The 71727-nt window shown below is 47.3% G+C and overlaps 2 protein-coding genes, 1 long non-coding RNA gene and 2 pseudogenes across 4 annotated transcripts; 3 read left to right on the top strand and 2 right to left on the bottom strand.

Annotated features, from left to right (window-relative positions):
* Positions 1-11845: 11845 nt before the first annotated feature.
* Positions 11846-13315, top strand: LOC117847963 (uncharacterized). Its single transcript, XR_011897668.1, has 4 exons — positions 11846-12115; positions 12277-12411; positions 12548-12799; positions 12945-13315. It is a non-coding gene; the product is annotated as an uncharacterized lncRNA (long non-coding RNA).
* Positions 13316-25470: 12155 nt separating this feature from the next.
* Positions 25471-27717, bottom strand: LOC140222204 (uncharacterized; annotated as a pseudogene).
* Positions 27718-34875: 7158 nt separating this feature from the next.
* Positions 34876-39573, top strand: LOC117850691 (uncharacterized). 2 transcript variants are annotated; one of them, XM_034732550.2, is made up of 4 exons: positions 34876-35256; positions 38575-38644; positions 38749-38839; positions 39367-39573. In XM_034732550.2, the coding sequence occupies exons 1-3, from the start codon at positions 35068-35070 to the stop codon at positions 38802-38804; spliced, it is 315 nt and encodes a 104-aa protein (XP_034588441.1). In that variant the 5' UTR covers positions 34876-35067; the 3' UTR covers positions 38805-38839; positions 39367-39573. The 2 variants fall into 2 exon arrangements, with proteins under 2 accessions (XP_034588441.1, XP_034588440.1); XM_034732549.2 differs by having other exon boundaries at positions 34879-35256; positions 39357-39573.
* A 12934-nt stretch (positions 39574-52507) lies between these two features.
* On the top strand, positions 52508-54554 carry LOC117850812 (probable WRKY transcription factor 26). The gene is made up of 2 exons (XM_034732690.2): positions 52508-53137; positions 53244-54554. The coding sequence occupies exons 1-2, from the start codon at positions 52640-52642 to the stop codon at positions 54153-54155; spliced, it is 1410 nt and encodes a 469-aa protein (XP_034588581.1). The 5' UTR covers positions 52508-52639; the 3' UTR covers positions 54156-54554.
* A 4205-nt stretch (positions 54555-58759) lies between these two features.
* LOC117849174 (thylakoid lumenal 16.5 kDa protein, chloroplastic-like) lies at positions 58760-60065 on the bottom strand (annotated as a pseudogene).
* Between the last annotated feature and the right edge of the window lie 11662 nt (positions 60066-71727).

The following is a 71727-nucleotide window of genomic DNA, read 5'->3' as shown; positions in this document are numbered from 1 at the left end:
CAACTCACTTACTTCAAAAGTCAAATATCTTTAGGGTTGTCCTCCCAGTAGCTTATTCTTGACTCGATGATCGGGTTGCCTCCCGCAAAGCGCTTCATTTATAGCCTATAGCTAGACTCTTCAATTCTTCACTTCGAACCAGCGCTCGGTGTGGGCACTGCAGTCTTCGGCACCCACTTCTTCACCATTTTTGGCTTCGATGTAGGCACAAGCTTGGCTATCTTTTTAGTCTTCACAGGCTAGTGTTCTTCCTTCTTCTGGACGATAGCAACTTGCACTGGCTTCTTTTCTTCTCCCTTCTTGTTCTTCTCCTCCTGCTTGACACAACGTTGTGGCGGTATATACTTGCTAGAAATCATGTTGCATACCTCAAAGCATGGGTGAAACATGAACGCGCTCATAGTGCCATTAATATTGAACTTAATCTGGCCCTTCCCAATGTCTATGTTTGCTCTTGCAGTCTTCAAGAATGGCCTTCCCAGAATGAGTGAGGATTTAGCTTCTTCTCCCATCTCGAGTATCATGAAGTCAATAGGGACAAAGTGATTCCCGATCTTCACAGGTACAATTTCAGCAATGCCTTCAGGATAACGAATGGTGTTGTCCACCAACTCCAGGCACATAGCACTTGGTTCCGGCTCCAGCAGGCGTAGCTTCTCAAACATAGTTTTAAGCATGATGCCCACACTTGCACCAAGATCACATAATGCCCTTTCGAACATCAGCACTCCAATTGAATACGGGGTGGTTGGACATCCAGGGCCTCTCTTCTTCTTAGGAGCTTGATTAGCGATCACAGCACTGCACTCTTCTGTCATCTTGATGTGGTCTGTAGTGAACTGCGGGATCTCTCGCTTGTTCTTCAGTATATCCTTGAAGTAGCAAGCGTAGGTTGGAACTTGTAGAGCATCCAATAGTAGCATATTGATGTTCAACCTACGCACAACTTCAAAAAAAATTCCAAATTGTTCGTTAGTTTTACCTAGACGATGGCGTGGCTTTCCTGCCAGAATCTTGGTGTCATCTTGATCAATCATCTCAAACTCTGGCTCTTCTGTTTCAATCACGGGCTAGGGTAGGTGTCTTCTTTGAAGTTATCTCTACTTCAGCAGCTGGTTTAGACTTCCTAGCTCCCGCCGGACGTTCAGGTCTTCTGTTTCCTTGCCTGAGCGAGTTTGAATAGCTTTAGCTGACTCTGGATTTCTCGGTTGTCCCGGCAACTTCCCTTCATTGCTTGTAAAATGCCCAGCTAACTATGTAACTTGAGTCTCCAGCATCTTCATCATGTTCATCACTTGGTGACTCGAACTTCCGACCGCTGTCACCTTACTATCAATATTTTCTAGAACATTATCCATAGACTTGAACTTATTGACAGTGTCTTTGTTAATCTTGCCTTGTTCCTCCATGAACTCCTTCCGCTGAATGCGTACAGGCACCGTGTTCTAGATGGATGAGCTTGCATTGAATTGAGGTCTGTTCTGTCCATACCAAAATTTAGATGGTGGAAACCATTCTCCCTTCTTCATGTAGTCTAGCAACTTTGCCTCCTTTGGACAGTTCTTCCCGACATGACCATGGTCACCACACTCTTCACATGCCTCCTTTGAAAAGCATTCAACCTAAGAGAGCATAAAACCATAAAAGGAGATAGATAGATCGCTAAGAACATGAACACATTTATTACTTCACCATTAATGATTGTACATCACAAGATCATCATTGGGATCCTACCTGGATCTTGATGACTCCTAGCCCTAGAACTCCAGCATGATCTTCCTCGGAGGGTGATGACACCAGCAGACGTTCAGCTATGATAACCTCCAACAACTGCACAGCCCTCAACTCTTCAGAGAGGTGTCCCTCAAGCTCCTTCTGCTTCTCTGCTACTTCACGTCGAGTACGTCATCTTGAATCTAGGCTTGGTAGTTTTTTGGGGTATTTATAGTTTAGAGAGAGTGTGGCAAAAATTGGAAGGTGAGGAGGCGAAGGAAACCCCGGGCCAATTGGTATGGGCCTTCCTTTTCCCCTCTCGCGTCCGGCATCATCCCCAAGTCTTCTTAGATGCTCGAGAGTCTTATTTTCACTTGCATGTGGGTCTACCACGTCGGTGGCTTTGGAATGAGATTGATCTTCAATAACTTTCCAAATCTCCGCATGATCTTCTTTTATTCCTCTTTGATCCTGAAGTGATCCTTACCATATCTTCACAAACTTAGCCCTTAAGTCATCTTGGAGGATTGCTTGCCAAAGATGGGCATCAGGGGGCGCCAGAGGACCCTAGCCTGATCGGCCTAGGCTCCTCTAGGCCGATCACCCTATGCCTTTCCTAGGCCCGTTGGCCTTCGTCTTCGTCTAGCTCGTTGCTCGTTCAGTGCTTTAAATAAGAAGAATTGTTTAACATTCTAGCTCTTTGTCATCAGGGTTCGAAGAAGGTGTCGATGTAGCAGGATTGGTTGACAAAAGAGGGTCATCAGGAGCTAGAGATACATGATTATTTGGAGGAGAAGTAGTATCACGAGCAGGTGCAGCAGAGCCTTCCGACATAGTTGGAGCAGGAGCTGGTGCAGCAGAGGCTTCTGACGCAGTCGGAGCAGGTGCAGCTGCAGTAGAGCCTTCTGACGTAGTTCGAGCAGGAGCAAGTGCAGGAGAGGCTTCCGATGTAGCGAGATTAGGAGCAGGTGCAGGAGAGCCTTACGACGAAGCGATACCAGGAGCAAGAGCCATCGCAGCATCATCCTGAGCTTGCAAAGTAGTGAGACTAGGATCTTCCTTAGCTTGCGAACTAGTGAGAATAGGATCATCTAAAGTAGCAAGGGTAGACAATTCACGATCATTTGGATGTGTAGTTCTTTCCACCACAGGATCTTCCTTTTCCTGTTGCGAGGCAGCAATATCATATAGAACCATAAGTATTTATGCATTTTCTTCCTCACCATCACCACCCTTCTTTACGGGAACAAGTGTGGAATCCTTTTTGGTCACGGTCATTGTTGATGTCAACAATTGTGGAATTCTAGCTGAACTGTGATGAGGCACAGAGACTTCAGAGGTTTTACCCAGTTCAGTCGGAGGCATGATTAGCAGGGGGTTTGACTAGCATGTGGGAATTGAATTTGCGGTGGTGGTAACCTGACATGCTGGTGCAAATGATTAAGGACCGTAGAGACGGTGGTGAGCATAGTGTTCATGTTCTGGTCTGCCCTCTGTGCCACCTGCTCTAGCCACACGAATTGTCTCTTCTCCTAACGAGCCAGTCTCTCGTCCAACCGTTTCTGTAGCTCAGCCACACGGAGATTATGTTCAGCTTGTTTTGCCAAACCATCAACTAGTCTCTGAAGAATTAAGGCAAGCTCGGTCGGCTGACCAGCTATTGTTGGAGTGACCTGTACTGTTTCTGTAGCAGATCACGATGCACCAGCCTCCTGGTCATGATTGACTTGGAGACAAGGTACATACGTATTTTCCTCCTCACTGCCTTTGTTTTCTGAGCAATCGTTCTCATTTCTGTGCTTATCAGGAGATGGCTCATTCCTAGCCCTTAGGCCATGACGTCTATCTCCTAGCCTTGCTAGCTTGTATACCTTGAATTGTGTTTTGGCATTGTTGTACTCATGTCACCAATTTTTGGGTCTGGTTTGCACCTCTCTACTATTCTCATCTTTTTTAGTAATATGACTCAAGATGATGGAGATCCAGTGCGCATATGGCATTTTTCAGGCCACGGTCTACCCATCATTGATAACATCTTGAATCTCACAAAGAATAAAGTCCACAATATCGAACTCCCGACCAGTCATGACGTGAAGAAGAAGCCACTGCTGAACACTAGTGATGGACTCTACATTGCCGATCCGTGGTAACAATGTCTTCCTTAGTGCCCAATGAACCACATTGGCCTCACGGGTAAGCATGTAAGGCGTGTGATATGCTCGGTGATAAGGGAATGGCTCCACAAAATGTTCGGCCATATCCTTGTCAGAAGGGAATGATCCACCAAGCAAACTACAGCGAGGTGGTTCACCATCCCCATAGACAATGTAGTGTAGGGACACGTGACATGTATTGACTCCAAGACTATCAGCAATTTGGTATCGCCAAATTCTATGTGGAGCTCCCTGAAACATGACCTGAATGTACTCTCTACTATCAGGAATGTACACCATAGTATAGAAAACTCGGACCCAATCCTCAATATACTGATGATGCCCTGAGACCAAATCATCCAATCCGAGTAGTTGATCGAAGTATCCCTTAATATTCTCTCCTCCTCCGGCCATGTTCATATGATTCCAGTTTATAATCTAGTGCTCAAATAGTTTGGTGGATAGCATTTGTAGTTATAGTAGAAAGTTTGCTGAATGACATTCCTAAATTTTAGTTTGACCCATCTGTCATGGGATTTTTCAAACCACACATCCTAAGACACAAATCTAAGCCTTTTAATCATTTGGTTGCTATGCATGCTCAGGTCAATCATCCTTAGCGACTCTTCTGGTAGAGGGTAAAGAGGTACCTCGCTCTGCTTCCTGGGGTGAGGCATAGGAAACTCAGCAGGGCAGGGCGGCCGACGCCACATAGATAGTTGTCGCCTGGAAGGTGCCGAGGTTGACCCACCCTGTGTGCGACAGGAAGGTGCCGAGGTTGACCCACCCCGTGTACAGTAGGATTGCGCCGAGGTTGACCCACCCCGTGTACGGTGGGAATGGGCAGGGGAAGACTCCCATGTAATGGACCTGCCCCTTTGCTGTGTTTGAGCACCAGACGTGCCTGCAAAATTCACCTGTGACTTCCTTTATTGCTTCACCGGAGGCGGGTCAAGCACCTTTCCATTTCTCTTGCCACCATCCTGGCCCATCTGCAAGATCTTTCTCGAATCAGCTACCGTAGTGATCTCAAAAAATTTAATGAATCCCCCTTTCAATGACGAATACCTGCAAAATCGGGGCGAGCGGCGATGGATTGCGGTAGCGGCGGAGAGCGGTCGCGGCGGTGAGTGGCTGCAGTAGGTAGCGGTGGTGGCAGTGGTGGCAGCTAAATCCTACCAAGGGCGAGCGCTGCAAATGATCTTGTAGTAAATGGGGAACAGCGGGTCAGCAGGAGTGACACGACGTTGGATAAAGTTATAAATGTATAGTGTGCACCCAAACAAGAAGATGGGTAGGACTTTCCTACCCAACCTTATTATAGTATAAGGATGTTCCGGTGTTTGAGAATACATCGAACCAGATAAAAAGCTAGCCAAATGCGCGTTCGAAGATTTTGAAAGAGGTCATAGGATGTTCCGGTGTTTGACAATACACCGAACAGATAAACAGCTAGCCAAATGGGCGTTCGAAGGTTTTGAAGATGTCACAGGATGTTCCGGTGTTTGATAATACATCGAACCAGATAAACATCTAACCAAATGGGTGTTCAAAGATTTTGGAAGGCCTCATAGGATGTTCTGGTGTTTTACAATACAACGAGCCGGATCAATAGCCAACTAAGTGCGCTTTCGATCATATTGAGATGCGTCAAAAGGATTTTCCCACAACTAATATGATAAAAGGTATACATGCACATATAGGTTCATATCTTATACAACAAATGAGTTCAGATCGGATCAACTAAAACATTAATTGATTTCACTTCCTAGTCCTCGTCACTATCAGGTACAGGATTTTCATCTTCATCATGGTATTGCCAAATAGTTTCATCCTCCTCCTCATCATATGAATTGAATCTATCCACATCAGATAGAACCTACTGGTGAATGGAAGTAACTTGATCCACTGGAACGATAGTCCACTCCTCCTCCTCGTCTGTAATAGGCACTGGAGCCTCCGAACCATCTCCAATACCATCATCACCAATACCATCATTAAAGCTTTCTTCAATTACATCATCTTGATATGCAAGTACCATGCCACTAGGCACTGTGTCCTGCTCATTTTCATAAAAGATCCACAAATGTCTGTGCTCAAATTTTTTGCAACACTCTCCATGGGTCTTGTAGCAGGGTGTCTGGCAAGTAAAACACCTCCATTGCTTGTTCAGCAAAAATGTAGGGATCACTTTTGTACCAGTACCTTCTAGTATTGATGCTTTTGAAGTATCCATCCTTCCTAATCCTCGGTTCCCTCTTGGTCCCTCTAGATCATACCATTCACAGTGAAATAATACAACAACTCGATTTATGCCACACCCTGTGGAGTTATACTGCAGCTCAATAATTTCTTTTAGACAACCATAAACTCAAATGGCTCACTATTATGAAAGCCTAGAGCCATAACCCCACTATTCTGTGACTTCCTATTTTCCTCTCGGCCATGTGTGTGGTACCGGATACCACCAACAAGACATGCTGAATATTTTTCTTCCTCACTTGTTTGGTAAAGCTAATACTGCATATAGGTCCTTGAAGACCTCTCCTTCATGCATCTTTTCAATATGTACAACAAAATCATAGGTTTATATATAGAGATCCTCGCCAGCTAATATAAGTTTGTTTTGAAAAAACAAAAAACTCACATGCGATTTAAACAATTGGGCAAATTCTTTCTAAATTCTACGGTCAATAACCTGGTCCGACACACCTTCCGCTTTTAACTGATCCCTATATATCCTGAAAAACACATCCATCTGAAAATTAGACTGAAATAATTGCAGTACAATAATTGCAAGAAGACATCAAAATCCTTTGATGGAGAACTTGGCCTAGGGATCAATAATGCCATAATGAAGTTTGATTCTTCCATGCATACCCATGGTTGCATGTTATACGGCACAACAAATACTGGCCACATACTATATGAGTTACTCATGTTTCCAAATCGATTGAAACCATCGGTTGCAAGGCCAAGTCTAATGTTCCTAGCAACTTTTGCAAATTTCGATCAATTTTTATCGAGGTCTTTCCATGCCTCACCATCAGCTGGATGGCTAAGCTCATTGTCCATCGGTTTTCGCTTCAACTTGTACCACTGTGCATCCTTTGCTGTTTTTGATGAAAGAAACATCCTCTTCAGCCTTGAAACTAGCGAAAAATGCCTCAATACCTTCTGAGGAATGCGCTTCTTGTTGTCTGCATCTTTCCATCTTGAATCCACTTCACAACACATTGGGCACACTTCCTGTTTCATTAGCATCTTACGAAACAATACACAATTACTCTTGCAAACATGGATAGATTCATAGCCGAGTCCCATGGCATGTATGTACTTCATTGCATCATTGTAAGATGTCGGAACACAGGCTCCTAGGAAAGCAAGGGATAACACCTTCAGAATCGCATTGAATGCAACATTGCTGATCTGATAGAAAGACTTCATATCAAGTAACTTCACAACAAATGTAAATTGTGTATATTTAGATCTTGGTGACACCTTACAATTTATATATTCCTTTGTATATTCTAACATTTTTCCCTTCAACCTCTTTAGCATGGCACATGCTGGCTATCATTTCAGGAAGTTCATGTTCAATGCCTTCATCCTCCTCCGTACCTGATATGTATGTGTTCATTTTCCTAAACCATTTCTTGGTCACCAACTTCCTGCAGAACTGCATTATCCTCAACCCCCCTCATCCGACAAAATTGTAATTTCCTCAACCCCATCACCCTGCAGAATTGCATTTTTCTGAACCCCATTATCCTGCAGATAGCAGATTTGCATTTTCCCGAACCCTATCCTCGAATGTTTCTCCATGATGGATCCACCTAATGTAGGTGCTTGCCATCCCAATCATAAGTGTAGGTTCACCACTTCTGCAGTACATCTAGACTGATTCAGGCATCCATGACATGAGCATAGTATTTGTTCCTCATTAGAGTATCTAGCCTTAACAAATTCTATGAAATCAATGACCCTATTCTCATGGTTGAGGGTAAATAGTTCACAACCGTGTATCCAACGTCTATCCATCTAGGAAATTTTGGAAAATTCAACTCAAAATTACTGAATAGATTGAAAGACATTAATGCAAAATGAAATTTTGGCAAATTCAACTCAAAACTACTAACCAGATTGACACGTGCAACAGGAAGCACCAGATATGTGCTGCCGTAGGACTGGGCCACTGCTGGGAGGCGCAGATCTCCACTGGAGTGCTTTGTTCTGGTCGCCTTCTCTCTGTTCTTCTTTTTTCCCTATCGCGGGAGCGCGGCATGTGGGATCTGATCGCGGTAAAGACTTCCCATTCGATCGGTAATAGGTTCGACCCACGGGAGGAGCATGTTTTCCATTTTATTTTACCATCCTATTTATCAACTTAAACTTACATGTGGGACCCTAGTTGGTTTATGATGTTTTCGTGGAGCTTATATCATCACAAAACCACCATGTAACAGCGAGTGATGATTTATTTTTTGCTACAGTGGCAACTTTTATGAGGTTCCGTAACTTTTTCACTAAATTTGCTCAGATGTGAAAATTTATGACGTTTTCAGCCAGAAACGACATAGATCTATGACGAGAACAAATATGTCATAAAATTGTCGTCATAGATCAACACATTTCTTGTAGTGTAAGTTCTTGTTCAGTTAACCCCTTCCCCAATGGGATAGAGGGGGATTGGAGGGGATTGAAGGGGGAGTTTGACTTGTAGGGGATTTAATCCCTCCCGGTCCCTTCCAACCCTCTCCAATCCCCTTCAAACCGAACAAGGCCTAAGCAAAAATCAGCATCCATCCAACTGAACTTGAGGAAATAGAGAGACAAACACCATAGTGAGCTGAGGGTCGCTGCAAGTCTTCGGAGTGGTCCAAGAGCTTAGGCTAAACCCTAACCGATGTGACCTCCCTGCGCAGTTGAGCCATGGTAGAGTATAGGAGCTAGTAGAGGTTCATGGATGGTATGTACTGGGAGGTGATAATCTAATACATCTGTTATATCAGCAATGTCCTTATCATCCGATCTATTAGCAACAGCACTTTTGTATCCCCAAAGTTTAATAGATATTTTTTTGAAACACAATACAGACGCAGAAGCAAACATACACGCATGCAACCCTACCTCTATGAGCACCTCCAAGAGACTGAGCCGGCAGATCCTCGAGATTGACGAAATCACCTGCTGTCCACGGGCATGTCACCTACCACTAAAAGAATAATGCCGGTTAAATCCTGAAATAAATCCATGAAAATGCAAGCTCCAATGCAGAATCGAGGACTCGAATCCTGGTGAGCAAGTTTCACCACAAGTTGACTCCACAAGGGATCTTACCAACTAAGCTATGTTGGATTTAGGCCCAATCTGAAAATTCCAAAGCATGCACAACCTTTAGTCCCATATTGCTAATTCAAGGAGAGATTGCCTTGCTTAAATATGGGAGTCTCCTCTCTATGTAAAATAGCTACAAATGAGAGAGAAGGAGACTATTTCTACATGCACGCGCAGCTTGCACGCATTTTCGAGTGAAAAATCGCGTGACTTGTGACTTGCGACGAGCGCGACGCGTACGTGTGTATACAGGTTATTGTTTGTGCAGTTACTATTTTTTTATGCAGCCTAATGGCGATTCAATGTGATTGAAACTGCTGTTTTAAACAGTAATAAGGTGTGTCAGTTTCAACAATTTGATGGCAGAAGTTTCTATCATTCAAATTGGCAGTTTCTACTGCTTGATGAGGCTATTTAATGGGGAAACTGATGCACTACGAAGGTCTATAACACCAGGAGACGTCCTGGTTGAATGGACGCTGTTACACGCTCGCCTTCCCACTCGCTGTGCTGAATCTCTTGCTGTTGCGCCTCGTCGACCTTCGAATTCGGCGTGCACCGGGCTTGAAGGAAAGCGGGATCTCCAAAACCACTATCGCGAGACTCCTGCATGGGGCAGCAATCAGATTTTTGGGCAGCGTCTTCACGCGACCGCTTGGTGATTCTGCAACATCCGCTTCAACACGTTTGACTAGTTCTGCGCCGGATCTTGTTCTAGACAGTATGTTGCCTGCTTACTTGTATTATTTGCTTGCATCAGTTTTTATCAATGTGTTTTTGCTTTAGATAAAATCTGGAATATTTTTTAGGCATATATTTCCAACAACCTACACTCAGTTCGCAAGTTTAACTGATATATTGTTCACATGCATGATATTGTTCGTTGGGAGCTCACTCAAGGTAAGTTGTATAGCTGCTTTTATGTTTACTCAAGGTAAGTTGTATGGCTGCTTTTATGTTTTAAGAGTCAACACTCGGCACCAATCAAGAGCATTTTCAATCTGGTTCTTTTTTTTTTTTTTTGCTAATTTGTGATGATCTGGTTTCTAGGGTCAACTGACTTCTTGCATCCGCACAGTACAGTCAGCTTATATTTTAGGAGTATCGCGTCATGTGAATTTCGGCACAACGTACGACGGTGCAATGTGCCGTTACTGTCATCCACTCATCTTTTCGACGTCCTCGATATACGTGTTCTATATGATTCCAAATTTAACTTTTATTGGTATTTTGTACCTGGCTGAGTAATGGTCATGTTCTTTTAGCTTTGTTAAATCGGCAAAGAATGATGGAGTATTAAGTACTACGAACGAAAGGCAGCATGGCCGCCACGGCCGTGCGTGTCCGCTAGCCTATGGCACCCGATACGGCCTCGCTGGGTGCTGCGGCCGCGATTAGGAAATATGGAAATTAGCTAGGATAAGTCAAAAGGACGATTCCCCATAAGCAAGTTTTTTTTTATCAGTGGAGAAATCTATATATATACGATTACAAGGATGATACACATACACATAGGCACATCGTACTCACAACCAAAAGAGTGAGCCTTCTATCAAACATCTATAAATAAATTGCTGAAAGCACTTGCACGTGCGCAAGTCATAGGCACTACGATGTGAAATCGATCTAGTGGTAACTACTTCCTCTGATGATAAGTATATGTAAGTTCATCTTTTTCTAAATCAAACTTTTATCTTTGATCATTAATATATAGTAACTCATGTAGTAGTTTGAAAATATGAGAGTAATGTCAACATATTTATTATAATACATTTCGATAATATAGATTTTTAAAATTAAAGTGACACACCATAAGCATGGATTTTATTTGTGATCGGAGAAGGAATACAAAATTTCGAAGTCATCAATTAGACAAGGCAATATACAACCGAATAGGTATAAAATGTACTGGTTATTTTTTTTCTTTTTTTAAAATATACAGTACATACGCTTATATACACATGCGCACTCATCCTCACCCTATGAATGTATGCCTACACAACCTACCTGTATATGAGCATCACGAGAGACTAAAAAATTACTAGTGATAATATAAATGCGAGCACATATATATGCTTGTCGTACATTGAGGCACCCTAAGATATGATGTGGTTCCCCTTAATAACCCTATAGAAGAGATGTCGATCTTGGCTGGAAATCTTGATCGCAAATGTACATACCCAACACATGCACACTTGATCTGTATGAGTATCAATTGAGATTGCGTTGACATCACATACTCCAAGCGTCACATGGCCAGGCTGATCTCCAAGATTATACAGTGATGCACACTTGTCAAGCTATTATTAGCCCGTAACACATGCAAACTTGATCTGTATGAGTGTCAATTGAGATTGCGTTGACATCACATGCTCCAAGCGTCACATGGCCAGGCTGATCTCCAAGATTATACAGTGATGCACACTTGTCAAGCTATTATTAGCCCGTAACACATGCACACTTGATCTGTATGAGTGTCAATTGAGATTGCGTTGACATCACATACTCCAAGCGTCACATGGCCAGGCTCTCCAAGATTATACAGTGATGCACACTTGTCCATGCTATTATTAGCCCGTACGTTGCGAGCGGGCGGGTATAAAACGGAGGCTGGTGAGCTCCTTATATCACACCAAAGTGCACAAGCTAACCTAAGCTCTCTCTCAGCAGTATACGCTGACAATGGCAAGATTCGCTGCAGCTACCGTCCTCGTTTGTGCAGCATTGCTCTTGTGTGTTGAGCAAAGTGCAGGAAGGTTGGCCTCTGCCGATCCACTCTCCACCTTGTTTCCTGCAAATTCCCTGCCTCCGCCAGTGAGGATATATTGCAAGCAGAACACCGCGCTGAATGTGGCCGTTCGCGACGATGGCAAAGTTGTTCTGGCCGTCTCCAAATTCGGCGAATTCAAAAGGCAAGCAGGCTTACAGCATTTACCCGTTCAGCTGTTGTTCATCCGACAAATGCCTAGCTGCTAGTGCACATATTACATAGGAGTATACATTAACGCGATGTATAGGTAAATGCCTAGCATTTACCCGTTTTGCTTCTCAATGTTTGTATGTGCACATACAGCTATGGTGGCAGCTGTACCACCCCTTGCCGGCCTTGGTCGATGGGGAGGGCCTCAGGGAGGGCCTCAAGTTTTGGCTGGTGAACTTCGCCACGAAACAGGCCATCGTGACCCCAACAGCAGACGGTTCAAGGGAGGTATAGATATCTGACTCTAATCGATCCAAGATTCCAAGTATTAGCAGCAGATTAAAATTTGAATGTCCATAAACGTTGTGTAATTTTAAAATTTTCTGTATATATATTCTTGCCTGAATGCAACAACAACCAACAGGTGAAAATGGCTCCATTCAACCCTCGGGACAAGGCGCAGCTATGGGTGCCGGACACGCCAGATGCCGACGGCTTTTATCAAATCAAGGTGTCCGCAGACGAATCGAAGCAGGCTCTCAACGGCCTGGGGGGGAATGTGCATGACGGGACGGTCGTCGGGATCTATCCTGGTAATCCAGTATCTGCTAACACCCTGTGGAACCTTACCAGCATCTGGCCCTTCCCATTCCACCACTTCCCTTGATGAATCCATGTAAGCACACCAGCTACCTGCTGTTTCAATTTCCCTGGTATCTGATGTGTTCCGACTAAAATACACATCGTTTATATGTGTGCATAGCGCCGAGAAATGGATGCCTTCAATCTCACGTTCCTCTTCTTTTCCATTTTGTCCGCAGGCGCAGGACTCAGGGAGTTGAGGCTGAAAAATATGTAGAACAATTTGGTAAACGTGGTTAGCAAACTCGCATCCCACGGTTCCGTGTTTATATAGTGCTGGAGGCTGTCACAAATACATGAGATAGATTACAGCTTGTCTTTTGAGCATACGGTTAAACCATCCTAACTCTATCAAGGACGTTACAATGTTCTAGGACTCTATCTCTCGGAGCTGGATAGACTCGTGCACCTTATCCTTGCCTTGCGTCATACCTCAACTAGGTTGCCGTGCGTTACGCCTGAGTAGTCCTGTACCAACACGTTTTGCTTAACAGAGGCTAGCCGTTGTGCTCGCGTTTGCTGAAGAATAAAGAGTCCCTTATTTCCTCTACTTTTCGAAATGCTTCATCAATAGTGTCCTCGTCACATGTTTCCACAACAAGTCAATAAACACATCTGTGCACTGGCGTTGTTGTTATCATTTTTTCCTTAATTAATTTTGAGAAATTCCCTGTTTCGAACTTGCTGAATTGCATGCACGCAAGCACTGTAATTCAATCTCTGACCTTTGGTTCTATCTGGTTGCTGTCAATGTTTCAGAGAAATGTGCTTAGTTTCATACCTGTAATTTTTTTTATGGCTACCTAGATGAAAAGTACGACGCTTCAAACAATACGCACATAAAGCTAGCATGAGGCCACCAGAACAATAGCATGCTATCTTATAGCCTGCCTCATAATCTCTACATAATCATAAGATAATTTAACAAACAATCCTTGCAACATATGGACTTTTTAGTTGTCTCATAGTAGGAATTTTTAAGGTACTCCAAGTTATTGACCATCCTAGGCTTTGAGAGGCAATATTTGTCGTATTCAATCACATCACAGAAATAAAGATTGATGTAGAGAACGAATTTCAATCAATGGTTTGTTACATATGTACTAGAACTGATACTAATATAGCAAAATTAGGTCATTGTTTTAATCCAATCCATATACATTGAAGGGTAATATTTTCGTCCTGACAGGCGGTAATGGAGATACAGATCGGCAAGACAATGTCCCGTCAGCATACAACCACCAAACAAATCTCCAAAGAGTTCTCAAAAAAGTCTCTCCAAAGAAAACATTTCTTGTAGGATCCACAATAACCAACTAATAGAGCTAATAACATTTGTGAATGAGCGATGGATACTTCATTGCTGACCCATCCGAGCTGATGTTACCTCTATTGTTAGAGCTAATAACCATCTGTGATATGTGTCTGGAATCATCGGCAAACTCATGTACTTCTAAAAGTACTGCTATCAAATTTTGCACCTTAAGTTAATCCTGCAAACTACATATTGTAATTTTAGGAGAGGTAAATACAAAAGATAAAGTGCAACAAAGTAATGCAAAATGCAGAGAAAATATAAACTCTGGCATGATAACTTTTTACATGAGTTATCAAAACACTCACGCTTTCCACTAGTCCTTGTACGAATGATAAAGCTTTATGTCAGACCACAATACCCCACTATTACCATTTCTTGGACTTGAGCCAGGATGAGTAGAAGCAGTAGGCAAGAGGAAGATGGGCCACAGAAGGGCTCAAATCTCATTATGCTGATTGGCTCAAGCCCATTAAGCTGGTCAGCTTGGGCCTATTTTGGGGCTTCCAGAATTGAAGAGAAGAGGCTCTTGTGGTCTTTTGCAAACTACTCTGGGTACTGCCACTATAAATACATGACTTGCATGTACACAAAGAGGATTCACACTTTTACCATTCCAACAAACCACGAGGAATTTGCCTTAAACTGTTCGGCTCAAGCAGTTCAAGTCGCCAGCTTGAGCATTTCTGAGGGAAATTTACCCTCATATTCAGATTCATCGCATTATAGAGTATGTACGACACCATAATTTTCTTAAATAGCCAAGGCTTTTTTAGCCTAATTGAGGCTATCCCTGAGGATTATTTATCAAGTGGGCGATGACTGGCCATCAAAATTCTGTAATAATAAATTCAAACCCCAATCTACACGCCCAGACAGCCTTCGTGTAACACACTTCCATCTCAAGCTTTTCTATTCCATCCGTCACCAAACTTTGTTTGGTAAAATCATGGCGGATCCAGCCCTAGATTTGGTGTTGCGGAAAAGAGCCCGAAGCGCGCGGCAGGCTGGGCTGGCACGTATAACAATTGTCGGCGGCGCCAACAAATTCCAATCTTTATCCACTTCCTGCAGATCTGCCTTTCCAACGTGGCTTACACTTTTTACCGCATCGACCGAAAGGATCGTGTGATTACCTAACCAAATGAGGCTGACAAGCGGTCCATAGTGATCATGGTCCCAGGGCTGCCAGAGGCACTAAAGTTACGTTGCTCCAATCATCGTCTCCAGTACAGCGAGAACTGGATGGCGTGTCTAGATTATCAGGCAAACAGTGCATGTTGCTATTCATTGGTAGGTATAGTACAAATGTACAATAAGACTTATCGCATTGGTAGTGCTCCCTCGGTCCCACAATATGAACTTCTTAGGATTCTTCGAGACAAATTAAGAAGAGAAAGAAAAAAGTATATTTCATACCTCTCACTACACCTAGCTTTTGATGGGCTACCTTGATTTGATTGGCACAATTTATAGTGGAGCCAGCTCTTAATTGTATACTAGTACAACTTATTTAGTAACAAAGTTCAAACACTGGAAGTAGCTATATTTAGAAATAGAGGAAATAGAGGAAGTATACATGTTTAAGCTAAATTTCTCACTCTAGACTGGCTATAGCATTAAATTATTTTGGAGTGGCTAAGACTCCCGTCGTGATCTGGATTCGAAGTATGGCACTGACAATGGGCAAGCACCAAGAGCGGGGATCCGATGGGATCTCTTTTAGAGATTTGGCCTGGGTTAGTTCATGTGTAGAGATTTGAGAAGCTTTTAAGGAAGTTAGTGTATGATTTTGCTAAGAAAATTTTTAGACAGGTTCAGGCCGCTCGGAAGCGTAACACCCTACGTGTTCTGTTGCTTAAAGTTGTCTATCTGTCTTGTACAAGAGCCGGCTTTTACAGGCCAGGTCCATGGGACGGGTTGAGGCGAGCCTTGCTCCCCAATCCATCCATTTATATTGTGTGTGTGTGAACGCGGTGGCCCAACGGCTGCCCTCCTTGCTACAGTTCCTCTGACACGTCTCCCATTTGCCCTGACGCTTCCTTGCCTTGGTACGCATGATGCCGGAGCATCCTGTCTGAGTCCTCTGTACACCAATCTCGTATTTTAATATCTTACTTTGGTAATCCTTAATTTTATCATCCCGGACCCACCATCCTAGGATGGGGAGCATTGAACCTGGCTCCCAAGAACTTGGGAGCCTTCACCGCTTCCCGAGCCCTCATTATGGGGCCCACCTTTCCGACAGAATCCCTGGGAGGCCTTTTGCCACCTCCCGGGTCCTTAATGTTGGCCCGCCTCTATGGCAGAGGGCAGCCGAGAGCGTGGTAGGGTGCTCTTGACACGAGGGCGGCGCCTGCCGACTGTTGGATGGAACGGGTGAGGCCGCCAGTCCCCGAGGCACCCAGGCGCGTCCCATCAACCGTAATGATGATGTTTTTACAGGACGGGGCACCTACTAATGGCCTACCTTGACTATTGCGCCCTTCTCATGCCAGGATACGCCATCGCTTGCTTCACTTCGAAGAGAGCCCTCCCGGGGGCATCCTAGGGGCCTTCCCGGGTGCGTCCCGCTCTCGCCATGCGGACCACCTGTGGGTCCTGCTGGGCAAGCGTGATATTTTCCTTGCCTCCCCGGGGCCTTAGATTTCCTGGCCTATCTCCTCGCTTTGGGCCCCACGAGGTAGGAGCCTCTCCTTACAAGTGGACCCCGTTGTCAAGCGCCTCCTCGAGGGACCTGTCGAGGATAGATCCCAGTACCCGCAAGGAAGGAAGAAGATGGACTCCTACTAGGATTCCTCTATAATCCTACCAGGACTCATACCATGTAATCCTACTAGGACTCCTCCTTATAACCGACTAGTAATCCCGCCCCCTGAGTATATAAAGAAGGGCAGAGGTCCCTAGATCGGTAGGCGAAGACCTCATAGAACCACAACAGAGGACCAAATCCTCAACACCAAACAACATCCAAGCGCAGGGCGCAATATACAATACCCCAAACAGGATGTAGGGTATTACACTACTCTAGCAGCTCGAACCTGTATAAATCTGTGTCTTGTGTCCTCGCTTTTACCTTCGAGTTTCAGGTCCGGCGATCCCCCACCACCCAATATACTACCTCGGAATACCTCTCGATAGGTTGCCGGGTATAAAAAACCGACATCTGGTGCGCTAGGTAGGGGTGATCGTCGAGATCATCGGGCGAGCTTGAAGGACCTCATCATCAAAATCAATCTACTTGCACGGTATGTCTTTTGTAGTTCGTCGACTAGCGAGAGCAACTCGCCGTGTTCGTGCAAGTCCGAAGTGAAGTTGGAGATCAATCATCATTGCAGCGCCGTCCCTCATCCTGTTGAAGTACTCAGTATTCGAGTAGAAGTCGGGCCGAAGCGTGCCTTGCTCGCCTTAAAAACTCCAGCGTCAGAGAAGAAATTATCGCACGAAGGCCAAGGTAGAGTGTAGATTCGTCATGTGCTACAAATTATGAAATCCGCTACGTACACACATGAGGGCTACCATGAAGCTTCTAGATTCTTCGCCAAACGTACACACAAGATGTACGTGAGTATTACTACAATGTCTGGCTACGGGTCCGCAAGTACGTCAATGACTACTTCAACTACTTGTCTCGACTAAAAACTAGTTGGGGCAGACTTCACAATGTCGACAACTAGTCGGAATCGACTCAGACTAGTCGGCTTCATCAACAATCGACACGGCTTTGTCGACAATCGTCCATGAATCAAGCTAAGTCACTTTTTTAATAATTTTTTTCTTTCTTTTTCGGCATATTTTCCGCATGCAGGTCAACACGCCGAGTACCTATTTGTGTATGCTTCTTGATGCTAATTACCCTACAGAGCTATACTTTACCAACTATTCCTAGGGCATGTTGACCGGCAGCCATGGGCTTGGTACACCGAATTACGGAGGCTACGACCACGAGTTTGGTGCACTGAGTTTTGGAGGCACCGCCACGGATTTGGTACATTGAATTTTGGATGGAATAGCCACAGATTTGATGCAGTGAATACTGAAGGCTCACCATGGCTACACCCTAAGGAGGCACAAATCCTATGCGCACAACACGCGCTCTACTCGTCGAAGGGCAAAAAACTCTTACACGCAATTGCTCAGTCTTTTTGTCGTAACGATGACTACTTATTTTAAATGTCTTCTCTTAGCGGTCGCTAGATATCCATGAGTAGAACAGGCCTTAATTCGTGATAGCCTCGGATCTTCTATCATGCCTAAATGCTAGGATGCGACACACAAAGATCTCCATAGCAGTAGTGCCAGTACATGTACACGAGGCACAAAGATCTCACACACGCAGTGGCAATGGCTAAATAGGGACTGAGAGTCTAAATATAACAAGCTAACTACTCGGGAGCAATATGGCCGAAATAAGAGCATGACACACAACATTTATATTCATCATTGAATAAATTTCAGTAGTTCCAAATTCTACAAATATGCTACATAATGTATGTATTTCTTTTTTTAGGTCAAGTTTCAGCGATGACTCTCCAGGACGCTCAGCCTACCTATAATGGCTCTGCTAACTTCCAAGCTCGGGGGCTAAAGTGCCAATTACTACTCGGAATACCTCTGGTAACTCCGCTAGCTATCAAACTCAGGGGCTAAGCACCAATAACTACTCGACAAGGTTCCTACAACTCACCTAGTGCATAATCTCGGGGGCTGGATGCCGCAAAACTACTCGAATGATAACTTGTGTGAAGACTAAAGACCCTCAGATTGATTATTTAATCATTCCAAGGCTCGGGGGCTGATAAGCTACACCCAACAATTGATTTTTTTCAAGATGAAAGAAGAAAATTCATGATTTTCTTGACCCTCATCCTAATTCTTCGATTCAACCTAAGGCTTGAGGGCTACTCCATATGGAGTACGACTTCCGCCGCCCTCCATATCACATTCCAAAGATGAAGATTACAAAATCAAGACAATTAAGGGCTTGAGCACACCATAGCCTCATGGCAGCCTTGAGAAACTTTGAAGATTCAGCTAGACAAGTACTCGAAGAGCACCAAAACTACTTGGTGAGGATCTAAAAAGTACTTGAAAACTACTGCATTCGACTATGAAGCGCTTGGGGGCTTGTCGAGGATAGATCCCCAGTACCCTCAAGGAAGGAAGAAGATGGACTCCTACTAGGATTCGTCTGCAATCCTATCAGGACTCATACCATGTAATCCTACTATGACTCCTTGTAACCGACTAGTAATCCCACCCCCTGAGTATATAAAGGAGGGCAGGGGTCCCTAGATAGGTAGGCAAAGACCTCATAGAACCACAACAGAGGACCAAATCCTCAATACCAAACAACCCCCAAGCACAGTGCGTAATATACAACACTCCAAACAGGATGTAGGGTATTACGCTACTCTGGTGGCCCGAACCTGTATAATCGCTTTTACCTTCGAGTTCCAAGTCCGACGATCTTCCACCAACCAATCTCCTGGCTTGCGATACCCCTCAGTAGGTTGCCGGGAATAAAACACTGACAGGACCCCTGTTCCCATGGTGCTGACAGCAACCCCCAACCCCATGCTGGACCATCTCCCTCCAGGTCAGGTTTGGGGCCCAGTAGAAGAAAGGGGGCCACCTCTTGACATTCTATCTCCACCTCGGGGCCAACCACTCGAGCTTTGGTTGGGATTCCCCTAGATTCTAGGAACCCTCCGCACTTATTCTTCAGCGGTCATTTCTTGAAGTCGAGATGCTACGCATGCCGCCTTTATAAGATCGCATGTGCGAGCCATTAGGGCTTCCTTCATCTCTACTTGTCATCTTCAACCTTTCGCCTTCTTCGCCGCAACCTTCTCGCCTGCTCCTCTGCTCACCGCCATGGCCAGGAGTGGTCGCTCAAGCCGCCACGCTCCTCCGCCATCGCAGCATGACCCTTAGGTTGCTCACCTCCAGCACTCTACGATCATGGTCGCGGACACCCAAGAGCGGATCTGGGTGATGCTTCCTCCGATTGGGCCGGATGGTGGCACGATGATCCATGGGGCGACGGATTCGGCGACCCTTGACGAGCCAAGGGAGGTGGTCATGTTCCTCCCCTTCTTCTTCTTCTGCGGTCTCATCCCTCCATTCTCCACCTTCTCCCTCCACGTGCTGGAGGAGTACCAGGTGCATCTAGTGCACCACACGCCCAACGCTGTCCTCACACTGGCCATCTTCGCCCATCTGTGTGAGATGTTTGTTCGTGTGTGGCCCTCTGTCGAACTCTTCTAGCACTTTTTCTACCACCAATGTCCGAGCGCACCAGCCAGCAATGCTCCTTATGTGGTGGGGGCATGCTCTTTCAAGCTCCGGGCCGTGCGCGAGGGGGAGTACATTGCCATGATCCCCGCAACAAGTGGGAGGACTGGAAGAGGCGGTGGCTGCACATGAACGCCATCATATCCCACTAGTGCCTTTGCCTTCCTGCCTCCACCCCGGTCGCCGTCCTCGACACGTGGTCTGCCTCGCCAGTCCTTGGTGAAGGGTGGCATCCGGTGCTGGACCGGATTGCTTAGCTTCGGCAAGCCGAGCTTACATCAACCATGGTGGTGGCGGACTTCCTCTACCACCACCTTGCACCCTTGCACGCACGGGTCCGCCCGGCATGGTTCTACACCAACGACAATGACACGACCCGCACCGTATGGGGGGCGCACATGAACCTCTCCGAGATGAAAATCTCAGAGTTATTGATGCTAATCGTGGAGGTGCGAGACCCAGTGTCGAGGATCCTGCCGGAGGGCATCGTGCCCCTGTGTGAGGATCCGAAGCACCACACCCTCCTCTCGACACTTCTGGAGACTTATGCACGTAGGCTCGTCGCGCACCATGCTCACCCCTTTGGTGGCATCCACATCGAGGGGGGAGTGGACAGATCGTCAGGGATGGCAGTACCCAGAGGGGAGGGGAAGCATCGGCAACCTCTCTTCCCGGCTTCAGTAGGCTCTTCTTCATCATCATCGCCGCCGTCCTCTCCTCCGTGTGCTTCACTTGCCCTGGGGCAAGGGTCATTGTTGGTGAGACCATTGGGCGCAGCCATTGGTCGCTCCCCTCCATCTAAGCGCTCGAGAGCAGGGGTGGCCATAATGGCCTCAGCCTCCCGTTGGCACTATGTGGGGCCTAGGTGCAGGTTTGAATCCTCATCTTTCTCTCTCTCTCTCTCTCTCTCTCTCTCTCTCTCTCTCTCTCTCTCTCTCTCTTTTACACTGCTCTTCGCCAGGGGCACGAGTGATTCGTCAGGGTAGAACATGCCTAGAGAGCCTGGCGACAGGGACCTGCTGGATTCACCTCTTTCTACCCGGTGGATTTCTCCTATATAGGGCCTCCTTCCCGCCGGGCCGTAGCCCTCCGCGGGTGGGGCCCCTATGACCGCGGATGATCCTAGCTGGTCCCGCCTGCCTTCGCCTTGCCTGGATGTCGTCAGCCCGTTGGGACTCAGGAACCCTGCTGGTGGGTCCTCGAATGCCAATGGGCAAACGTGCGAGTCCGCCTCCGCTTCCGCCCCACCCATCACCTCAGGCGGAGGTGATTTCAAAGTAGAGGCGGTGGTCACTGGGGCCCCCGGCGTCCCGATGGTGGCAGCCCCAGTGATAGTGTCAGGCGCTGGCCTGCCTGACACGGCAGTGGCGGTGGAGGCCCCAACGCTGGTGGAGTTGGCCGGCATGATTGCACCTCTGGTGGGAGCTTTGCCTGCTCAGGGCGCCTTGGGCGATGAAGAAGAAGTTGCCATTCTGCCCAGGGCGTGGCACGCCTTGGAAGCAGCTCTGCAAGACATCCAGCAAGTGGCGGTGGGTCCTGGAGGGGCACCTTCAAAGGGGCATGCATTGGTGCTCCCGGAACGCGAGCAAGAGCTGCTCTTCCTAGTGTTCGACCTTGCCCGCCACAAGGAATAGGCCCTCCTCTAGGAGGCAGATCTGGCGGCGCGCAAGGAGGCGGCTGCCACACGCGAGCGGCTGCTTAACTCATCTGAGGTGGTGGTGCTGGCCCACGAGCTCGAGCTGCTGGAGCATACTGACCAGCTCCAGCATTATGAGCAGGAGCATCGCCAGGCGGAGGCCGCTGCCCATGCGACTGGCTAGGAGCAGGAGGAGCAACTGGCTCGTTGGGCCCAGGAGCTCAACGTTCTTGCTTGAAGCCTTGAGCCCCGCATGCAGTCATTGGACCGCCGTGAGCGCGAGATGTCCCAGCAGGTAGTTGAGGCGGCTGCCATCAGCCAGCGGGTGGCAACAGCGCAGGTGGAGGCCAATGAGGCAATCCATGCGGAGCGCTTAACGTCGGCCACCAAAATCCATGCCGCCATGGACGCCATCAAAGCCCAGCTTCTTAATGCCCAATGACATGTCAGGGAGGCCGAGAGCCCCTGGGAGGCAGCCTTGAAACAAGCAGCGGAAGCTAAGGTAAAGGTTGCTAGTGTGCTTTCCCTCTCGCATGGCTTCTTGGAGGAGCTCCATCGACTCTGATTTTCCTCCTGGGCAGCCGCCGAAGGTTTTCGTGACATCGGCCTCCACTTCGCCAATGTGCTCTCGGACAGTGGTCGAGAATGGTTCCCTCCGCCCAACTTGTCAGCTGATCGTGGGCCAGAGCATCTTCTTCCTGCCTTCACCGGGCTAGCGGAGCACCTGGAGGTGTTCTGGTCAGTCGTGCATGCTGCCGCACTGCAAGTGGTGCGCGACCTGATGCAGAACATCGCAGAGCACATCCTTGCCTACCTGAGGGCTCAGTTGGCTGACCTGCTTGTGGAGGTGCTACACGAGGGCCTAACCGTCGAGGAGGAAACTATTCATGCCACCATCCACGACTTGGCCGCCCAGGTGGTGGGCTACTTTGCCCTAGCTTCGATCGATGAGGAGGCCGACGGCGAGGGGGAAGAGGACCCACATGCCGCTCCCATGACCTCCACAGGTGAGGAATCCGATGGCTCCTCGATGGCCGCCGCGCGTCAGCAGCCCCTAATACGGCCCCTTGGCTCCTTAGTCTTGCTTTATTTATTTGTCTTGTCCTTCTTAGTGTTGGTCTTGCCCGAGTATGGCACCTAAACTTTAGGGGTACTATGTTGTGCCCCCCCTCCCACTTTTGTAATAAACCAGACTTCTACTTTTGGTGTCCAGATTTGGCTTTTGTTTCCTTGTCCGAATTTTTCCTTTCTTTTGTCCCGGTTGAGGGACTTCCCGACTTGGTGGGTGTTACTGGCGGCCCCATACCAGCGCATCCTATCGGGAGCACTCATGTGTCGCCCCAGCCTTGCTTGCGCTACTTGCTATGGTCCTCGTGTCATGAGCGGAAGCATCCGACTGTTGGCCCCACCTCGCACTCCTTTTGAGGGGGTGCGGCACCTGGTGACTGCCTGTCAGGGCGCCCTTCAGACCGACAGGTCGTGCTGTGTCCGTGGGCAAACATTGCCTCATGAACAGGGTGGCCTTATCAGGTAGCGTGACTTTCCTAGCTATAAATAGCTGCTAGGGCTACCCTTTTTATTGTCCACCATCGCCATGGAGCTCATAGTTCATCTAGTTCTTCTTGGGGGATCTGGTGGCATTGCCCCAGGACCTCATCTCTCTCATGCCACCTCACCCAATGAGGAAGCCGAAAAGAAGGCTGTTGTGGTGTGCAGCCTGCCCCCCTTAGCATAGCAGAGCTGAGTTGAAGGGGCACCATGACCCCGAGGAGTCGTGGCGCTCTAGGAGTGGAGGCGGAGGTCCGACGGACCGGCGATGAGCGGGGGTGCGGTGTGCAGACCCTTAGGTCTATGCACCTATCCTATCTCCCTTTCCCTTTCTCACCTAGCATAGCAGAGCTGGGTTGAAAGGTTGGGAGGTGCGCGGCTGGGTGACCTCACGGGCGGCCCTCCCTGGATCCTTTATAGGGTCGCCTATGGATTTTGTTGTCCCTGGGGCAGCTCGCACGCCGCCTCGCTAATGAGGTAGGCCACCCGGAAGCGTGGAGAAGTCCACGAAGGCTACCACCCGCAACCGGGCAAGACTATCCTGGAAGCAGGTGCGGTACGCGTCCATCGATGCCTACCTCTCAAGCCGCCTCACCACCGAGGAAGACCTCCTGACTAGATGCCCAACCAGAGCTACGTGGGCAACCTCCCATAGGGATGCTTTCTAGGGCTCCTGTGGATGTTGTTGCTCCTGATGCCTTCCAAGGTCTAGCTGGCAGCGAGGGTGTGCCTGGTGGGGTTGCTTTGCTGCTTCGCTAGCTTGACGTCCTCCTTCTCTGGAAGGCCGTTGATCTAGTCCCGAGATGGAGTTGGGTGATGCTTGCGGGGCTTCTACTAGGAGGGCCAGCCTTTAGCAGGTCTTCAAGAATAGCCCAACGTTGCAGCCCACAACCTCCTCTTGGACTGCAGCGACGTCGTCGCACGCCTCCGGCTAGCCATGGTGGATGCCATGGTCAACGGGGCTGGCCCATCTTCACATCTCCATCAACGGGGGATGTTATTGATGTGTTGTGCCTGCAGCGGCTGAGATCTCAGGCAGGCTACGGTCATGCACTAGGGAAAGATACCCAATGCTCGCTTCACAGGTGCCTGATGTGGGCGCTCCTCGCTGGTCGCCTTCCTCCCGGCAGCGCGGAGCATCCATGGTGGACACAGCGGTGCTCCTCCTTCCCGGGGCTGAGGCCTTATCTACTGCTCTTGTCATTGCTGATCGGGGGTGTCACCTTTACCCTCTTTCTCATCTTCAACTGCAATGGGGCGCTCCTATCCTCAAGTGGTGCTCCGCGCTCATGGACTTCCCCTTCTCCATGGTGCGGAACCATACGTTCATGCACTGCGAAGCTCCCTCCTTGTAGAACCTTTTCTTTTAGGCCGTGATGGCCGTGTATTTTCCTATGTAATGCTCAAAAGAAGTTTCTCTTTTAGAGTACTTGGCTCCCTTTTCACATCATGAAAAGGTTACCGTGCAGGAAACATGAAATAACGGAAGTGTTGTTTTCTTATTTTCTCTTCACAGGAAGGTGCCACTTCTTGTACTTATGCTTGTGCCGGTGGACAGGATAGTGGAGGCCAGGAGCCGCTAGGTGTTGGCCGTGCTCGGAGTCCGAGGACCAGGGCGAGAGATAGGTGCTAACCGTTGGGACCCACCGGTGACTCAGCTACTATTGCCCTGGACACAAACACTTTCCTTGAGGAGGTGTGTCCCGAGGGTCATTTGTTGTGATCAGCGAATTTAGCATCAAAAGTTTTAAAATTGCTATTAAAAAGGGCACATGTTAAGAAGTTAACATAGGACTGGAATTAACATTAAACTAATACATGGATAAACCGATACATAGGTGGGAGCCCCCGGGCAACTGTCCTGGGGTAGTTGTCCTTGATGCCTGAGCAATGGGACCCCTCATGCTATCTACGGATAGAACTTATGGAGATGTTCGATGTTCCACACGTTGGGCACCAGGATGCCATCTCCATTGATCAACTTGACTGTTCCTAGCCGCCGCACTTCCGTCACCCGGAAGGGCCCTTCCCACATGGGGGACAGCTTGTTCTTGCCCTCTCGGGACTGGAAGCGTCACAACACTAGGTCTCCAACCTGAAGTTCCCGTGACCGGACATGTCGCTGGTGGTAGGGGCAGAGAGCTTGCTGGTACCGGGCCGCCCGTAGCGTCAATCTGCACCTTACTTCTTCTAGATACAAAACATCTTGCTGACACATGAGTTCTCGATCTTCTTCTTCGTAGGCGCGTACCCTCAAGCTTCCTAGAGTTAGCTTGGAGGGGAGGACCGCTTCCACCCCGTAGACTAAGAAGAAAGGGGTTTCTGCGTGGCCCTATTGGGGGTTGTTGAGTTGGCCCATACCACCACCGGCAACTCCTCAATCCACCTGGTACCATGTTTCTTGAGCTCATTGCAAGTTCTGGTCTTTATCCCCTTAAGCACTTCCGCATTGGCCCTTTCCGCTTGTCTGTTGCTCCTGGGTTGAGTGACAGATGCGAAACACAATTTGATGTTCATGTCTTCGCAATAACCGATGAAGAGGGCGCTGGTTAACTGCGTCCTGTTGTTAGTGATGATTCTATTGGGCATGCCAAAATGGGCCACTAGATCTGTTATAAATTTCAAGGCTAAACTTTTGTTTGCTTTGATGACCGGCACCACTTTTGGCAACTTTGTGAATTTACCGACCGTGATGTATAGCCATTTGTATCCTCCGGCTGCCTTCGGGAATGGTCCCAAAATGTTGAGCCCATAGACCGTAAATGGCCATGAGAGGGGGATGGTGTTAAGCGCCTTTGCTGGTTAATGAATTGGCTTCGTGGAATTGACACGCCCTGCAATGCTTAACCAGTTTGGCTGCGTCCTCAAGGGCTGTTGGCCAGTAAAAACCCTGCCGGAAGGCTTTTCCAACCAGCGTGTGGGAGGAGGAGTGACTCCCGCACTCACCCCCGTGGACCTTGGCGAGGAGCTCACCGCCCTCTTCCCAGGATATGCACCTCAGGAGGATCCCGTCTGTGCCACGTCAATATAGATCCCTATCTACCATGACGTAGCATTTGGACTATCTCACGATCCTCTCCGTGATGCCATCATCCTCAAGAAGGATGTTTTCTTTCAGGAAGCTGCGGATGTCATCCATCCACGATGGTTCCTGAGAACATATAGGGAGCACGAAGCTTCCCTCTTGTGGCAAGGCTTGGGTTCTCCCGCTCGGCAGCAGGGCTTCCCCTTTGCTATGGTCGGCTACCATAGCGGTAGGTCGTGTGAGTCGTTCCTCAAAGACCCTTGGAGGCAGAGGTGCTCGAGATGAGGCGAGCTTGGATAGCTCATCGGCGTCCACGTTGTCCTTCTTGGGGACGTGTCGGAGCTCCATCCCGTCAAAGTGTCACTCAATCCTTCGGACTTCCTCGACGTATGCGGCCATTTGGGAGTCCATGCATTGGTACTCCTTGGAGACCTGGTTGACCACCAACTGCAAGTCCCCTTTGACAAGCAGCCACCGGACCCCCAATCCAACCGCCGCCCGAAGTTCGGTGAGCAAGCCCTCGTACTCCAGCATGTTGTTGGTGGCCCGAAAATCAAGCTGTATCAAATAGTGAAGGACCTACCCCGTGGGTGATGTGAGGACCGCGCCAGCCCCCACACCATGCAGGGTGAGGGACCCATCGAAATTCATTGTCCAATATTCCAATGTCCTAGGCTCTCCGTCTTACATGCTGATGGATCTTGGGATGGTTTCCTTTTCTAACTCAGGAATAGGAGTCCACTCGGTGATGAAGTCGGCCACAGCCTGGCTCTTGATCGCGTGGCGGGGGGCGAACTGTAGCCCGAACTCGGCCAGCTCGATGGACCACTTCACGGTTCGCCTAGTACCCTCTCGATTCCTGAGGATCAGGGTGAGGGGATATGACATCACCATTGTGATTGGATGTGCCTGAAAGTAGTGCCTCAGCTTCCGGGATGCCATCAGTATGGTGTACATCTTCTGTGCTTGGGGGTATCGCTCCTTTGCATCCTGTAGTACTTCGTTGACGAAGTACACCGAGCATTGTACCTTCCTGGTTTGTCCCGGGATGGCACAGTCGGGAACCTGGGATGGTGAGCCCCTGGGAGAACCCTCCATTCTTTCATGTTCAGCCACCTGGGTTCCGAGCATCTCGGCAGGGGCCTCAGCTGGAGCTGTGCCCTCAGGACTGCTGTCGAGTGCTCCCGGGACGCTGTCGGGTCTTCACGGGAAGGGTGCACCGATAGTCGGTGCGTCGCTCCCCTCGGGAGGTGGGTCTTGCTTCTCCCTTTCGACCACCAGAGCTGCGCTCACTACCTGGGGGGTCGCAAGGATGTACAGGAGCAAGGGCTCCTTGTCTCTGGGGGCAACCAACGTTGGTGGTGTTGAGAGGTACAGCTTCAACTGCTTCAAGGCTTCGCTTGCTTCTTCGGTGATGTGAACCCATGGGGTTGAATCCTAATATTTTGATGAAAGAAAGGGGATAACTCGATTTGGGGATGGAGATGACTTTCACGGCCCGACTACAACCATCCAAGGATGCTGCGCCTTAGCAACTGATACACCACCTCCAATGGTCGACGCAATCTTGTGGGGCACGATCAACCAAACCACTAGGGTAATTCCTGCAAGCAATCAAGGAACAAGCAAAAATAAGTAGAACAAGCAACTCAATTGCAAATATGGAAATAAAAACCAATCTGAATTCACAGAGTTGGGGTTCTAAATCAAGTAGAATGGATGGTCTAGTTGACACACGCGTCTACAAGGAAGTAGCAATGGCTAAACTTACATCTAAACAAAACCTGAGTGTTGCTGGTGGCGGCTAAGGGGTATAAGAACTAGAAGGATGACCACAAGGGTGTTGGGATCGTGCTCCAACCCTGGGATGCATCCCTAATGGACCCAACTTGATACAATGCCTGTTGGGCCAAAATGAGGCGACGCAGCACCTTGGATAGGAAAACCTTTCAGTAGTAATTTGATGATTGCGGCCGTCTCAAAATAGATATGGACATGAGTTTAGATCCATATGAAAATAGACTTGATAAGGATTCCATGAAGTACTTGAACATCCCAATCCGAGTCCATATGCAACCGTGGTGACCGTCACAAGTTGGTGCTATTCTGCAGTCTGAATCTAACTCCGAAATGTGTTGGATTTGATCTCTTTATTTCCTTGGGCCATAAGTGACGTGGTGGCCTGGTGGGGAATACTGGGAATTCTTGAACTTGGTCCCCAATCAACTTCTTTGGACCTCTATTCCTTCTATGCGTGTTTAACACTCTTTTTAATCTATGTATGTATTTCTGAAAATGACAATGAACACACATCATGGTGTAGCATCAATTCATCAAATGTATCAAATACAATCATGATAAAGAATTGCTTTACCTTTGAATCAAAAGTTGCTAATGTAGTTGTATCCGAGCAAGTGACGTCCTCACCATTCAGTCGATTCAAAACGCCCTGTCTTCTTGAGCAACTAGAAGAAGGGGAGTCCCCGCTCCCCTATCCTCGAGATGAAGCTCCCGAGAGCTACCATGCAGCCAATAAGGCGTTGCACATCCTTCAGGTGGGAGGGAGGCTGCATGCGTTTGATGGCCTCCAGCTTCTCAAGGTTTGCTGCGATTCCTTGGTTGGAGACGAGGAACCCCAAGAGCTTCCCTGACGGGATCCCAAACATGCACTTCTCTGGGTTGAGCTTCATGCACGTTGCTCACATATTATCAAACATTTCGGACAGATCTGCGAGCAGTGTGCCTTGATCCTGGGTCTTGGCAACAATGTCATCGATGTACGCTTTGACATTCTAGCCTTGCTAGTCCCACAGCATGATGCACGTAGTCCGCTAAAAGGTGGGATCGGCATTCTTTAGGCCTAAAGGCATACGCACGTAACAATACATTCCCACCGGGGTAGTGAAAGCAGTTTTCTCCTCATCATCCCTTGCCATACTTATCTGGTGTACCCGAAGTACGCGTCCAGAAAACAAAGGAGGTCGCACCCCACTGTGGAATCAACAACTTGGGTGATGCAGGGTAGCGGAAAGGGATCCTTCGGGCAAGCTTTGTTGAGGTTGGTGTAGACGACGCAGATCCGGAGCTTCTCGTTCACCTTTGGCACGATGATCGAGTTGGCCAACCACTCTGGGTGGTGGACTTCTCGTATGATCCCTGCCTTCAGCATCTTGCGAACTTGCTCGCGGATGAAATCTTGCCTCTTCGGGGCTTGCCATCGTACTTTTTGCTATACGGGCCGTGCGTCAGGATGCACGGCAAGTTTGTGCTTGATCACCTTCCTGGGAACCCCAAGCATTTTTGATAGCTCCCACGTGAACACGTCAGCATTTGCCTTGAGGAAAGTGATGAGCATGCCTTCCTATTTGTCGGCCAATTGGGCCCCAACCTTGACGGTCTTGTCGGGGCCATCTCCGAGCTAAACCTCCTTGTTGAGCGTGGCGTCATCGGGGATGATGTGTTGTTTGGTCGAAGGGTGAGGATTCTAATCCGGGTGCTCATCAGCGGCGGCGGGTGCAGCCATGGCTAGTTCCTCAAAAAGTTTCTTGGCACAATACAATGCCCGTTTCATGTTGGTTTTCACCAAGATGACACCGGATGGCCCTAGGATCTTCAGGGTAGAGTAGGCGTAGTGCACCGCTGCCATGAACTTTGCCAAGGCCAGGCGGCCCAGGATGGCATTGTATGGCAGGTTGAACTCTGCCACATCGAAAGTGACGTTCTCAGTCCGGAAGTTGTTCCGATCGCTGAAAGTGACGGGTAGGTCAATTTTCCCAAGAGGGGTGGATTTCCCCTTCATCACCTTGTAGAAGGTGTGCGAGGGATGACCTTCTGGGTGCCCACTTGCATCAGGTGGAAGACCTGGGGTGAGAGGAGGTTGAGCCCAGCACCACCGTCGATGAGGACCCTTACCATCCATATGTTGCAAATTGTGGGTGACCACTATTTGCAACTGACCTACCCCCGCTATGTTGTCAGGATGATCATTGCAGTCGAAGGTAAAGGGCGTGCCTGACCACTTCAGTAGTTGGGCGTCCTCCGGGCAAGGTGCGGTGAAACACACCTCCCGCTAGAGGAGCTTGGCCTTCCATCATGATGGTGGAGCATTCATCCCACCAAAGATGGTGGCGACAGCCTATTGGGGCTCCTGGAACCCTAGACCACCTCCACCGGCTTCTCCATTGCCGTCTCTCTAGCACGGTCTTCCCGCTCCTTCTGATGATTCTCGGCCAAACCTTTGACCAACCGGTATTCGGTTAGGTCGTGTTGGTCGGTCTTGTGAATCTCGCACCATTTGCCAACCGCCGGACGCACTGACACTAGCCGCTTCTTGTCATCTCCTAGACCCCCGGGTAGTGGAGGTCGGTTCCGTCCCTCTGGGCCCAGCGTGGCAATAGCCTTCCTTTTGTTCTTTTTGTCCCTCTCGCCCTTGCCGGTCGGGGCTGTTTCTCTTCTTACTGGGCGGCTGCCTCCCGCGGAGGGGGCAGGGCCTGTGCTTCGGCCTCCTGGGCGTACTTGTTGGCTAGGGCGAATAGTTCAACCACAGTTTTGATGTTGTGGCTCCCCAGCTTCCCCATTAGCCGCTGATTGGTGAGACCTTGCTTGAAGGCAACTATCACTGAAGTTGGGGTGATGCGAGGGATGGTGTTGCAAACTTGACTGAAGTCCTAGATGTACTGTTGCAGCGTTTCATCGTCTCACTGATGAATGGCACGCAGATCGCTCTCCATGCCAGGGCGGGTGAATGAACCCGCAAAGTTGGCAACGAACTGCTCACTCAGGTCTGCCCACGAATGAACAGATCCCGCAGGGAGGTTCATGAGCCACGACCATGCCGACCTGCGAAGGGCAACATGGAAGTAGTTGGCCAACCTTCGCCCCCCCCCCCCCCCCCCCCCCCCCGCCGGTAGGCTAAATGGCCGTCGTGTAGATTTGGAGGAACTCCTCTGGGTCGATGGTGCTGTCGTATTTCTTTGGGATCTTAGGCCGAAACTTGGTTGGCTAGTCGACCCGGCGGAGGTCGGCCGTGAATGCGTGGCACCCGGCCCTGTAGGGGCCAATGTCGTCGTCCCCATTCATGTGGGTCCTCCCTTCTCACTGAGAATCCCCCCTAGGGGTGGATCCTAATGAGGTTTGGACTTCCGTCCGGGGCGGCTCGCGATGCTGCTCCCGGCTCCGCTCAAGGGTGACTCGCACGTCCTCCCTCGAGCAATTCTGCTCAAGGAGGGTGCGCAGGTCCTGCTGCCCAGAGCGGGGAGGAGACATGATGGACTTCCGTGAACGGCTAGTGGACAGATGACGAGCCGAACCGAACCCGCGTCCATCCTAACCAGTTTGGCCGCGTGAACTTTCGTCCGGCCCTTAAGAAGCCTGGGCCTTGCCCACTAGCTTGGCCAGATCTTCCAACCATCACCCCTCCGGGGTCTCGACCTCAGCCTCCACCGGTGGGTGCCGGAGGAGGGCCTGGGCGGACACCAGGGCATCTCCCGGCAGCAGGTTGTCGAAGTCGAGGCGGCGGTGGACGCGAGTGCCACGTCGGAGGGCTACTGCCTCGGTGTGCTTGTTTGCCTCCTCCCGGAGGCGGGTCGAGTAGGGAGTCTTGATGCGCGACGGTGCCGAAGCTGCGGTGTCCGACTGCCATGGAGCTGGGATGGGTGTCGCTAACTGCGATGCTGCCACCAATCGGTGGGGTGTTTCTTGCCCACCACTGGCTTCGCCATCTAACTCACTGTGGTGAGCCTAGCGACACTCGAAACGGCTCCCCATTGCCCCTACATGGATGGGAAGCTTCAAATCTCAACGCACCACTATCCCCCTACCTGGCGCGCCAGCTAACAATGGGCAAGAATCGAGAGCCAGGATCCGATGGGACCCCCTTTTAGAGATCCGGCTAGGGGGTTAGTTCGTGCGTAGAGATTCGAGAAGCTTTTAGGGTAGTTAGTGTATGATTTTGCTAACAGAGTTTGTAGATGGGTTCAGGCTGCTCGAAAGCATAACACCCTATGTCCTGTGTGTTCTATTGCTTAAAGTTGTCTGTCTGTCCTATACAAGACACACAGGACGTAGGGTATTACGCGACATAAGCGGCCCGAACCTATCTAAATCGTGTGTTCGAGTCCACCTTCGAGTTCATAGCCTTTGGCGAGCCCCACGCATAAAACACTACCTCGGGTACCCCCTTGGTTGGTTTCCGGGTCTAAACACATCGACACCAACGGCCACCCTCCTTGCTACAGTTCCTCTGACACACCTCCCATTTTCCCTAACGCTTCCTTGCCTTGGTATGCACGGTGCCGGAGTACCCTATCTAAATCATCTGTACGCCAATCTCGTATTTTACCATCTTACTTTGGTAATCCTTGCTTTTATCATCCTGGGCCCACCGTCCTGAGATGGGGAGCATTGAACCTGGCTCTCGAGACCTTCCTGGGAGCCTTTCGCCGCTTCCCGAGCCCTCAGTGTGGGGCCCACCCTTCTGACAGAGTCCCCGAGAGGCCTTTTGCCATCTCCCGGGTCCTCAATGTGGGCCCGCCTCTATGGCAGAGGGCGGCCGGGAGCGTGGTAGGACGCTCTTGACACGAGGGCGGCACCCGCCGCCTGTTGGACAGGACGGGTGAGGCCATCGGAACCCAAGGCACCCAGGCGCGTCCGATGAACCGTAATGATGGTGTTTTTACGGGGATGGGGCTCCTGCTGTCGCGCCCTTCTTATGCCAGGATACGCCACTGCTTGCTTCGCTTTGAAGAGAGCCTTTCCAGGGTCCTCCCGGGGGCCTTCCCTGGAGGCCTTCCCGGGTGCGTCCCGCTCTCGCCACGAAGAACGTAGGAGAAAAATATATCATCATGATCATGGAGATATAGATTGGATACGAAACCCAATCTTTAAAAACCGCACAATACTATACTTATTTTAGGATCACTAGAGCATAGACATAACATCGTACAATGATTATTAATTTATTAATTGCCTAAAACCTCTAATAAAACAGCTCATGACACCAAATAATAGTATCGTGATGGGAACTTGGACCTAACCTAAATAGGTAAAGCACGTCGAAGACAACGTGCCTCTGGAGGTGAAGATAGAAAACAATGAGCAATATCCACGGGCTTTGCCTATAGGGTGGAAATAGATGTTTCCAAATAGTATCCACTATAACATTTTTTTAGGGGGGGTAGGGGGCAATCATCCCGGCCTTCTTTGAAGGCTATTTTGCAGGTACCGATGTTTGAACAGTTGCCGACCAACTACACACTTAGAGTATTAGCCAACTGCACTAATGCAGCTCCCTAGTATCCGCTATAACATAAATATAAATATTTGTGTATCCATATTCATTTACAATATGATAATTAAAGTTGATATATCAAATTCGTTTTTCCTCATCCGAATTAGGATCGGTATTCAAAATAAATATCGATATGTAATTGAATATATTATTTTGATTTAGTTTGAAACATATATATTTTTAATGTAAATAAATTTTAAATACTTTATTTTATTTGTACAATATATTTTTATATGCTTATTTATTAATTGATTTTTATTTATTTATAATTTTTTAGTATGTTATTTCTAGGAGCGATTTGTTTACATTGTATTTGAATCCCAACATAAATCCATATAGATTTCATCCCTGACTCTGTGTTTGGATATATTCCCTTAGTGAATTGAACGTAGCTTAGCTAGTAAATTTTCTTGTGATGAAATTTACTCACCTAAGTTTAAGTTATAAACTTAGCACATATACTTCTATGTTTAAATTAATAACACTATTTTAGCAACGCTCGGTGACATGCTCATTAATATTAAAATATATATGGTACTCACCAATTTTAAAATCCGTCAGCTCAAAGGTGCAGTAGAGCATATATTCATAAGTGTATATGTATATGAACATGTGCGTTTTGGAAAAAAAAACGCACTATGAGACCTGCTTTGCCTACGGATTGGAAACGGCTAGAGCCGTAGAGCGTGTTCGGGTGGGAGTATTCTCTCCGTCACATAATAAGTGCATTTTTAGCGTTCAAAATTCATCCCAAAATAAATGCACATTTAGAAATGAGATTATTTTTTTCTACATTCTCTCCTAGTGTATTTATTTTTATAGTGTATTTATTTCGAGACAGAGGACAGGATAGACCACCGCATCCGCTTCGAAAACCGCGTGCGGCGACGGGCTATTTTTGCCAACGCTGCAAGCCTGCAGGCCGCGCAGGCAAGTTGCAGAAACGGGCAGAACCCGAAGCCAAGCCCACCTCAAATTTACACGAACGCCCCTCGCCCGCCGCCTATTTGTATTTTCCTCGCCTCGCGCCTCGTCTGCTCCCTCTCCCCTTTTCTTTCATTTTGCCCAACCCGGCGGCGGCTGCGGCTGCGGCTCCCCCCGAAGGTTGGAGGAAGCTCCCCGAAACCCTCGCTGCCGCTGCCGCTGCCGCGGCCGCTGCCGGCGACGAAATTGTTGTCGGGAGGGAGGAAGCCATGGAGGGCGCTAACGGAGTCGGTGCGTCCGAGTGCGAGCGGAAGCCGCTGTCGGAGGTGGTGGGCGACTGCGTGCAGCGCTGGTTCCAGGACGCCTTCAAGGAGGCGCGCAAAGGGGACGTCGCCAACCAGGTGCTCGTCGCGCAGATGTTCTTCTCGGGTTACGGGGTTCCCAAGAACGAGTACAAGGTACAGCGGCCTACCTTCTTTAACAAGAGATTTCTTTCGATTCAGCTTCCTTGTTTGGTCTGTTTAGTCAGATGCGGATTCGATTCAGCTTCCTTAAGCTTAGTTTCTCCTTCCATGGCGGTGTACTTCCCATGTTCAAACAACCTCGTGACTCTTGGTTATCAAACTGGGTTTGCTGGATTAAGTCAAGATTCAGATTTGTAGGGGTCTAAATCAGTACGGACTTGGATCAAGGGGCCCATGTTTTCTGATTAAAACACAACAGATACCAAAGTGTGGAACTCTTTTCTCTTTTCTGACTGAATTGGTTACTTAGTTATTGAGTTATGCCAGATGCAGCATTAAGATTTAGTATTCGTGGTATGATCACAATCCATCCTAGTGGTTCAGACCCACCCTTAAGGCAATTTTTTGCAGTTACGATGCTCCCTATGGGAGTCAAAAAGCTTTTATAGTTTCAGACTGGCCAACTGCCGTTTTTCTAGTCCTTGTAAGCACTTTGCTGGCAAGAACAACTGTTTCAAGCACAAGCCATGGTGTTTGTTGGTGCTGCATAGGAATTGTGTGGACTCCTGCCTTTAATTGTTGATAAAATTGTACATTTTCACTGTTAACTTCATCTTTGTGCTTGCGTCTTGCATGGGATTTCTTGGAGCTTAAGATTGATTGACATAAAAAGTTTGCTCTTGGTTGTTTTTACTTTTGTTTTTCCACTCACAAGAACTGACTTACAATGCTCAACTTCGCTCGGGTTATGGAGTTCTTTTGTTAGTTCTGAATTCTGATCATTTTCCAATTTCCATTGAGATGTGAATTTGAGATTGTTTTAGGTGAAATCTTCTTTAACTTATTAACATATAAAAGATATATATGAGATAAGATATTGTCTCAATTTTCTTCCAAAATGCTGTGTTGTTGAGCTCTCACCTTTGTAATCATTCTTTTTGGTGGGTCTACTCATTATTTGATTATGCATTTTCTATAGTATAAGCATGTTTTTTTCTTTATCTGTGGGATATGCTTTTATGGTTCTGAAAAAATACACATACATAAACTTAAATGTATGTAAAGCACATTCTAGTTGGTGACTATTGTTCATCAATACTGTAAGAATGGTAGCGACTAGGAGGCGTGTAAATATCTTATGCGTTCAAGAGACTAAATGGAAGGGTTAGAAGGCAAAGGAGGTGGACAATACCGGTTTCAAGCTTTGGTACACAGGGACAGCTGCAAATAGAAATGGAGTGGGAGTTTTGATTGACAAGAGTCTCAAGGATGGAGTGGTGGATGTGAGAAGGCAAGGGGATAGGATTATCCTAGTTAGGCTTGTCATTGGTGATATGGTCCTGAACGTAATTAGTGCATATGCCCCCCCAAGTAGGCCACGATGAGAGTGCTAAGAGGCTTTTCTGGGAAGATTAAGATAGCCTGGTTAGAACTGTACCTTCTAGCGAGAAGCTTTTCATAGGAGGAGATCTTAATGGGCATGTAGGTACAACAAGTGCAGGCTTCGAGGCGGTTCATGGAGGTTTTGGGTATGGTGGTAGGAATCAGGAGGGAGAGGAAGTCTTGGACTTTGCAATAGCTTTTGACTTGATGATAGCGAGCACTTTCTTTAGGAAGAGGCGATCCCATTTAGTGACTTTTAGTAGTGGCCAACACTATAGCCAAATTGACTTTATCCTCACAAGAAGAGAGGATAAACGAGCATGCTTGGATTGCAAGGTGATACCGGGGGAATGTGTTGTTTCTCAACATAAGCTTGTGGTGGCGGACTTTCGTTTTCAGATGCGCGCACGCAGGGATAAACAAGCCGAGATTGCAAGAACAAAGTGGTGGAAACTGAAAGAGGAGATGTCATAGGTCTTCAAGGAAAGGGTAATCAAAGAGGGCCCTTGGAAGGAAGGAGAGGACGCAAACAGCATGTGGGAGAAGATGGCAAACTGCATTCGGAACATGGCCTCGGAGGTGCAATACCGGCTGAGATGGTTTGGACATGTCCAACGAAGGCCTCCGGAGGCACCGGTGCGTAGTGAAACCCTAAGGTGTGACAATAATGTGAAGAGAGGCAGAGGAAGACCAAAATTGACATGGGAAGAAGCAATAAAAGGAGATTTGAAGGGATGGAATATACCCAAAGATTTAGCCCTGGATAGGAATGCTTGGAAAACAGCTATTCATGTGCCCTAACCCTGATTTGTGGCTCTTGTTGGGTTTCAACTCTAGCCTACCCCAACTTGCTTGGGACTGAAAGGCTATGTTGTTGTTATTGTTGAGTATGTAAGCAAGCCGAGTGATACTGAGGCTGTTAGCATGAACCTGGCATTCTATCCACCTTTTGAAGTTTGGGTATCTCAGAAGTAAATATTGCACACAAGGTACACATTCACCATGGCACGACAATTGTTGAAAGTAGGCATGTTGGTAGAACTGACCACTCTTAATCCATTAGAGGATCACATCACAGTTTTATCAATCTTTTACCATTTTATAATCATTGATGTCTGAGTTCTTGAGACGCATTAAGAGGTTTACATATTTAGTACTAGGTTTGCTAGTATTACCAGATCAGTATACTATTATTCGATGAGCTATAGTAGTTTGAATGTAGCAAGTGGAACTCCCAGGAACTGAGTCAGTTGGTGGGGGAGGGAGGTGTGGTTGTCATCTTCAACTCAAGTTTTGGTGCATGTTTCTTCTTTATAATGAGAAGCCACCTTGTTCTTGTTAGGGGATGAGAACTTGCGGGTTGCTTGTGTGTGCTTATTATCATGCAATGTTGTTTTTTTTTTGAAAAAAAAAAGTCATGCTTCTTGCGGTGGATTGGTTAGAGCGTTGAACTCTGGAAGTCGTCGATACTCTCGTCCTGACCTGGGTGCCTAGCACGGCACCTCCTTAGAACAAGACCCTAGGGGAGGGAGAGTCTCCCTCCGTGGTCGAGTTTTTCTCTTTTTAATGTTGTTTTAGAACAAGGGTTAGGAGCTAGGTGGGCAGTGGAGTGCTCAGGTCACGATTTGGCTGCCTATAGCACAAGGTGTTCTGACTGCAGTGCTTTTAGATGATCCAGTTTTCTTTATTTTAACCAAATTTTTTTACGATCTTATATTATTTGGTCATTGTATTTTCATAGTGCATAGTAGAGTCTAGGTATGCGCTTGCATGGTCTAGTATCTATTCTATATATCACAAATAAAAGTGCAATTATGTATCTCCTTTTTGTCTGTCTGTCTATGATGTCTCAAAGTTCGTGTCGTAAACTGCACCAATAGCTTTACAAATCTATATTCTGATCCTTCTGTTTCCTTGTTTTTTTATTAGGGAAGACAATGGATGGACAGGGCATCCAAATACAGGAGTTCAGCGTTGAAGGTTGGCATGAAACGTCCAGGTATTCTTCGTTAAAGTTTGTTTGAGTTAATTAATCTCATTTATAGGTATTCATATATTTGGTGGTGTTAATTATTCTATTCCCTGCCATCTCCTAAATTTCAGGATACAATGCAAGTGACTCTGACTCCGATGAGGCAAATGATGATGCCAACCAATAACACTCAGTTATGAATTGAGTTAGGAGAATTACAGGGTAAGAAAGTTTGATACTAATAAAGTAATAAATCCTATCCCTATGATATTTTTTCCGTGGTGTTGAGACTTCAGGGTTCAATTACTTGGTGATGTATACATTTATCACTATGGCCCTGTTTGGATCTATTAGTGCAATAGTTAGCAGCTAAAATTAGCAAATGGGGATCCAAACAAGCCTGCCGCATGCTAACTATTAGCACCTCACCCTGCTAACAATTAGTTTGTTAGCTGGTAGGAGGCTGCTAATAGGTGCTAATAGCTCAAAACCAACCATCCAAATCCAACCACCTACTAGCAGGTGGATCCAAACATCCCCTGCTAATAGTTAGCAGCTATGAGCCATTAGCCGATTAACTATTAGCACTAATAGGTCCAAACAGGCCCTATGTTTGAATTTCCACTGACCATGTGGTGATTACACATCCTGACCTCTTTCTGTGTGCCACTGAGTTTGAATTGCATGCTCTTGATGCAATAGAGTTCCCTAGGTGTTTTTATGACTGAATTTTTTTCAGGTAATTACAGAAGCTATGGTTAATCTAGTGTCAGTCCCAGCAACTTGAGTGGGCTGAGACTGCTGCTTTCGATTGGGATTCAGCTGTGCGCAAGAGCTATCAAGTAAATCTTGTAAACTAATTTGGATGCTTCAAAGTACAGTGTATTCAGTATCTGCTTGAGAAAACCAAGTGGACTATTCAATTTGGCAATGTTTCAGTATATTGATTGAATTCATTTTTACCCTTTTTTTTCATTTTGCCATCAAACAAGCATATATTATGTTGAATATCCATTTTGTGGGCTCTACACTGTTAAATGGTCCAGCTTCGCCTAGAGTCTTTCAGTTAAATTTTCGAGTTGCGTAGACTAACCAAAAGCTGGCAGAATAATTTTGTTTATCAGCTAAGCTGCAGTGCTAATGAAAAAAAACAAGCTGGAAATTGAATGGCTGCAGTTATAGGCTGGAGGCAAGGACCCTAAATGCTGCAGGTGGATGGCATGTCGATGAAGGGGTTGATCGGTAGAAAAGCAGTTTGGTTTTCATGTTGAACCTTTTTTTTATAACTCTTTTCATGTGGGGGCCATTTAGCTCTTTTTAAAGAGGGGAGCAATTTCATCCAGGCACCTTGCTTGTCCTTCAACTTTTCTATACAAAATCAAGATGAGGGTGGGCAAGAAAATCAAATTTGCTCGTAGAGGCATAGACACCACGGTTATTGCCCTTAACCTTGATTGAAAGAGCTTTAACCTTTAGGCTAATCCCAGTGGGAGTTTCATAGAGGTTTCATGCACATTAAATACAGTGACACATAAGCATATGTGATGACATGACATGGTAGTTATGAAGTGAGAGAGGGAAGGAGTTTCATCAGGATGAAACTGTGTATACACTGTTTCCAAGACTATGAAACCTATTGAAACTTGCATTGGGGGCTATAGAGTTTCATTTCATCTAACCATATCCAATCACATGTCTCACAATTAAATGTCATGGGCATCCTATAAAATCGTGAAATGAAACTGTGCATTGGGACTCCCTATTTCATTCATAAGAATACACCTCATGGGATGATGTGGCATCTGCAATGAAATCTTGCACTGGGACTAGCCTTATAAACATCTTGACATTTACGCTGCGGAAACGTGGGCAGCATATGACATATGTATCAGCCACCTAAATAGGATCTCTGAATAAAATATTCAATCAATTCTTCTTTCTACTATTGATTAAAGTAGCATGTCGGAGGCCATGCAACACTCAAAGGAGATAAAAGATATTCCTGACCTAACAGAACGGATAACCTTTGTTGAGTTCACTTGCTTAGTCGCATTGGCATCTGATCCATTCGTGTTAACAATGTTTGAACAGTTCTGAGACCAGCAGATTACGCAGCACATTGTTTTCCTCAAATCCCCTTGACATGTGGCAGGGGCAGGCGACGCGTGCCCTGTTCATGTATAAACTAAACAACTCAGTTGGCAAAGAAGGCGTGTGGCAGGAGGGGCCGCCAGGAGGAGAAGCGGAGGAGACGTCGGAGGTGAGACGCGGAGTACGTGCGGCGGCCGCCGGCGGCCCGTGGAGAAGAGCAACGTGGAGAGGGCACCGGTGCGGAGGACGGTGGCGTGGAGATGGCCGCGCAAGCGAGGAGGAACGGCAGCTCGAGGACCACGAGATCATGCTGGTGCCGCGGCAGCCGCTCGCATGGTGCCGTTGCGGTGGTGTGAGGATCTACGCCGGTGGTAGTGGGGAGCCATTATCGCAGGAAGCTTTATGTCTGCGCACATAGTATAGCTGAGATTCCGACGACGGCAAGGTGGAGGTGAAGTTATTGGAGTAGCTCGGTAGCACCATGTCACCCCTGATGGCAAAGCAAGTCCGGATCCTTGGTGTGGAGTCCAGCGGCGGAAGTGGCGAGGCCCCCGTTCACTTTAAGGTGACGTGTCTGAGGAGTAGTGTGGGCGGTGGATGTGGCGAGGCCCGCACGTGTTTCGAGTTGCCTTGGAGGGCTAGGATCCGGTGTGGTGTTTTGATTATTTGGTGTGTACGGTGCGGTAGCGGTGCTTCGATATTGGGTCCTGCAGAGCAGTGGCCTTTTCGGTGTGGTGCAGTGTGCTCCTCCTTTGACTTCTGCTGATACAAAGACGTGGATTGCGAGATCAATGACCGTGTGTGTGTGACCTGAGGACGACGGCGACACGGTGGAGAAGCTCCGGTAGTTACACGGCTTGCAGCGGACTGCAGCGGCCAGTCTTGTGTGGCAGCAGCTGGTTCGACGTGGGACATCGTCGGGGACGACGGCGCTGGCGATAAGGGTTACTTGTTGGCTTTTTCTGCTGGGTGGTGGTGGTGTGGCATGGTAGTCACTGCTCAGGCGTTAGCGTTGCGTGACTTGCGTCGATGTCTCAATCCGACCGGTCATAGAGTTCTTTTTTTAGTTGAGTTGAGTCGGCGATATCTGTTGGGAGCTACTTTGGTGGATCTGTTGTTGTACCCAGTCTGGGACCTACATCTTTTAATATAATCGGCAGCTCTCCTAGTTCATTTCAAAAAGAAATCACTATCACAGCTCTCCAAGTTCGTTTCAAAAAGAAATCACTATCACATCCTATGACTTCCTAGTTCGTTTCAAAAAGAAATCACTATCACATCCTATGACTTGCTTGCTTGATTGACCAACTCAAACTCAATGATTATTTAGTGCATGAAAATCTGTATTTTAAGAGTATGCAAGATAATATTTTGAATTACTGGCTGTACACGTGCATTGGTGGCAAGTCTGCTGATGCACTGAGAAACTATGAAATGTGACCTAGAGAAGAAGGAATCTGGAAACTTGGGAAGCAAGACCTGCTGATGTACTAAGAAACTAAGAAATGTAACCTAGAGAAGAAGGAATCTGGAAACTTGGGAAACAAGACTACTTGATCTTCAGTTGGACTTCTGGAACTAGAACAGAAAAATATTCAGAGAAAGGCAGCGCTCAAAGAGAGTCTGAGTCAGTTTCCTGACCTTCTTTTCCTATCTATACATTTCTGCTGCAATTCGTTTATACTGCCATAAGTGTGATTTTCCATTGGCAGAAATAGCAGGTGCTTGAGTGGTTAACCAGCAACAGTCAATTAGAAGTGTTTGAACTCGTTCTGAGAGAGAATTACAACATGTTTAAAGCTCATTTAGTATTGAACTGGTTATATTTGATATATCATCTTCAATAATCAATCCCTCCACTGATCTCATTAGCCACAGGACATTTATACATATCTAAAATGCAGCGAGCCAAAGGTTAACAAATTATAGATTCTAAAGCAACCGGATAAGCTATATATGTTTCAGATAGCACACTCTCCTTTCTCTGATGATTGATTTAGCTTGACTAAAGAATACTGTGTTGCAGATAAAATATGCAGTGGGCCAAACGTTTTCTTTTCGCAGGGAGCCTATCCATTTAACGTGCAGAGTGGCCATCTATCTATATGCTTAGGGTTTAGACGAACGCTTGGTAGAGTTCTTAGAAAAATGCTACAACCTACAACTACTCCTAACTAATCAATTATTGAACCTAGCATGTGCCCACGGATTTTCCGTTGTGGAATCACATCAAATATATTTTGGTCAAGTGGCTCCCTTTGATTCATATAGTCAAGTCTTGCACGCATAAAAGGCGACCGTGAGGAGATAATTATGTTGAATTATCAGTTTACTAAAAAATATATGCGAGGCCTATTCACTCATAATTGAAGTATTCCTTACGTTGGCTATTGAATTATCCCTATCATGGCCCACTATTTTTATCAATGTTTGAGAAACTAGTAAATCATTCTACTGTCTATGTACAGATCATCCTTTGTGGTAACCTACTTGTACTTGCAATTATACTCTGTTTCTGAGAACTAAGCACGGAGAGTTGACTTGCCATGAATTGTTTAATTACAGATGTTTTGACATTTCAGACAAAGACATGGTCTCCAAAACATAGCTTACACCACAATTTTCTATCAGAAAATATTTAATCAACAAAAAGTTTGATATTATGAAATTATTTTCTAGATAAATTTACACTACAGTTTTTCATGTTTCCAAACTAAGTTGTCGATAGTTCAAAGTTTTAGAACTTTCATCGGAACCATATTTGGGAACGTCAAGTATTTGTGACTAGGCATATATGGCATGGAACAAACAACAAATGTTAAGGATATGTTCTAATTAAGAACTGGGCCAAATACTCCTGGATAGAAACAATATTATACTAAGAACTTGTCAAGCATAGATTATCATGCATTTCGTTTTGCATTTGTATACACTTTATTGCTTATGTATGTAGAGGTGTGAAGGTTCTAAAAAGTAGTTGAAAACTTGAGCTGGTACAAACTTAAGAAAAACAACCAAGTACCTCAGTTACGAACTAGTACAACTTTTGCTTCTGGTAGAACTGAAGCTTCCTCAGCTTGCATGCCAAGCACGGGCTTCGTGTAATACTTGTGCTAATCCCTCCCTTACCTATGGAAAGTGTTTGTTTTGTTGTCACCAACAACAAAATACAAAAAGACCTTTGATTGTTGTCAGCAACATGGATTTTACTAAGCGGACTGATGTCGCAAGAACGAGTTGAATCCTATTCTACTATTCTGGGGTGAATAAGTGGATATCCATGCATTCTTATTTTGGCGAAAGTAAGTAGATTGGTGTGGTGTGCTCAATTCTAGTAATCATGCATTCCTTCAGTTTAAAAATTACAGACTAAATTGTTTGTTTTGTTACTGCTATGAGTCTTCTTATGTTCTCGGTGGTTATATCCTTTTTAGGCGGTGCTTAGATTTGTCCTAAAGTGTCATCAAGTCCCCAAAGTTTTCAAATACATATTTATATATTAAGCACTTCAATTGAGGTCCAAACGTGAAAATAGGAAATATCGCTCGCCATAATTCGATCTTGAGACCATTGGGTCTGACACCATTTTGAGTTGTATGCACCGACGAATTCAACATAAAAGATTAAGTTTACGAGGTGAGCTGGCAATTCACGTATATACTTCAACACATGCAATTGGTGCTCAGAAAGGGTTACGGATCACCTACTCAGCATACGTTGTTTTGCTGGAGGATGAGTCAATGGGCATTTCATTTAAAATCAGAGATCGAAATACCTGTGCTACTGAGCAAGGGTGCATGGCTTACTCTTCAATAAATATGAAAAGGAATCGGAAAGTGCCGTCTGAAAAGGATAATTGCATACATGATGCATCTGTCTCAATCTCAAACAAAGAGAAAAAAAAAACTGTTGCTTGTCCCACTTGCAAACCAGCTCATGGCACAGGCCACTTGTTTGACAACAATAACATACGGCTCAAAATATCGTTATCTTTGTGAATCAGCATTCTAGAAGGTGTCCTTGGTCAGATAATTGACTAACCCACCACTACATGTTTAAAGGTTCACTAAGGATATCAGTGAATCAAAGAGGAATAATCTTTTCCTACTTTTGGTTGACAAATGCAATTTTATCCCTGGCTAAAAAGTTCACAAGCATAACTTCGAGAAATAAAATGTAAAATCATCTAGCTGCAGATGCGCTGATGTATTGATTGGCTCTGGGAACTACAGCAAAAGTATTTAGCGGGGTCAAATATATGGTACTTACTTCAGTTAGTTCACTTGTCTGTTTATTTTGGACTCATTTGTATGAGAAGTTGGTGGCTCAATTTGTACTACTAATTGGTACTGCCCTAGAAGATGGCCATTTTGCTTGGTCTTATGAAAGTTAGAAAGATCTTTCTGAAACAGAGCAGATGATTTAAAGTGGTTGTTATCATTATTATAAGAAATTTAGCGTTTGTGTTAACCATGAAAAAAGTGACATCTTGATCATAAATATATGTATGACCTGGTTATGTTGCCAGTATCATCCTTCTCATTTGTTGGTTACCCCGAATTTAGCTAACCAAAATCATATATGATGAATTTAGTCAAATGGGTCAGTTGATTTATGAGGTGGAAGGGCCTGTTTGCTTCCACGCCAGCGCTCGCCACGCCACAGTCTGTGGCAGCTGTGGCGCTCTTTTTTGGCACCACAGATTGTGACGTGGCTGGCTGTGGCCAGCAAGCAAACAGCCCCAAAGTCTCCGCACATTTACTTCACATAAAGTGTGACTTTGAAAGGACTTCAACTAAACAAAATAAACGTGGTTTTCATTCATAAATAATTTAAGTCTTCGATTTACTGAGTGAATAGTAAAAGTTTGGAAGTAGTGACGGTATCTTTCTTGTCGATATCATGGTACTCTTTTCTGACCAATGTTTGAAAAACAGTCAATCGATGCTATTGATCGTCTAATTTGTTCTACAGGTCATCAGCTGTAGTGACAAACTCCTTGCTAGTTTTTTCCCATTACCGAGGAATAAACACCTACAGTTGCCTTGTCAGCTGCCACACATTGATTAATAGTTGAATAACATTTTAATGTAAATAATATCATTCTCTTGTTGGCATTTGTAGGACAAAATGTTATCAGAAGAAATAATAAGTCAGTTGTAACTTTGTTGAACATCCGCTATATATACTTGATGACTAATTTTCAGTTCTCTCCTTTTTTTTTGATATGTTAATGAACTTTAGGTTTTGTTATAATGGATTCCGAATTCTCCCATTGAGCAATACTTTTCCATCTCCAAACATCCTTATGATAGGAATCTCTATGGAGTCGTCATCTCCCTTTGTTATGGTTTTGATTGTGATGCTATCAGAGGGGTCAGATACCACACAAACTATGAAACTACTGATACAGAGAACTAAGCTTTCATGGACTTTGAATTCTAACACACCGAGTAGTCTTATTCTAAGCACAAATTTGATTATCTTTCTTTATTTTCAATTCTGTGTCAACTCCAAGGTTGCCGTGAATCTTCGAGACATGCGGCCAGTAAAGAACAGTAGAAAGTAGTAGTGATGTGTTGATGCATGCATGTGAGCTAGATTTTGTCCCGTGGACTTCAACTGTGTTTGAAACAAGTATTGAATTCGACAGAAACACCAACAAGAAAAGATTTTTGGTCTTCTCTTGACAACGAAAAGATAGATGACTGAACTGATGTCTCAAGCATGTGTGTTAAATAACTTTTCTTCATTCATTTTGCCAAACATTGATTTCATTTGCAAAATGGATACATGGGTCTTGTGATCAAGTCAGATGAGTATGCACGCCTTGAGCGTAGAACCAGACTTCGTTTTGCTCACAAAATAAAATATACGAGTTTCCTCAGTACTCTCTCCGTTCCAAATTGTAGATCGCTTTAGCTTTTTTAGATTTATAGATATTATTATGCATCTAAATATAGTGTATGTCTAGGTATATAATAATATCTACGAACCTAGAAAAATCAAAACGACTTGGAACGGAGGGAGTACATGTTTATTCAAGCAAATTATTTCATTTTTCTTTTTCAGTCATTGTTGCTATCGATTTATTTGCTTCTTATTCAAATTGACAGATGGGCATAACCTTCACTAAATCAATTTTTTTTTGCGGGACTTCATTAAATCAACTTGATATCAAACTGAATGGTTTCGTATAAAAAATATTTAAGTGCTCCAGCATCAACATGTTCTTGGATTACGTAGGCACGAGGTGGAGTACGTAATATCCTCATACGGCAACGCACATATTTTTTTCCTGTTAAATTTGGGCATTTTATTTCTTTGGGAAACTAATTCAGAAATACACGGTTTGAAATCCGCACGTGCCACAAATTTAAAAATTAAATGGCACACCATCAAACTAGCTAGAGTGGTTTTATTCTTCGGTGCATGAGAAGGATCGTCTGAAAAGCAGGATCCAGCTCCGAGTAATTCTTTTTTTTAAACGAATCAGGCAAGAGAGCTGTCGATTATATTAAAAAGAAGATGAAATCCAGACTGCACGATACAATAAAAAGAAAAAAATTAGAACTCCAAAAAAGACACCACCACCGCATCAAGCAACTCAAACGATCGTCGGCCGCCCAACTCCACTGCTCTACTCAAACAACTCAATAGAATTGCGAGAAACACACCACCACTAACCCCGCTGCAGCACCATCACCTCAAAGACAAAGCCGTTATACTAACATGCCATCGTCACCGCTTGCGCCGTTGTCACCAATGATGTCCCACACCGATCCAGACATTGCCAAGCAATGCTAGCCCCCTTAGCCCGCTGCAAGCCATGCCAATGATCTCATCCACGCACTTCTGCTGGCCACCTCTTCCCACGCCAGCCTCTTTGCCAAACTTCGTGGTCACCACTGCCGCACGCCCCCTCCACACCGTGGCCCTCAACTGCCATACAGAAGCCATGCCCTCCAATCACCACCACGCCAGTGCCTTTTTCTAGCCGCCATCCACCACCGTGAACACCCGCACCTCAATTCGTCGACTTGGTCTCCACCCTCCTCCACTCAACTCTTGTGAGTCTTGTCACGCCGCCGTCGCTTGACTGGTCACCACTGCACATTGCAGGACTCCACCACAACATGACAACACCCCACCATTACGGTTGCCACTGCTACTCACCATCGGCCAACTCTGGATGTTGCCCCTCCATCGCCGCCATTCCACCAGGCCTCCATTTCTGGCACCCGCAGATGTCGTCGCGCACGAGGGAGCCCTCTGGCCGGCTAGGCCAAGGAGCCCAGTGCCTCTGGTGCCTTGAGAAGGCTCCCCGTGGAGGAGACCTGCGACACAAGAGACGGCCCGACGTCGCCAGCACGCCACCATGGCGTCCCTAGCGCACACCCCCGAGCAGGCCGCCGGCACACCTCCACGCCTCGCCTTCGCTTCACCGAACTGCAGCAACCGCTCGCAGCCCGAACCTCGCACACGGCCACCACTTCACCTCGCCGTTGCGCAGCCGCTTCCACCGCCTGCGTGGCCACGCCCGGGCCCGCAGCTCTCCCGCGGCCGATGCGCAATCCATGGCCGCCATGGCGCCGCCGTCACCTACGGCATGCGGCATGTTTCCCTGGTCGTCGCATCGCCGCCCATCTCGTCGTGGACACTGTGGCCGCCCCACGTCGATCTGCAGGGGAAACGCCTCGTGGCTTGGGAGGCACCAGATCAGGCCATGGTGGTGCCGGATCTGGCCTCCGCCAGCGCTAGAGCGAGGAGCTCGCCGTCAGCACGCCGTCTTGGCCATGGCCTCCAAAGGGGCTGGGGGAGGAGGACCGTGGGAAAAAAAAGGGGGGAAAGGCCCCGCCGCCGCCGTCCTTGCGGCCGGCCGGACTTCCGGCGGCGAGGCAGCTTGAGTGGGGGAGTTGGGGTGGCGGAGGAGGAGTTGCCGTTCCGCCCGAGTCGCGGGCGACGCGAGCGACCGTGGTTTTTTCTTTTTTTTCCCTGCCTGTACCCTATAGCTCCAAATTCGATGCATGAGGGGTCTGTAGTGTCTCGATCTGAAACGAGGAGGAAACAGGCTCATGCTGATACACTCGTTTGCCGACCAGCTCAAGCGATGGGCCACTTGTTTGACGATAATACACATAGTACAGCTCAAACTCCAGCGTCACATCATCCATCATCAGTGATGTTTTTTTCGTGGACGGAAACTCCTCCGGCCCGCAGCAAAGACAACGTAACCGGCGTTGAAGTCGTGTGGTCCATTACGCTAAATGTAGACAATAATTCTTCTCGCCAGGAGACAAAAGATCGTATACGCATGCTCATCCAATCTTTTTGTAATTATAGTACTACGCCGGTCGAGCAGCTGCTGCAAACTGAGGTGCGCCGCCCGTCGTCTGCCGGCGGCGGATGCCCACCGTAACGTCGGCCCAATTGGCGATAGGTTTGGTCCCGCCGGTAGCAGCTACTCCACCACACCGCCTCGCGCCCTAGCCTAGACAACAAGAGAGTAGCTTGACGACTGGCGCGCGAGCGCCGAACGTAGCTTCGGGCAGAGGCGGTTGCGTCATTGCGTGCCGGTGTCACTAGGACAGTCTTCGAGGTACACCAAATGACCAGTGTCCCCGGAAGCTTCCCAAGGCCGTGGGACCCCGTTGTCAGTGAGACGGAGCTCGCACAAATGGCGTGCCAGCTACGTACGTTGGGATCGCATCGTGGCACACTGCCGTGGGGGCGAAGGCGCGGGTCAAACGTCACCTGTGACGCATTGCCGTGTCCTGTTGGGAGAGCAGTTGCTGTCCCGCATGATTTATTACTTTCAAATTTATACGTCGTTTTGATTTTTAAGTTCGTAGATATTATTATGCACCTGAATATACACTATGAGATGTTATTATGCACTTGATATACATTGTATCTAGATACGTAGCAAAATCTATGAATCTAAAAATGCTAAAACGATTTACATTTTGGAACGGGGGAGTAATTTATTACTCCTGTGCAGCAGTTAGGGAGAGAGATCTTTTTACCATAGCCATCATTCCATCAAGGCTCAAAGCCGGCTGCCTCAAATCGTCTTTTATTCTCTCAGGGTGAAAAGCAGGCAGATCGAGTGAACTAACCACGTCATTAGCCAACGATCGATCGACCCTGTGACGTGATCCCATTCTCTGCAAAATCTTTAACTCTTTATTAATTATCATGGGAGTGGTAATTATTAGTAGTACAAAACTTGCAAGTGCAAATCTCTTTCCCTTGCATTGATCGATGGAGACATCTCTCTCTATTCTGAGTTTCTGACCATGCACTGAGCACCTTCTATGTATCTATAAAATACAAAAGACCTGCTTTTCACCCGGCAGATGTGTAAAAAAGTAATTTAACTCTACAACCTTATATTATAGCTCAATGGATAAATAAGGGATTTGGTATTTTTCTAGCACAACGGTTGTCATTGTATTCAAAGGCGGATCTAGCGTTAGGGTTGGGGGCTGGAGCCCCCTACCCCATGCAGCCTATAGAATCCTCATGGAGCCCCCACAACTTTTAGTTATGAATGAAGAGGAGCAAGAAAAGAGGAAAATGAGAGGGAAGAAAGAAGAAGGAAAAATAAACCTCCTTATCATTATCATCTGGATCCACCCCTGATTGTATTCATTAAGAAATAAACTTGTGTTAAAATGCAATTATATAATTATATTTGCGCCTAATTACGATAACGTGGTTGGACATGTAGTTCTGTTTTATGTATCCACTGTCCTATCGCTGCAGAGCACGGATAGCATGACCGTTGTTTACGGTGAGCAGCTCAACTAATTTTTCCAAACCACCACGCTCGCTTACGCACATGCATATGCGTGCGCCTGTATGGCTTTTTGGTTGTTTTATGCCTCGCTGCGTCCCCATTCTATCGGATGAGGCCGTCCAGATGCGTTGCCCAGAAGAGCCGTGCTAGGTGCCCTAGCAGCCTAGAAAAAGCTAAGATAGCTAGTATAATTTCGTAATACTAAAAACCATGCAAGTTAGTTGCGCAATACATTGCCATCTTTTCAGGGAAAAATTTATATATTGCCATCTACTAATAAATAGATGAATGATTTATGGCGTGACATCTCACATGCAAATGAAGACAATAGACGGCCCCCAACGCGAGACGATGATCACATGGGCTGCGCAAACGTTGCAATGTGTAGAACTGCATCAATAGATTCTTTGGTTCAGTGTGCGTCCTTACTCCACTATCGAACAAGACAAAGGTAACTAGAGAAAAATCTAATCTAATGACTACTTGATCAGCCTGGTAAACATAGCTAGAGGGGCTAGCTAGCCTAATAAGGTTTTCCTGATCAAACGTGCATATTTTACATCCTTAACTTGGGTATATTGTTTGATCAAGGCCAAGGCGTTTACATGCCCAAAGCATATATGTCGACTATGCTTTTCGCTGGTGCCAAACATATGTGCATTACGAGTTTACGACAGGGAGAGGTTGTGGTTTGGCTAGTTAGTGCTACGTCACTGAGTAGTAGTTTGGGTGCAAACCCCCGTTTATTTAGTCCAAGCTAGTTTAACAGTTGACTGTACGCGTACACCCAATGCATAACTTTATTATCTCGTTTTCAAGTTATAGTCCACTTAAGTCTGTCCTAAGTCAAATTTATTTAACTTGGATCAAATTTATAGAAAAAAATACCAACATCTACAACATCAGATTAGTTTGTTTATTGATCAACCATAAAATATATGTTGGTAAAGCATTCATTTGGTAATGTGGATGTTAGTATATTTTTCTATAACCTTAGTCAAAACTAGAAGAAAAATGAATTTGGAAAAAGATAAAACGAACTTCAATTTGGAACGAAGTACGCTAGTAATCAGGATATTTTCCTTAGGAAATACCATTGCTGTGAGCACCAAACACAACAAATTATCTTTTTTTTCTGAGTGAGTGTATGTTTATAGTAGTAACATTCTAGACTAATGGGGTGTTTAGATACCGCCCGCTAAAGTTTCGCACCTGTCACATCGGATGTTTGGATACTAATTAGAAGTATTAAACATCGGCTAATTACAAAACTAATTGCACAGATGGAGTCTAATTCGCAAGACGAATCTATTAAGCCTAATTAGTCCATGATTTGATAATATGGTGCTACAGTAACCATTTCCTAATGGTGGATTAATTAGGCTTAATAGATTCGTTTCACAAATTAGCCCAGGGGTTCTGCAATTAGCTTTATAATTAGCTCATATTTAGTCCTCCTAATTAGCATCCGAGCATCCGATGTGACACTGCTAAAGTTTAACGCCTAGTATCAAACATCCGGGCTACAAAATATGCTCAAAAATAGAAAGGAAAAGAAAAGTACAGGTTTGTCCCATTTCCACCAGCATGCCCACCCGGGTCCCACTCATCCGTCGCCCATGTCCATCCATCCCATCCACTCTCGCTACAAACCCAAAATCTTCCCTGCCCGTGGGGACACGCGACGCGACTCTCTCACCCGCGCCTGGCCCCACACGGCCTCTCCTTCCCGGAACCCCCACGTCGCCGCCTCGGCTGACCGGTCAAACCGCACGAGCTTTGACCACATCCTTCCCCCGTCAACGCCCCCCGCTTCCAAGAAGCATCCCCCATTCAGCCACGTTCACATTTCAACCTCATACACCGCTGACACCCGGGCCCACCCACCATCGCCCCACCTGTCAGCGGCACGGAAATTTAATAATCGCCCCGCCACCACCGCTGCCGGCGCTTTACCGCGCCACTACCGGCCACTACTTAAACGGTAGCCCAGCCACCGAACAACCACTCCCGTCCTCCTCTCCGGTCTCCTCTTCCCTTCCCCTGCTCACGGTGTCACGCACCCCGTCTCGTCTCATCGGCTCCTCCTCTGCTTGGGCTGCTCTGCTGCTGCTCCGCGGTCGCTCGCCATGGCGTCCTCGACGGGGAGCTTGGAGCACGGTGGGTTCACATTCACGCCGCCGCCCTTCATCACCTCCTTCACCGAGCTGCTCTCGGGCTCCGGAGACATGCTCGGCGCCGAAAGCCAGGATCGGTCGCCGAGGGGGCTTTTCCACCGCGGCGCCAGGGGCGGCGTGCCCAAGTTCAAGTCGGCCCAGCCGCCCAGCCTGCCCATCTCGCCGCCGCCCATGTCGCCGTCCTCCTACTTCGCCATCCCGGCCGGGCTCAGCCCCGCCGAGCTGCTCGACTCGCCCGTCCTCCTCAACTCGTGCTCCAACCTCCTGGCGTCCCCGACCACCGGCGCCATCCCCGCGCAGAGGTTCGACTGGAAGCAGGCCGCCGAGCTGATCGCCTCCCAGTCCCAGCAGGACGAGACCCGGGCGCCGGGCGGCTTCAACGACTTCTCCTTCCACACGGCAGGCTCCAACGCCATGCCCACGCAGACAGCTTCCTTCCCATCGTTCAAGGTACGTACGAAATTGTAAACACACACACGCAGATCGTTAATAATCGATTCATTCATAATCAGTTAGCACAAGCTCGTAGTCTCATCATGTATGTGCGATCGTGCAGGATCAGCAAGTGGAAGCCATGAACAAGCAGATCGTCGTCGCCGCGAGCAACAAGGCCAGCAGCGGCGGCAACAACTGCGGTGGCAACAGCAACACCAAGCTCGAGGACGGCTACAACTGGCGCAAGTACGGGCAGAAGCAGGTGAAGGGGAGCGAGAACCCGCGGAGCTACTACAAGTGCACCTACAACAGCTGCTCCATGAAGAAGAAGGTGGAGCGGTCCCTGGCCGACGGCCGCATCACGCAGATCGTGTACAAGGGCGCGCACAACCACCCGAAGCCGCTCTCGACGCGCCGCAACTCCTCCGGTGCGGCGGCGGCGGAGGACCAGGCCCTCTCCGGCGCGACGCCCGAGAACTCGTCGGTGACGTTCGGCGACGACGAGGCCGATAACGGGTCGCACCGGAGCGACGCCGACGAGCCCGACGCCAAGCGCTGGAAGGCGGAGGACGGCGAGAACGAGGGCAGCTCCGGCAGCGGCGGGAAGCCGGTGCGCGAGCCCCGACTGGTGGTGCAGACGCTGAGCGACATCGACATCCTGGACGACGGGTTCCGGTGGCGCAAGTACGGGCAGAAGGTGGTGAAGGGGAACCCCAACCCGCGGAGCTACTACAAGTGCACCACGCCGGGGTGCCCCGTGCGGAAGCACGTCGAGCGCGCCTCCCACGACAACCGCGCCGTCATCACCACCTACGAGGGCAAGCACAACCACGACGTGCCCGTGGGACGCGGCGCCGCCAGCCGGGCCGCTGCGCCGGCGGCGGCGGCGCCACCGGCGGCCTCGGCCGGCGCCATGATCCTCGCCCACCAGCCATACACCCTGGAGATGCTCGGCAGCGGATACGGCGGCGGGTACGGGGCGGCCAAGGACGAGCCGCGGGACGACCTGTTCGTCGACTCGCTCCTCTGCTAGCGACGGCGGCTTTCGAGTCCACACCTCTCCGTGCGCGGCGGGTGACCTCTGTACGTGTACGGCCGCTATACGCATACAACGGCCGTAGCGTGTACGCTCGCCGTGTTAGAAGAAAATACACGTACGCGCTCTGTATACATACACTCGTAGGTGTTTTAGCTTAGCTATAGGAAGGGAAATTTGTTTATTCGTTGGATGAAGGCCTTTAATACAGCTATACGCACACGTACGTGTATCCCGTATGCGTACACATACGGTCCTGTGTCTTTGTAGCTAGCAGGAGCTAATGGTCAGAAATTAAAGGCCGTATATATACATGTAGTGATGAGAGAAATCCAATAAGTGTGAATTGTAGAAAATACCCAGATCAAGCAGTTTTGTTTCTCTTTTGTTCTTTCATTTTCCTTTCTTTTCAGTTTTAGAAACTATCTGTTGGTGTTCCGGGTGACATGGGCCTCGATGGCATTTTACGTGATGTGGCTGCTCTTTTTTCGCATTGGTGCTCATCCTTATCGCAATGAGCAGGGGCAAAATCTACGTGTATCGCATCCACATTCGTTGAACCTGGTGGAGCACGTGCCGGAGCTTTTATTATGGCAGGGTGACGTGCGCGGCCCGTCTCCTTTTCTAATTTGCTCGTACCTTTTTCCAGACGCCGATGAAACGATGAATGATGATCAGATGGAGGCAGCTAATCGATTTGACTAAACCGATTTTTGTAATCAGCTTTTGTACCATTGCGGGCTGATTGATTTTGATAGCCGCCTGCGCCTAACCGAATGAACTCTTTAAATTTGCTTTGCTTTGTTGTTTTTGTTTTAATGAAACAGCATTGCTTTGTTGTTAGTTTGCATTTGGACGTGTGGGCTCGTAGTGGGAACACGTGAAGATGCCGCCACGCTCTGGGTGGATCATGGATGCATGAAAGATGAGACACTGCCACACTGGCCATGAATTAATTCGATCGAATAAATATTTTATCCCGCCGTGCGTACGATGATGGGGCCGCCCTAACTGAATTTGCCCACCTCCAACGCTAGCTGCCTAGCTAGCATCTTCTTAGCTGGACAACGTTACAGGCTTACAGCAGACAAAATATCGTGTTCTCACTCTCAATCTCGCTGAATGCACTTTAGTTTTTAGTTCTTTTTAATCAGAAAAAAGGGTACATCAATGGTACATGGATTGGCCGGCGGGTATTCTGCATTAATGTCGTATGTTGTCGAGAGAAAAATTGAGCTTTCAGGAGTTGGAGACTTGCAAAACCGTGGCTTTTAAAACTTCAGAATAAAGGTTTTTTTCTTAGGAAACTTCAAACTAAAAATTTATTCTTTCCATTTCAAATTATAGATCATTTTAATATTTTAATATTTTAAGATTTATAGATATTATTATGCATCATAATCCATCCTCAATCCTCAATCAAGGTCATGTGTGACGCCGGCGAACAACGAGCTGACCGACCCACTAGTTAATTACGTTATCTTGACCAGCCCCGCTGACATGACGATTTAGGAGTCAGTGGGGTACCTGATCCTCCTCTACTACCTGCCTGCCTGCCATTGCTTCTGCCACAAGACTCCGCACCCCCACAGCGGGTCAAGGTCAACGAGCCATGCATCGTCTCCCTCCCAGGCGTTCTTCTCGAACCGAGAAAGAACAAAAAGGCAGTAACGTGATGGCGCAGCAGAAGCTTCTTTTCTTCCACCGTACCCAACAGGGCAACGGGTCAAAAAGACGAGCTGTCAGTTCGTTACGCGAGCCGTTCTAGAAGACGAGCCGGGGGGCAGTCAAAATTTCCCGCAAGATGTGCACAGGCACAACAAGCGGTTTCATTTTCTGCCCCTTTTTCCGTGGGATGCAAAACGTGCCACAGGCGTCCGTATTTGTAGTCCGTGATCTGTACAGGGCTGTAAACGAGCTGAGCTCGAGCAAACTCATCAGCTCAAGCTTGTGCTTATTAGAGCATTGAGCCGAGCTCGATCTGAGCTTCGTAACCTCCCGAGCCTACTCCTAAGTTCAATTTTGGCTCGTTTATAATTCGAAACTGTTCGAGCCGGTCCGGAATCGAGTTTAAAACAAGCCAAACATGATTAGCTTACAAGTCTTAAAATATTTATAAGTCATGAACTTAGTTATGAAAATCTATATAATAGCTTTCAAAAAAAAAATCTATACAGTACTTCCTCCATTTAAAATTATAGGTTGTTTTAACTTTTCTAAGTCCATATATGTTTGTATGTACCTAAATATAGTGTATATTTAGATGCATACGGATATATATAAAAAAAGCTAAAATAATTTATAATTGGAGATGGAGTGAGTAGTTAGATTTGATCCATTGTCTTTTTTTAAAACTTCGTGAATATAGACAATGTTATTGAAAAAATAAGAATACATGCATGTATACAATACACACCTCAGAGTTACACCTATTAGCACGAGCTTACTCGAGCTCGCTAGGCTCACAAGTTTTGGGTTAAATTTGAGCTTGACTCGTTTACAATTCGAGCTGATCTCAAAATAAAACTAAAATAAGTCGAACATGACTAGCAGGGGCGGAGCTACAGCTTCTCGTTGACCCCAACGGATTTTGAAGAACTCAATGGAAATCACTGTACCTGGCTCCGCCACTGATGGACCCACGTCCCTTAGACTAGTGTACATATGGCTGTTCGTACTTACTATTTGATGACCATGTTGTCTGATAGACATGACCCTGGCAAGCTTTGGCCTGGCTCCGCCACTGATGGATAGTTCATGGGCGTCAAGCTTTTTCGATGAGATCTTTTATGGTGCAAAATACTGCCAGTGGTAGTATAAAGTATAGGTTCTTTTTTGATATAGGTAAAATTCTAATTAGCACGACATATATTATTTGGAATTTTTTTTTGTGTGAGCTATTTTCCCCCACGCGCCGCCGGTCCCCCGCGCGCGGCCGCCCGTCGCGCGCGTGCCGCGCCGCCTCCGCCGGCACGCCACTCCGCCCCCACGCCGCGCCTCCACCGCCCGCACGCCGCCACCACCAGCTCTCGGCCCCGCCACCTCGCTGGCACCGCCCACACGTGATTTTGGATATGGAATCATCATCATTTAGCTTCTTGAACCAGATTCCGCAAAGTTACATCTTTTCAGACTTGGCAGAGGATTTCAGCCAAAGTGCAGGTACCTTCCATTGATATGACTGATTTCTTCCTATTTCTCAGTATCTCTTCCACCCGTCTTTGGCTTAGGGGGTGTTTGGATACCATGCGCTAAACTTTAGCACGTGTCACATCGGATGTTTGGATGCTAATTAGGAGGACTAAACATGAGCTAATTATAAAACTAATTGCAGAACCCCGGGGCTAATTCGCGAGACAAATCTATTAAGGCTAATTAATCCATCATTAGCAAATGGTTACTGTAGCATCACATTGTCAAATCATGGACTAATTAGGCTTAATAAATTCGTCTCACGAATTAGACTCCATCTGTGTAATTAGTTTTATAATTAGACTATATTTAATACTCCTAATTAGTATCCAAACATCCGATGTGACAGGTGCTAAAGTTTAGCATGTGGGAGCCAAACACCCCCTTAATACATTATTTGTCTTTGGATTTCCTTTCCGCAGAAATGACGCCATTCCTCACTTCTGAAACAAATAACTTCTCTGATTCAACTGGAGGAGATCATACACGTGACTGCTGAATCATCCTTCATCCTTTTTTTTTTCGGAAGCACCCCATGGACACAACATGTACTGCTGTCTCCGCTGTTTACTATCCCTATAGAAAATGGTTTTCATGCATTTATTGGACAAGCAAAACAGTTAGTGCCTGCTTGGGTGGGAATTCTCGTTGTTTACGCTAATAAGCCAATAATTTAGTCGATCAAGTATTTTCTTAATTTTTTAGGGAAACTTCTCTTAATTGTTTAGGAAAACTTCTCTTAATTGTTTAGGGAAACTTCTCGTAACTTGAGTTGTTTTCTCTCTTAGTGATTTCTTCTGCTGTCAACAAACACGCATTCTGGTATTTAATGTTTTTTTTCCTCTGCAGGTTGAGCAGCCATACACAGTGCACCAACCATCTGTACATACTCTTATGCGCAGGCAAACCTGCATTGATGGAGAACTTAATTGAGGACCTTTTGAGTTAGCTGTCGCTTCTAGTTTCTCGTCTTATATTGTGATGATAGGGTTGACTGGTGCTACCTCATCATAGGGTATCCTGAGTCGGTCTTCCAGAATGCTTTCTGATGGTATTGTCGCGGTGCTGTACTGCTGTGTACATTGTCGTGCTTCTGTAATATAATGCTTAGGCGCAGCGGTGTATGCATCTGCGTTTTATTGGGTAATGTTTCTTGATTGGCTTGCACATAAAAAATTTTAATTGATAAAGCAATTCTCAAATCAGTGTTTGGCCTGTGATTTGTGATAGCTATCTATGTGCAGGTTGTCTCACTATCTGACCTGGCACGGCATGATTGGTGAAAACTGAAAAAAAAAACCCTGCTTGATGTTTCATACACCTCAATCTCTCTTGACATACCCCAATTTCGAGGATAGAAACTGCCCATGAGCTGCTTGGAATTTGAAAGACGGACTAGACAACCAAACAAAAGCAATTTTTAGCTTCATGTCCTATTACTGTGATAATACATCGGAAATTAATTCCAATTTCTTGATGAGAATGTTGCTGTTCTCCAAGTGAGCTCAGTTCTCTGTTACGGTACCCTCTTTAGAAGATTCACAAGTGCCGGATGCATACACGTCTTGCGATCACAGCCAGTGCTTCGAGTAAGAGAAGCACCCAGCTATTTGTCAGCAAGCCACTTCACTCGCATATCAGAAGCCTTTGAGCTGGCCACTCAGCCCGGCTAACGCTATCCATTTCTCCAACGCTGTGGCTGACGACACAAACGCCGACTTGGAGGATCCAGCATCAAGCTTGTTCACTGCAACGAGAGGACACACGCATGGAACATTTCAGATTCATGCCGGCAGAAAAAGCATGGATCACTGGAAGATGAATGTTCAGGTATGTTTCAGAAATAGAAAGTTTAGATAAAGATCTAGTCCTACAGATCATAAGACTGCACGTATACCTGATGTGAACAATGAGGCCAAGGAGGCGTTAAAGCTATCAACCGTGCTCCTCTCCTCTGGGCTCGAGCTGAACTGTTGCACAGAGAACTAAACAGGTCAAGAAAATGTACAAGTTGAGAAGGGAATGAAACAACTGTCTGCAGTGAAAGGGAAGCAATTCATGATGGATGAGGAAACACTAACCTTGGAGAAAGCTGCATTGATGTTCTGCACCCACTGGGCATCTGTGCTTGGACCCAGGACGCTGCTCGCGTCTGGGAGATTGTCCTTGTCAATGGCCTGCCCAACTTTGCTCAACTTGTAGATGAGGTCCTGCAAGTACCCTGTGGTTTGTAGTCAAACTACAGCATTACTGCTATTGCAAAGATTCGGAGATTTTATCTCTCTTTTTCAGGGAAATTTTTTTAAAAAAACTGCATGAGAAGAAGTGCAGGTAAATTCACGGAAAATGTAAATCCACTGACTGACTGACCAGTCTCGGCGCCTGAGGCGCTGATGATCCTTTGCTTCTCCAGGCGCTTCTTCCTGTCCTCCTTGACGCGCTCCAGCAGCTCGATGTCGTCGTCCTCCTCGAGCACAAGGGCCCGCGCGGGGCGGTCGGCGGCGAGCGGGGAGAACGACGCCGCCAGGGCGGCGAGCACGCATGACGCCAGGCCGCTCCGTCGGCCTCATGCCGGTCCTGGCCTCCGTTGCTGCTGACGCCTCTGAACTTGGCCCTGCTTGCTGCCGCTGGGGGATACTGCTGCGCTGGCAGCTCCTGCACCGCCGCCGCCGCCACCTTGGACTTCGCGGCCCGCCGTGGAGTCGCCGCCGCCCGCCGGAGTCACTGCCGCCCAGTGCAACCCTAGCGACTGATTGGAAATGAGCAACCCTAGCGACCGATTGGAAATGAGAAGAGGAATAAAAAGAAAGGAGATGGTAATTAAGAAAGATTTGATATGTTGCAACAATGCCAATTTTCATCTTTCCAAACGTACCCATGTACTACGCATACTACTCATGCATACTACCTATACTACAGCTTAAGGTTCTAGTAGTATGTAATTAATCTCAATCGTCGGATCTACAGCTTAAGGTTCTAGTAGTATACAATTAATCTCAACCGTCAGATTCTTACGTAGTTATTTTCGAATAGTAGTATAGGGTATTATTGTGCACCGTAAAAAAACTCTTTTTGATAGTCCCATATGTACACTAGTCCAAGGGATGGCCAGTTTTGTTATGGACTGACCAGATGGTTCTGCATATTGACCCGCATTATTTCGGTAATAAGAGTAAAATATACGTTCGAACTTGACAGCCAGTACAAAATGCATATCCGACCCCCTAAGCTTGCTAGGTTCATGTGAGGTCCAAATCATATATACCCACGCATTAAACAGCCTACATGGCATGCTAAGTGTGCATTGACGTGGACTAACATGTAGGTCCCACATATCAGATCCACCATCTACTCTCCGACTTCTCTCTCTACCTCTCTCTGCGTAGCGCATGGCTGGGATGGGGAGGGTCGGCGGGGCGGCAGATCGGAGGCGTGGTTGAGCTCCCACTGGTGTGCCGGCACCGCCGTCCTTGGCCTGCGTGCTCTATGCGCTCGAGCTGGGGTTCAAGCCGGCGGCAGGTGGCGACGCTCGAGCTCGGCCCCTCAGCAATGGTGGAAGTTGGCCCTCAAGCTGGGACTAGGCCGGCGGCGGACGATGGTGCTCGAGCTTCGATCCTCGGAAGCGGGGGGCGGCGACACTTTATCTCGAGTCCTCGGCAGTGGCGCATGGGGGAGAGTGTGGGACCGAGAGCTGGCCGGGGCGGCAACCCGGTGTGGGCGATCAGCGGCCAAGGCCGCGATCTTGCGCTGGTGGATGGCGACTAGGGTTGTGAGCCTATGACCCTGCGCTGGCGGGCAGCGGTGGCCTGTGGGAGTGGCGGCGGCTGAAGTGGGGGCCGGTGCGGTCGGTCAGCGGCTGTGGCAGTAGGCCTAGGCGAGCGGTGGACGGAAGGAGCAGCAGGCCGGCGCCAGTAGATGTCAAAGTTTTCCAAATGGGCCAAGCCCACTGGGCGGCCCGAGGCCTGGCACTAAAAAACCCGGCACGAACACGAGCCCGGCACGAGAGGAATAGTGCTCGGGCCGGCCCGACACGATGATAGTGCCGGGCTTGGGCCGTCTCCCCGGCACGGTGGGCCAGCACGAGCCCGGCACGATTTTTGGGCCAGCCCGATGCTGGCCCCACACCCCCGCGCCCCTTGCCTCCCGACCGTTGATCTCCGGCGTCCTATCGCCTCCCGACCGTTGGATCAAGCCGTTGGGGAGGGGGTATATAAGCCCGCTGGCCGCCTTGCCCTGCTCGGCTGCAAACCCTAGCATCATTTCCCCTCCCCTCCCCGCCGCTCTGGATTTGGATCTTGCTCTCCTCTGGCTCTTCGCCTCCGCTCTCTCACACGCCTCGCCGTCTCGCCGCCTCTGGCTCTCCTCCTCTCCGCCTCCGCTCTCTCGCCTCTGCCCCTCTCGTCTCCTCCCTCTCCGGCGACCGAAGGCCGGCGTCGGCCGCCTACCGGCGCCGCTAGCCCCCCTCGCCTCCCGACCGTTGTTTGTTGGTGTTCTACTGATTCGTTGGTGTGTCATCTTCTTCCCCCAACCCCCGCCTCCTCTCGCCTCCTCCCTCTCCGGCGACCGAAGGCCGGCGTCGGCCGCCTACCGGCGCCGATGGCCGCCTGGCCCTCCTCGCCTCCCGACTGTTGTCTGTTGGTGTTCTTCTTCTGATTCGCTCCTCCCTGGCTCCGGTGTTCAGATCCATTGTTAGTTCACCTTGCCGTGCGCTCTGGTGATCTGGATTCGTTGGTAAGCCATTGCGTTGTTGTCTTCTTCCCCCACCTCTCACTCTCGCCCACTCCTCTGTCCACTGTCCTGTTGCCTCCTCTCTCTCCTCCCTGGCTCTGGTGCTCCATATCCATTGTTCGTTGACCTTGCCATGCGCTCTGGTGCTCTGGATTCGTTGGTAAGCCGTTGCGTTGTTGTCTGCTGGTGTTCTTCTACTGATTTGTTGGTGTTCTTCTACTGATTCGTTCTTGTTTTGTGTTTGCAGGTTGATCCGTTGAGGGACCAGAGCGTCGGCGATGGACGGTGGCGATGATTTCCAGGAGCACACCATCAACGACGAGCTTCGGATGATGGGCCAGCGAGGTGATGATGAGAGTGACATGGAGGCAGAGCGGGACGAGCTCTTCGGTCGCAGCGCTGTCGATCCAATCGACATAGCTGATGCTGAAGCACCACCTGCTGGTCAAGAAGCACCTAATGCTGATCCAGACATGGTGAGCAGCGGCACCAAGAGGTCCCGTTCCACCACCTCTGAGTGCTGGAAGGACTTTGAAAAGATCTTCAAGGACATCAATGGGAAGAAGGTAAGGGTCTCTGCCAAGTGTAATCATTGTGGCATTATATATGCTGCTAGATCTTCCATTGGCACTGGCCATCTCAACAGGCATGTTGAGAAATGCCCAAACAGAAGGGCTAAGGTTCGTAATTCCCAGTCTTTGATCCATTTCAACCCTGACGGTTCTGTCCGCCAATGGGATTACTCTGCTGAGGTAGCTTGTACTCAACTATGTCGTTTGATTGCTTAGATCTTCCTCTATGTTTCGGTGCATCTCCTGCTTTTGAAGAGTATATTAAACTTGCTCATAATCCTAGATTTTCGGCTGTCTCTATGCAATCAACCACTAGAGATATGTGCAAGTACTTTACTGATTGCCGTTCTAAGCTTATTGAATCATTTGTTGCTGTTTCATCTGTGTCTATCACTTCTGATATCTGGTCTGGTAATGCTAAGGAAGATTACCTTAGTGTGGTTGCTCATTATGTTAATGCTGATTGGCAATTAGAGAAGAGGTTAATTGGTTTAAGGCTTATTGATGAATCTCACTCTGGCCAGAACATTTCTGACTGTGTGACTAGTGTGCTAGAGGAGTATGGTTTGATTTCAAAGGTGTTTTCTGTTACTTTGGATAATACCTCTGCTAATTCTACTGCTATGGAGAAACTTAGTCCTAAATTAGCTGCTTATGTTGGATCATTGGTCTTACATCAGCGTTGTGCTTGTCATATCATCAATCTCATGGTTAAATCTGCCATTAATCTGATTGAGCCATATCTAGATGCATTTAGATCTGCAATATCTTTCATCAATGCTTCTAACCAGTGCATTGCTGAATTTAAGAGATTTTGTCTTGCTATGAATGTTCGTCCTAGAAAGTTTGGTTTGGACATGGAAGTCAGGTGGAACTCCACTTATCTCATGCTCAAGCATTTGCTCCCTTACAGACAGACATTTAATGTTTTCATTGAGACTAACTATCCTAGGGGTGAAAGAGATCCTTTACTGTTAACAGAAGATCATTGGACTATTGCACAGAGTATGCTATCCTTCTTTGAACTCTTTTATAATTGTACTGTTGCACTATCTTGTGTTTATTATCCTACCTCTCCACTTATGTTGCATCAGCTCATTTTGATTGCTAAACATTTTAAACATTATGAAAATGATGAATTGCTTAGGCATGTTGTTGTTCCTATGAAAGATTACTATCTTAAGTACTGGAGAGACATTCCTATGCTTTATTCTGTTGCATTCATATTGGACCCTAGAGCTAAATTGAAAGGTTTTCAAAATGTGCTCAGGTTGTTATCTAGTCTTACTGGTATTGATTATTCTGCTTACTTCACTGATGTTAGAGCTGAACTGTCTACTGCATTTAAACTGTATGATGACAAGTTTGATGCAGTAAAATTGCAAACTCCTCCACCTCCATCCACTTCTGGTAAGAAAACTAGTGCTTAGGATGATATTTTTTCCACTGGTTCAGATTCTAGTGTATCTGCTTTTGGAATTCATGATCTCCCTGGTACTTCTTTCTCCACCCCTCCTCCCTCTTTGCCTCTTGCTTTGTCTAGAAGGTCATCTGCAGGTGCTTTGCTGCAAGCAGCAAGCACTACTGCAACTGATATGGGTATTGGCAATGAACTCTCTACCTACTTGGACAGTGACACTGTCACCCATTTTGATGATAACTTCAACATCTTATCTTGGTGGCATGAGCATAAAAGAACTTATCCAGTTCTGTCCATCTTAGCTAGAGATGTTCTTTCTGTTCCTGTTTCCACAGTTTCATCAGAATCTGTTTTCAGCACTACTGGCATGATCATCGAGGAGAGGCGGCGTCGATTGAAACCGGAGATGGTCGAGATGCTTTCTTACGTCAAGGATTGGGAGGCTGTAGAAGCAAGACTTCAGAACTTAGTAGAGGATGAAGAACTTGAGGAAAGTTTTGCTAATTTGTACCTAGATGCCGCTGAGAATTCAGAAGTGTAACACTGGCCTGTAATAACTTAAGTCTTAGAACTACAATTTGATTGAGCTGGGCTGTACTCTTTTTTTCCTCCAGGGTTTTTTCTCACGAGGTGTGAGTTTTACCTGGATAGGTTTTTAATGAGGCAGCCATTGCACCAGCTCAAACTTTATAATCTTTTGTCTCTCTCTGTGATGTTGATGTGTGATGTTGTGAAGTTGAAGTAGAGAGATGTTGATCACTTGATCTGTGATGTTGTGATGTTGTGAAGTAAGTTTAATATGATTTTAATCTGTTGAAATTGAAATCTGTTGTTCTTTTCTAGATGAATGACTTGTGTAAGTTGTGTTGATTAGTTTGAGTGGTCATTGAGACCTTTAGTGCCTGACCCGGCACTAGCACGCTAGTGCCTATCGTGCCACTGTGCTGGCCCGGCACTAAAAAAGGGTCGTCGTGCCGGGCCTGGGCTGCCTGTCCGGCACGACGGCATGACACGGCACGACACGGAATAGGCGTCGTGCCATTTCGTGCCGGGCCATTTCGTGCTAGGGCCGGGCTAGGGCCCGGCGGCCCATATGGAAATCTATAGTAGATGTATGGCAACAAGAGGTGGAGAAGACGGTGGTCAAATTTTTAATTAGAAAATGTGGGTCACCAGATATAAGATTGGAGAGGAGAGATGGGCATGACATACGTATCCACATGTCAGACTTCATCACACACTCAGCCGCCACATAGGCTGTTTAATGTAGGTAATAGGTGATTTGAACCTCACGTGAATCTATTAGCAAGTTTAGGATTTAGGAGGCTGGATGTGCATTTTAGCACCGCTGTCAAGTTGAAGCGTCGGTCGTATATTTTACTCTTAGTAATAATGGTAGACGATTCCGAAAATATCTCCTTTAAAAGAGTTCTGCAATACAAGCAATGAGATATTAGTTTATCGTCAGTTAAATTTCGAGGCCTGTGAGATGCTTGACGATTTGTGCTGCCTCCTTTTATTTTTTTAAGTACTCGAACCTTGGCTCCAGGCATTTCTCTATCCCTTCTTACTTTTTTTTCAAATCACACTGTACAAACGCAGACGCTCACATACACACACGCATATTTGCCTCTGCGAATACACACGCAACCCTAGCCCTATGAGCACCTCTGAAAAACTGAGCCAGCAAATTTTCAAGATTGACGAAGTCACCACTGGTGCCTCGCTGTCGATGGGCACGTCGCCTACCACTGAAAGAATACCGTCGGTTAAATCCTGAAATAAATCTAGTAGAATGCGAGCACCAATACCGAGTCAAAAACTTGAACCCTGATAGGCAGGTTCCATGTGAACCTTAACAACTTTGTCTACCCCTTCTTACTTAAAAAGTTGTTGTCTCCTTTTCACTACTAGAGAATTGACTTTCGATCCCCCCTCTTTAGTCCCGGTTTAATTTAGGCCCGGGAGAAAAGGGGGTGCGCCATGGTAGGCTAGAATTTACTCCCGGTTGGTATTTGCAATCGGGACTAAAGGGGACCTTTTAGTCCCGGTTCAAAAATCAGCCACCCGTGGGGATCCTTTAGTCCCGGTTGAAAAATTCAGGCACATGTGGGGGACCCTTTAGTCCCGGTTGGTAAGATCAACTGGGACTAAAAGGTCACCCTTTAGTCCCAGTTGGTATTACCACCCGGGACTAAAGCAACCGGGATAAAAGGGGTTCTTTAGTCCCGGTTGGAAACTCCAACCGGGATAAAAGGGTCCCCCACGGATGGCTGAAAAAAGAATAAAGCCCTCGGACCCTTTTTATCCCGGTTGGTGTTTTCAATCGGGATAAAAAAGGGTCCCCCATGTGTGGCTAGGAAAGGACTAAATCCCTCGAACCTTTTTATCCTGGTTGGTATTACCAACCGGGACTAAATGAGGTCTTTAATCCTGGTTGGTGTTACCAACCCGGATTAAAGGGTCATCCATGAGTTAATACAAAAGGATAGCATCCCTTACATAGACAGATTGTGGTGTGTAGGTGGGATGGCAAGGAAGCTACGCGCGAGATTTGAGGTCATGGGTTCGAATCCTACAGACGCGCACGCGCATATTTTGCGTGAAAAATCACGCGACTTGTGACCTGGGACGTGCGCGTGTGGGGGACCTCCCAGGGACCCCCGATATTTTTTATTTTTGTAATTTTTTTCAAAAACTATTTAGTCCCGGTTGGTAATAAAAAGGGCGGGAGGCAGCCCCTGGCGTGGCGACCGTTTTATCCCGGTTGGTAATACCAACCGGGACTAAAAGAGGGTCTTATATCCCGGTTGAGAGACCTGTGATAAAAGATCCCCTTTTATCTCGACGGATTAATTCCAAATGCATTTTTGGGAGATATGCACCCTACGAACAGGTAACAATACCGAGTTCTGTAGTAGTGTTTGTTTGTTTCCCTATCCGAGCTAGTGGGCCGATTGTTGCTTGCCATTTCTGTGTAGGGCCGAATTGAGCTTCCACATTGAGTGCCATATTTGGTCCAGATGAGCTTTGTTTCTCTACGCTTCCTCCTCTCTCTGTCATGCATGATTCTTGCACCTTGAATTTTCATTGGATTTAGGCCGTGTCTTTTTGTTTATTTTTTCTTCATTCATTCTTCTTTTTGATCTTTTCCATCGTTCAGATTGGCCTAGATGGTTCATCATTTTTCTTAATTCAGTTTTCACGCTGAAATAGTTGATATATACATATCTGAATATTATATCAATTGTTTCGGTGCTAAAATAGCTTCAAAATAAAAAGAAAGAGAAAAGACGAACCACGAGTTCTAATTATTCATATAAATGTTCTCTTCAACCGTGGTTACACCAAAAAAAGTTATGATTCCTTTGTTGTGTGCGATGGAGAGAGATAAATCACCTCTTCAAATAGTGATTCATATATATATATATATAGACACACACACCACCCCTTCACTCAAGATTCATATGGGTTGCCCGTAAGAATGTCGATCCATTATTTCTCGCGCCTTTTGGTGGGCTCTTCATTTAGAACAGCCCCACTGTAACGGTAAACTTGGGAAACATTTGCTAATTTTTAGAAAGGGTATCCTCTAAAAGGCCCAGTACAGCAAGCCCAAAATAACGCGAGAATCCGCTGTCACATGGGCTTCTGGAGCACACAGCTACTCCCTCTTTCAGACAGATTTCAGAAGATTAAGGACGTAGATTAAAAGTTTATACTTACCCTTCATTTTAGTTTTCATGCGCTAATTAAGAGGTTAATTATGTCTTTCCTATTTAATTGATTTGCATGTACGAGGGTGTTCTAGGGTGTGTTTGGTTGGACTGTGGTTTTTGGAAAAGCTGCTATGAGCTGTAGGCTGTGGAAAAACAGCTGTGGGAAAAGCAGAAGACCGTTTGGTTAGAGCAGCTGTGAAACTGCAGTCTGTGTAAGAAATACCTGTAATATCCCTAAAGGTCTAAGGGTCTGTTTATATGCAAATTGCTCGTAACAGAATAATGTGTTCACTAATTCGCATCTAAATGACTATTTTAGAAAGGAAAAAAATAAATTTTATATGTTCTTCATCCATCAAAGTGATTGGTCCACATAAACAGAACAATATCCATCAGAAGGCTTATACAATGATGCCATCCCTCAACATTACCATCCTCCTTTTGCACTAACCAAAGTATCAGCTATCCTAGTACGAATGGTATTCATGGTATTCTCATTCTCCACGTCATCACTCTCACCCTTCATGCTCTGTAGAAAAAGTAGGATCTCACGGCTTAATGTTGTCCTTAACTAACTTGCGCAAACACTTCAACACTTCGTGAAACTTGATGTGAGCTATCCAAAGTGACCGTGCAAAATGATTTTCAGCTTGTGAAAAAGATTGTGGTCCTCCGACGATCCACAAGAACATCGTCAATGACTCAATAGATGAAACATTGTTGCTTGAGGTCAATCCGTAGGTAGAGACCAGCAAGTCATGAAGTTTCTTGTAAATCTCGTTGCTCATCCGAAACATCTTATAAAAATACCTCAGACGTGATATACACCGCATCATCGATTGAATTCCAATTTCTGACGTTTCTCTGTATTCAACTTTGTGCAAATACCACTCAGTATACAAGTTACCCATTTCTCCAATAGCACCACCATGCTGTGCAAGTTCTGCTAGCAATAGTAGTCTTTTTTTACCCTCCTTTGACTATATCTCCCAATCTATCATCTATCTACACGAGACATTAGTATATTAATAATTAAATACAGCAACATTCTTGACAATACTATATACATAACACAATAATAGATAAATAATGTTTCACATGCCCAAGCAAATTATGGTTCAACATAGGGTAACTTATTTTGGTTCAACATAGGAAAAATATTGTCACATATGACAAGAAAATAATCTGACAAACATGAAAACAAATTAGTGGCACTTCATCATCTCCTTTTCTAGCTCCCTCTCAATCAAATCGAGCCTTCCTTTAGTTATTTCTAGAGAGCTAATGAAGCGTCCCCACATAAGTAGAGACTAAATGTGATCCAATTATCAGTCCCAGGAGGCTGATAACACATTTATTCAACAGATAGTTCAGAAACCGTACAGCTCCCGAAGGAGCGGGCGGGCAAGCCACACCCAAAGTAAAACTAAAGCGATAACAATACAAATCCAAGTTGCAGTCCAGTCGGACTCCGGGCTGCAATCGGAACTATGCGTCAGCGGAAGCATCCTGCAAAAGGACCAACACCGCAGGCAGCGTTGGGTGCAGACGCAACCTCCTACTCGAGATCCTCGGCGATGTAGTCCGGATCCTCCTCTGAAGCAACAAAACAGGGGTGAGTACAAAAGTACTCAACAAGTCCAACCCCATCCACGGAGGGGGATACAGCAAGAATATGCACAGGATAAAATAAGGAAAAGGTTAAGGTTCATTTGCAATAAAGCTAGATTTTCAACACATGCAAGGGTTCATTTTCAAAGAGTTTTCGCAAAGTATTTTATTAGTAACTGAAACCTTGAGTGGGGTTGATCCTACACAAAGGATCCAAGTTTTATCACTACCGGACTCCCCGTCCGCCGTAGCGCACGGCACAACTGCCGGACACTTCCAAAATCCAACACACGCCATAAAACCAACCATCTCCAAAATGCTAGTTATGTGATCAAGCCGTAACTCGTCCAATGTCGTGGACTCGGCTACCCGGATAGGTTTTAACTCTGCAGAGGTTGTACACTTTTCCCACAAGTAGGGTACCGCAGCACGATCACCTTAATGCCGGTGCGGATCCTAACAAAGCCATTACCCACCTTAGCCAAAACTGACTAGTCAACATGGAAGCACCCAAGGGGTTAACGACCTATCCACGAGGCCGGAACCAGGACCTAAGTCACCAAGAGCTTACTCCTTTTCCATGGGCTCCCGTTGCTCACCAGCACACTTGAAGACTAACAGTTTAGCTAGTGGAATTTATGCTAAGCCGTTGCCCATACAACGGTCGAGTGGTTGCACGATGGTGGAATTAGGCAAGATGACACATCAACTCGGTCCTTAACCATGACAAGATGGATACTCCCAACCTTGCTCAACCACTAAGGTACGAGCCCAACATTCTAGCATTTCACACAAGAAACACCCATCCATCTCATCTATGCATCCCCTCTCTTTACACCCGAAAACCCATTTTCTCAGCTGAAAACACTCACACATTTATTTTCTGAATAAACAAGTGTAGTCATGATTGAATTTAAGTAACGAGTTCCTAAGCATTCTAGCAGTATTTATCATCTAAATAGAGCAACTCATATTTAGAGATAAATTTAGGACAACAAGGAATAATCATAACAATCAAGGGATGGCTATCCAACCATGTCTTGCAATAAAACAATATGCATTTTATAAAACAGGCCAATAGGTTGTGTTTGAAAAACTAGGTATTAAATATGCATCAAAGGGTGAGATTGGACTTGCCGTTCTCAAAGCCCTCCGGGAGCTCCTGCTCGCGGTACTGGTCCTCGGGCTCAGGCTCGCGGTCGAACTCCTCCTCGTGCTCCTCCTCGGGTACTCCGCGATCTACGGCACACACAAACGAGCACACAGTAAATAAAAAGGAAATAAGATTTTACCCGTTGAGCTCCGAACAGAAAATATGAACGGAAAATAGGTAGGAGGGGTATTTTCATGAAATTTGGATATGCCTTGGCGGAAATATATGAGAGGAGGCCGTGGTCGAATTTGAGATCAATTGGAGGAAGTTTGGCGCATGAAATGACGAGTTAAATGAGTGTTAGGGGCTTAAAACAAGGTTTTAGGACTAAACTGCGAGAACGAGGGACCTATTTGTAATTATTTCTAAAAAGTGGAAGGGTTCATCTGTGAGAATTCTTTGAGAGAGGTGGAAGGGCTGGTTTGTAAATATAAGAAAGGAGAGGGGTAGATCGAAGATTGAAGGAGACTTTTCTCCTTCTTCTTCCTTGGCCGGTACAGGAGGATGGGAGAGGAGGGAACCGGTGGAGGGGCCGGTCCGGCCAGACCTCGCCGGCGGCGGGCCGAGTGGGGGAGAGGTAGAGGGGAGTAAGGGGAACCCATTTGAGGGGTCACCTCGGGCGATTGGTGGCCGGAGCAAGGGGGCCGGCGGTGGGTGGAGCTCCTGGCGGCGGCGGCGGTTGGCGCAGGGAGGCGGGAGGTGGAGGGTCGGGCGAGCTCGTGGTGTGGGAGGAGGAGGCCGGCCTCGGGCGGCTTTTATAACCGGCAGGAGGGCGACGGCGCACGAGGCGGCGGGGCCGGCGACTTGATGGCGGCCGAACTTGTCCGGCCGGTGGCGTGCCGTAGTGGACGTGCGCGTGGATGGCGTGGTGGGGGAGGCGCGGTCGACGAGGAGGCATAGGGGTGGCGACCGACGTGGGGAGGCGCGTCGGGAGGGGGGCGTGCGGCGGCCGGCGGGCGGCCCGGCGTGGCTGGCGGCGCACGGTGCGACACGCACGTGCGGGCGGCGCGACGCGGTTGGCTGGGCGCGGCGCGGCGGGAGGTGGGCGCGGGCGTGCGTGCGGGTGCGGGCAGGCGCGCGGGCGAGGCACTGGAGCGGCGCGCGGGCAAGCACGTGCGGGGGCGCTGGCGCGGCGCGGCTATGCGCGCGTGGGCGCGGCCAGGCGCGCGGCCCG

This window comes from Setaria viridis, chromosome 3 (assembly GCF_005286985.2).
Source record: "Setaria viridis chromosome 3, Setaria_viridis_v4.0, whole genome shotgun sequence".
Lineage (NCBI taxonomy): Eukaryota > Viridiplantae > Streptophyta > Magnoliopsida > Poales > Poaceae > Setaria > Setaria viridis.
Note: the sequence above shows the minus strand (reverse complement) of the source record. Positions and strands in the feature narration are given on the sequence as shown.

Bases quoted from the DNA above. Each gene is read 5' to 3' on its own strand.
- LOC117850691 (XM_034732550.2), top strand. From the start codon at position 35,068: ATGGAGGGCGCTAACGGAGTCGGTGCGTCCGAGTGCGAGCGGAAGCCG. The intron at 35,257-38,574 runs GTACAGCGGCCT...TTTTTTTATTAG, and splicing joins TTCCCAAGAACGAGTACAAG to GGAAGACAATGGATGGACAG. The intron at 38,645-38,748 runs GTATTCTTCGTT...CCTAAATTTCAG, and splicing joins GGTTGGCATGAAACGTCCAG to GATACAATGCAAGTGACTCT.
- LOC117850812 (XM_034732690.2), top strand. From the start codon at position 52,640: ATGGCGTCCTCGACGGGGAGCTTGGAGCACGGTGGGTTCACATTCACG. The intron at 53,138-53,243 runs GTACGTACGAAA...GCGATCGTGCAG, and splicing joins CTTCCTTCCCATCGTTCAAG to GATCAGCAAGTGGAAGCCAT.